Source organism: Conger conger, chromosome 2 (assembly GCF_963514075.1).
Source record: "Conger conger chromosome 2, fConCon1.1, whole genome shotgun sequence".
Lineage (NCBI taxonomy): Eukaryota > Metazoa > Chordata > Actinopteri > Anguilliformes > Congridae > Conger > Conger conger.
In genome coordinates, this window is record NC_083761.1 from 17,465,359 (window position 1) to 17,526,541 (window position 61,183).

General features: G+C 41.3%; 4 protein-coding genes across 7 annotated transcripts; 1 reads left to right on the forward strand and 3 right to left on the reverse strand.

Moving 5' to 3' along the window:
- Positions 1-21,539: 21,539 nt before the first annotated feature.
- Positions 21,540-26,773, reverse strand: mmp21 (matrix metallopeptidase 21). The gene is given in 12 exon segments (XM_061225301.1): positions 21,540-21,847; positions 23,400-23,444; positions 23,447-23,556; positions 23,854-24,112; positions 24,943-25,082; positions 25,496-25,524; positions 25,526-25,632; positions 25,897-25,962; positions 25,965-26,139; positions 26,306-26,455; positions 26,457-26,552; positions 26,753-26,773. Coding segments are annotated over 12 exon segments (1,506 nt in total).
- Positions 26,774-27,973: 1,200 nt separating this feature from the next.
- uros (uroporphyrinogen III synthase) lies at positions 27,974-38,495 on the reverse strand. 4 transcript variants are annotated; one of them, XM_061232901.1, is made up of 10 exons: positions 38,416-38,495; positions 37,766-37,859; positions 37,243-37,326; positions 36,937-37,030; positions 35,345-35,419; positions 33,782-33,856; positions 33,548-33,631; positions 33,200-33,285; positions 32,652-32,750; positions 27,974-29,072 (listed from the first exon to the last, which is right to left on the reverse strand). In XM_061232901.1, the coding sequence occupies exons 2-10, from the start codon at positions 37,826-37,828 to the stop codon at positions 28,950-28,952; spliced, it is 783 nt and encodes a 260-aa protein (XP_061088885.1). In that variant the 5' UTR covers positions 37,829-37,859; positions 38,416-38,495; the 3' UTR covers positions 27,974-28,949. The 4 variants fall into 4 exon arrangements, 3 of the variants coding, with proteins under 3 accessions (XP_061088885.1, XP_061088886.1, XP_061088887.1); XM_061232902.1 differs by having other exon boundaries at positions 37,766-37,904; positions 38,416-38,487; XM_061232903.1 differs by having other exon boundaries at positions 38,341-38,466.
- A 345-nt stretch (positions 38,496-38,840) lies between these two features.
- bccip (BRCA2 and CDKN1A interacting protein) lies at positions 38,841-43,400 on the forward strand. The gene is made up of 7 exons (XM_061232100.1): positions 38,841-39,028; positions 39,700-39,774; positions 39,961-40,041; positions 40,193-40,279; positions 40,763-40,950; positions 41,827-41,995; positions 42,796-43,400. Exons 1-7 carry the CDS (start codon positions 38,885-38,887, stop codon positions 42,964-42,966), a joined length of 915 nt encoding a protein of 304 aa, XP_061088084.1. The 5' UTR covers positions 38,841-38,884; the 3' UTR covers positions 42,967-43,400.
- A 145-nt stretch (positions 43,401-43,545) lies between these two features.
- On the reverse strand, positions 43,546-57,572 carry dhx32a (DEAH (Asp-Glu-Ala-His) box polypeptide 32a). Its single transcript, XM_061232099.1, has 11 exons — positions 56,967-57,572; positions 55,218-55,411; positions 52,357-52,732; positions 51,639-51,872; positions 50,892-50,985; positions 49,337-49,486; positions 47,274-47,465; positions 46,373-46,513; positions 45,509-45,699; positions 44,692-44,882; positions 43,546-44,150 (listed from the first exon to the last, which is right to left on the reverse strand). The coding sequence occupies exons 1-11, from the start codon at positions 57,231-57,233 to the stop codon at positions 43,955-43,957; spliced, it is 2,226 nt and encodes a 741-aa protein (XP_061088083.1). The 5' UTR covers positions 57,234-57,572; the 3' UTR covers positions 43,546-43,954.
- Between the last annotated feature and the right edge of the window lie 3,611 nt (positions 57,573-61,183).

Here is a 61,183-nt window from a genome sequence, read left to right on the forward strand (position 1 = left end):
TAGCTTTTCTTCTGTTTCAACTTGAGGTACACAGGGGCCTAAAGTGTTTTTATAGACATGAAGGGAAGGGTGTGTTTTTGAAGGATGAAGGGACGCAGAATGTGCGGTTAATGTATACAGAGCTGGAATTCTGCAAGTTGTGCCAGAAGCCATATTAGGTCATTCCCCTTCTCAGAAACCCAAATCAGCCCACGGCAAGTTCTTCCAGTCTGAGGGAACTGTTTCACTTTTGATTCTTGCCACCTCACAGTTAATCAGTTACACTCGTATGACTTAAGCATGGCTGATACAGCGAGAAGCTGGCACTCCCTGCTCTCCGAGGGAGGGCAGCTCACACAGTCTGTCCATCTCAACCTCTCACCGCCAGCTTTAAGAGCCAGGAAACGGCTGCAAATATTCACCACCACAGCTGACTCTTCATTTAGAGTGAGAAAGAGAGAGTGAGTGAGGGAGAAAGAGAGAAAGAAAAACGAGAGAGGGTAAAGCCAGCCCCCTGAATCCCGGCCAAAATGTTTGTCAGAGCAAGCTCATTGCTGCCTGTCAGGTTAGCAGCAGGGGTCGGTTTCTCTCTCTCTCTCCCTCTCTCTCACTCTCTCTCTCCTGCTCTGTCTCTCTCACTCTCCCTCCCTCCCTCTCTTACTCTCGCTCCCTCTTTCTTTCTCCCTCCCACTCTCTCTCCCTCTCTCCCTCTTTCTCTCTCTCTCTCCCTCTCTCCCTCCCTCTCTCTCACTCTCTCTCCCTCCCCCTCTCTCCCTCCCTCTCTCCCTCTCCCCTCTCTCTCTCCCTCCCTCTCTCCCTCTCTCTTTCTCTCCCTCTCTCCCTCCCTCTCTCACTCTCTCTCTCCCTTCCTCTCTCCCTCTCTTCCTCCCTCTCTCTCTCTCTCTCTCCTTCTCTCTCGCTGGCTGCTATGTAATTGAATGTGCAGGCCATTTGTCCATGCGCTCTCCCAGAGACAGCCACCTGCGTAATTATCATCCCTGCCTTGTAGCGCTCCGGCATCTCCTTTTGATTTTGTCGAAAAACACCAAGGTGTCTCTTCAAGGACAAACAGAACAAATTATGGCTAATGGGCTGTTTGTGTTGCCTGGGCTCGCATGCTCAAGGATTTACTTTATTCACGGCCCAACTTCATCCGCCAGCTAGCCAGTGAATAATTGAAGGAATTATCAAGCCAGGAGGTCCAAAGCCCTTAAGAAATGTGTCACGTCACGCCCCAGAGCAAAAACTCACGGAACAACAAAAGCGCCAGGTTGACGGCATTGCATTATTTATTTGCTGGGGAGATGCCTTTATCCATATCTTAAATGTATTCCTCAAACACAGTCTGTTTCTATGGAAGGGCATTAACGGAGGTATTTCTGCTTCATCAATGCATTAGCAAAAGGGAACAACAGCAGGCTTCTACCCAGGATTCCAGTCAATAGTCCTTTGAATCACAAGTCCAGCTCTCTAATCACCACTTCACCCCACTGCCCACCACTTAGCTCTGACTGATTGGCACTTGGCACCAGCTCTGTGATATTTTCACCCGCTGAACACTTTTGCAATTCCTTCCAAGCGTCCCTTCCCTTCTTGTTTTTTGAACAGAATGTATTTTTTCGGATTTATTTTAGGCAGGAAGCATTGGCAGGATGGCGATTGTCTCTCAAAACCGATCAATAGCGAGCAAATGCGACTGAAACAACATTCATCTGGAAACACAAAGGCGGCCATGAATAATCCGTGCAATTTCAGCGGGCCATGGTGTCGGTGTCAGGCTGAATTTCTCACTTCACCTTCAAAGACGGTTTCAGTTCCGCCGAAACCTTGATTAGATAAAACCACGTGTTTCGCCACAGAGATTGTATTATGCTGGAAATAATATACGTCGTAGACAACTCGGAAAGGAATTCCTGATATGTGCATTTCAATACATTAAAAAGGAGGGAAAGAAAACAGAAAACGCCTCCAGCAGGATCTAAACTTATCTTTCTAAAATGGGAATGAAATGCTTAAGGGGCCAAAGAATGCTCCAATGAAGACATGATTTGTTTTTGGAAGGCATTCGTGCTCTAAACATAAACATCAAATTGGTGTATAAGTTCCCTGATAAAACTATAAGAATGGCTCATCATTAAGTACGTACTGATTTACTGATACAGGGTGTTATTGTAAAAAAATACATTCCATGCATCCATTTTCGAGGAGGCTGTAACATAATGCAATTTCCTGACACTGACATATGCACAGACCTTACCAGGCTGACATTCATGAGCAATGAATAATGATCAGAAGGGAATCATTCTGAAGGCCATATTCATATACAGTTACTTCCAAAACTATTGGCACCTTGACATAGACAGTAAAACAGCACAATATAAAATAAACAACATAGGTAATTATCTTATTTTTGCTGAGGATTTGTGAAAGAAGTTTATTATTATTCTGTTAAAACCTCTGATAAAACCTGTTTAACAAGTGACTCCATTTTCCAAAAAGATAGGAGACATAATTATTGGAAACCCTGTTTTCATTCTTTTGTGCACCTGCCCTTCACAAGTGCAATATTACAGTGGAGTCTATACAGTTTAGGAGATTAGTGAACATATTGGAGAATCTCTGCCAATTCCTCCTACAGAATCTTTGAAGACCCAACAGATCCTTGCCTGTATGTTTGTGGACTGAAAACGGCAGTGCCAATGATTTTAACCCCTGTCTTTTTGAGAAACAAAATTATTTAAAAAAATTCTCTGAGCAATTTCATTCATTTCAAATTATATTTTTACATATTTTTAGCAGAAAATTTACTTCACTACTTGTTATTTCATACAGCATTTTTTCTCATCTTTGACAATTGCATGACATTGACGACTTCATGTTTATGCTACCATTTGTTCACATGACCCCTGGTGAAAAATTCTTAAACACTTTCCTGTACTATATATCGGTATATAATGCATACTATTTTCAAAGTGGCCTTTGTTTTTTATCATTAGTATACCGAGAATAGATTGAAATCACAAGTGAGAGCAATGTAAAAGTTTGAACCTCCTATTTTAAAATGTGGTTGATTGAATATTAATGCTGAATTATTTTAGTCATCATCGGGGCAGTGCGGCATTTTATATCGTCGCTGATTGTGGCTGCACAGGGTGTTCACTGTTTTTGCCTTTACTTCATTTAATTAATGAAGATTGATTCCGCTGCTAATTGAATGCTTGTATCAGGCAATCTCTTGAGAATTAATTTGTCTAAAACTCATGAAATGAATTCACTGTTGGAGGTATGTTTGTGGTAAGTATTTTTTGATTCTATCTACCCCTTTAATAAATAGCTGTCTCGGCAAAGCTAAAAGTATTGTTCTTAAACAATCAAGGGAAAGACAAATACATTTAAATCTGTGAAGTTGAGTTACAACAGAACCCATATAAAGAAATATATTTGCTTCTTCGTTTCAAGAGAGCCAGAGTAGATAACCACCAAGTGATAACAAACCCAAATTAGAATTCAAACATTCTAAACTGTGTTGAGCTCAGAACAAATCCAGAGAGGACTGTGTACTGTGCAGGATTAGGCTGAAAGACGCCGCCTTTACTCTAACATTAAATCTATCGCTGTCATGTACCAACAACAGAAAGGCGCACACTGAATAAGTATTAATTCAGGTTACTACCGAGTAAGCAAGCCCCATATCAGATCACTGTTAGAGGCCAGCTGTTGGTTTGTCAGTGTTTTGCAAATGAATACTAGAGCAGCCTGCTGTTGGCAGGCTCTTTCATCCAACTATTTAGCATTAGCATTAACATTTAGCACTGACCCTAACCGCCTGCTAGCAGGCCACTTCCAGTGCTGAACTACAGAATGATGGTGGGCCTGCAGTGTGCTGCTAAATCTGTAGGCTTAATGTATGAGTTAAGGATAAAGGCTATGCATAGCTTCTGACAGTAGTTATCTGTTACTGAATACTGCAAGGCAAGAACTGCACGCATTCACTTACAATTCCACAGTACACAAGAAACATAAAACTAGGATTTAACTGACATAATACTTACATGATATAAAATGGTGATAAGACATCTATCACAATGGTGATAGAAAACTTTATTGTTTATTATTATTATGTATATATTGGATCTAATGTTACATATGAAATAAAGTCATGACACACATAATTATATTTATTATAAAGTCTGAAAAACTGACAAATAAACATGACGGAAAATGACCATGCTGTGAGTTATTTTCAGAGGACCCTGGTGCAACTAGAGCTGAGCTCATTCCACATTAAATAATCTGCTCATTTTCTTGCCAAAACTTTGTAAATACAGGACTCATCATGGGACAAGTTTTGCCTATATTTTTCACTGTATATATGAAACATTGTTGAAGGACCAGTAACGACTGTTACAGTATCATGTGATGGGGCTTGATGTTCATTGGTAAGATGGTGATGCAGCTCCAGTGTTTTTTTAATTCGTTTAGATACACCAATTGCATTTAGGAACAATGGGCATTCCTAGTGTAGCAGTTTGGCCACCCCTGCACACATCCCGTTTCCATTGTGAGCTCCTCAAAATAGCCTTGTTCGTGGATCTAAAAGCTGGAAGCATTTCTGACCCCGTGGCGAAAATGGGATCGTATGTTCTCAGCTATTTTATTTCGGTATTTTTCAGTCACTGTCAGTGCTCTTTGGTCTTCTTCACACTAATTCCTCATTCACTGTGAGGCCACGCATCACAGAGAAGGAACATCAAAGGGATCGATAAGCGTTAGCCTCTGCTGCCAGAAGATCAGTGGCTTTTCAATCTCAAAGACGGGCAGGTAGATAGTGACCCGCAACATGGCCACCACTATATTGAGCCTTACAGTCGGGTTCTGCAGCACTGCCTTGTAAGATGGGAGTTAATCGCGTCACATTATTACAGGCTAGTTACCGCGGTCTATATGATTCAATTTCCTCATCTGCCGGCCGTACAACAGCCCAGCTGATGAACCACTGTGCCGCTTGGCGAGTGCTTTTAGCTGCAAGGCTGATTAACAATACGACACCTTCGGAGCGGATGTGTGAATGAGCGACGTGACTACCGCCGGGCGGGGGGAACCTCTCGGTCGCGGACGGGGGGAAAACTGCGGCAGACGGCTCGGCGAGGGGTGGACCCAACGGGCGAACGCGAGGCGTGCCACGGGGCTTTTCGGCATGGCTGAACTTAATGGTGTCAGTTGTTAAATACGCCGTGTGGAGATGGTGGGCTTTTTCTTCTTTCTTTTCTCTGCCTGGCTTTGTATTTTATTTCTTCTTGGAATACGCAGAGCAGAGAGAGAGAGAGAGAAGAGAGAGAGATGCTGCTTTGTCTCTGAGTCTCTGAGTGTGTCCTCTTGAGGGACCATGTTCATCCGTCTCACACACCTGATCTGGACAGTGCAGGCTCTCGGTGATAGACTGAATTTGCAGCCTAGCACAATGTAGAAGGTGTAATGTAAATGTCAGCAGATTGGGGTCTCGAGTGGCGTCCCCCTGTGTTGTGTGAAGTCCACGCTGCTTCCTCCCACGCCACAGGAGGCCCATCCTCCACTCCGCACTACTGCAGACGCTATTTTTCCTGCGTCTCCTCTGAGCTGCGAGATTCCTACAGTTAACAATTTGTTGAAACAATTGCTCATCCCTCATTAATAAGTCATTTTTTTTTCGCCAAGAGTCCACATGATTTTCTCCAACCATTTACTGCTCCTCTGGTTTTAACCCTAATTTCCTTAAATTGCTTGTTCATAGATACTTGTTTCAATTATTGTTTTAATATGAATTTTTTATCACTGGAACTCAATTTGAATGAAATATTTCAGTTTTTCATGTCTTACTGCATTGCCACACTACAAGTAGTTACAAGTTATACTGCTACTACTACTGCCACCCTTAGGCCTACAACCAATGGTAATGATTGAATTAAAAATTTTACATTTACATTGATTTCAAGATCATTGGGAGACCTTAAAAAACCTCAAACCCCAGGACTGAAATACTTATCCCGCTTACTAATGGATTATCCCACTTCTGGCTCTAGGTTGTTGGAATGCCTGTGAGCATGTTGTTTAAGAGATCTTTGTGACTATTCTTGCCAAAATCCCTTCCTGTGTTGAGTTTGTTGGAAAACCTGCGGACATGAGATTGCTGTGGCTGTTCTTGCGTGGAGCCCTGGGAGTTATTATTCAGGAAATGACAGGTTATTGAACACCCAAAGAAGTCTTAAGCTGAAATTGCTGCCACACAGCATTGCAAGCCTAATTTGTGTTGAAATTTGAGAACAATCGTGAATTTGATACCGTGAATTTACATCTCTAAATCTCAAAACGCTGAGGTGAGATGCTGTTTGATTAAGTTGGAGAAAGGGAATGTTGGGTAACACAAGCAGAAGGAAACCAATGACGTGTGCAGGCTCCTCCAGTGAAACATTTTGGGATGGCTTGATACTTAGTTGGAGTGGATCACAAGAGAACTGGACAGGGTCCACTGGTGAAGTGACATGCTGACATACTGTGGGTGACAGCATCCCCTGTTTGTTGCAAGTGTGACTATCTGGTAGTGTCATCAGTGTGGGTGACTCACATTTCCCAGTCATCCATTCTCATACAGCCTGTCCGTGCATTGACGACTAATCTGTGATTCGGCTTAATCACATTTTTTATCCATAATCTTTGTTTAAAACTAAAATTGAGTATTGTGATGGATGTCACACCGTCCACAGTAGAGCCCGGGCCAAACCTTGCTCCGTCAGGTGCTGTACTTCGTTTCCTGCTGCACTGCCTCTCCACTGCAAACATTGTGAGTCATATAATGGATTGCTGGAAACATGCAGGTCAGTGCTGACTCTACACTCTTGATTATTTTTTGTGGCTGATTGCATTTTCAACAGATTATACTTTTCTTTATGGGCACCACCTGAGCCTCTGAGTTCTGACTGTGTATTGTAGACAGAAAAAGGAAGGCAGGAGAGAGGGGGAGGAGAGTGGTGGTTAGAATGAAATGATGGGGAGGATGAGAAAATATTGTGTTTTTTAAACAAGTTTTCATCCCTTTTTTCTTCTATTCCCCATTTTTGAATATTCAATCAAAATGGTGGACCTGCCCGATCCTTGCAATCGGCATAGAAGAGCTACTTTGCCAGACTTTTTTTTTAACAAGCTTTCTGAAGAAATAGTGACAAAATGTGCTTGAATGTTATTAGGCAAATATTAATATTTCATTATTAATTAATGAAAGTACATTTTAGAGATTATAGATTCTGACAAAGTACAAGCTAAGCAACCGTGTTCATCAAAAGAAAATGGCCTCTGTGCACAAAGTACAGGATATGAAATGGAATACTTGACTGCAAGGAAGTACAAGAAAGGATGTGGAGTTATCGTGAAATGGACCTCAAAACACAAAAGCCTTTCTTGCTCAAAGAAATCTCAAAATACATTAACATGCCTGCCAAATGTATTCCAGATTTTGAAAGCCAAACATACCCAATACAGTCTCCACTTAGACTTCATTAACGACCCCTTCGCACAGAGAGTGAGGAGGAGAGGCTTAGCGTGGACCTGCCTGCCACAGCCCCTGGAGCAGGACGCTAACGCTGATCTGTGTTATTATGCTAATCTGACTATCACATTAAACGGGTATAGCTTTATCATTACGCCAATGACCGATTTTCTGCTCGTAGTTCTGAAGAAGACATTTTACTTTCTGTCCATTGACTTATCTTTGAAATACTGGGATTTTCTTGGTTAACAATGGTTAGGCAACAGGATATTGTGTGAAAGCAGTTTTGCAGAAATATAGCTTTTAAGAAAAATGAAAGTGGAAAAACAGAGAACGACGACGTTCTGTTCTCGTTACAATGGAAATCCATTTAGTTGATATATATATACGACTAAATTATCTTTAAATCATTGGTATGCAGAATTTTCCCCTTTGTAAAGGATTAGGCAAAAGGTTTTCCGTGTCATTAAATTAACAAGTACTATTAAAATGACATTTTAAAATCTCCTTATAAATACTGGACAAACTAAATATTGTTTTCTAAAAAGCATCTCAGTAAGAACTACAGTTTCTAAAATTGACTTTACTGCAGGTGAACAGGGAACACATGAGAAATGGATGCCTTCCATTTCTTATTTTATCTGCGTGTATCAGTACTACTCATGAAGAGCTGTAAAAAAAGGTTTTCTTCCCTGAGAGAAGCCTGGGGACAGAAAGATACAAAGCCATTGGTTAAATAACAGGCGCTGTACGTCTTCGGGCCGGTGCGGAGACATATATAGATATATCGAAACTTTTAGCGGTGCGTGAGCGTAGCAGCAACAGAAACGGGACAATATAGCGGCCAGCTAAACAGCAGCAGCCACCTATCGCAGGGCTGCGTGGAGCTGGGCCTATTGATAGGAGGTTTATCAGTGCAGGCTCTTCTGGCAGCTAAGTGACATGGTGCAGTGGGGAGGGGGGGGAGGGGGCCCCTGCCCTCCGATGTCTTCAGTATCTCGTTTGTTGCTCTCGGTGACAACGGCTGGCGGTCGGCGGCGCATTCCCTGTCACTGTCCTGGGGCCGGTGGCGGCCCCCGTCTCTCCTGTGAAGTCATGCGTGGGACAGCCCCCTCCGCCCTGCCTTGTGGCCATCACTCACGCTGACATCACCGGCCATTTTGTCTCTGCGTCCCCGGTGCAGGAGGTCAGAGGCCGCCCGGCTGAGGGTGGGGTCCGGTGTCAATCCTCCGCTCGCACAGATGGTGGGAGTGTGTGAGAGCGAAAGAGAGGGAGCTAGAGGGAGAAAGTGATGGGGAGAGAGTGAGAGAGAGAGAGAGAGGGAGCTAGGGTGAGAAAGTGATGGAGAGAGAGAGCATGAGAGAGGGAGAGGAGCGAGAGAGAGGGGGCAGCTCACCTGTGGTGAAGAGCACATTTGCACACAAAATGCAGTATTATTTATTGTTTATTTGTTCATTCCGATGTAAATAGGACGTGCAAACCGCCTAGTTTAATAATGCACATTTCCGTAATACATGAAGCTGTTCCCTATGGAAACACGGTAATATTTCAGTTAAATATCTGTAACGGCCAGTGTTTACAGACACAAAATACACCTAAAGGGAAAAAAAGTTGGAGGGGGGAAAAAGCCAAGAAAAATGACTTTTTTATATGCTAATATTTTCCAAGTAGTTCTGTAGCAAGTCTCTGAGGGGCCATTTTGTCTGGAAGAACAATTGTTCTCAGTCACAAAAAATCAGTCCTCGGAGTGCTGGATGTGCAAATAGCAGCCTAGCAAATACTGTACAAACTCCTGTCTTCATCTGTGCAAAGCTAACGATACACCACAATAAGCACCTTCCAGGTAAATTATTCCAAGGAAAACCCTTTTGCCGCATTGATTTGGATACATAAAATTGAGTGACTCTGTCAGCGATGACAGCATCAAGTCAGTGTTTTATCTCTTAATCCCAGCTTCTTTCTCAGGGACGTTTGAAGTGCAAGCATTTTCAGAAGCAGTCAACGGTAAATGGTGACTTTGAGAGATGTCTTGCCAACTTCATTCAAACATCAACTCCAAACCCACCTATCAGGAGTGAATGAATTCCCCGCTGAGTCTTAAAGTGCTGCTGTCCTCTATACTTCTATTCAGTTATGGAACAAATTTGGCACGTCGGGAGTGAATTTCAGTAAAAGGCCAAAAGAAAATTATCTGCCAGTATTCTTTACATTGACAAAAACATTTTTATTTGACTGAACAACAGCACTGGTCATAAACATGATCTTCTAAAGACTCTAGAAGCAATTGTACATTTCATTTCATATAAAGAGGTTGACCCCAGCATATCTTTCTTTTGACTGCGCCGTGCATATAACACAAGATTCCGGGTTTACTTTGAAAATCCATCAACAAAAATGACCGTAACTTAAGTAATGTATCAATTATCAATGGCCGTAAGACACCAGTCTTGGCAGTCAATAACATGTTACATAATTACATACAACATCCCTAAATTAGTCAGCTAGCTGAAGCATAAAATTACTACCATATGTTCCCCTTTCTGCCATGTATCTAAGGGTGCTCAGTCTATTAAACATGGCCGGCTACATGGACACGGAACAAATACATGAGGCTGAACGTACGAGGTAAATGAATTCACAGAGGAACAGTGACATTGTGTAAAGTACAGTATAAATACTGTATAAGTTCATATATAAGGAACACAAGCGAAAGGGCAATCAGGGCATATGTATCATACCGGGCTAAAATCTAAGTGCATTCGGTAGTCTTCTTTAATAACATAGCAGTATTTTGGACACAGGGGCTGTGCTGTACATGCACAATGTTGTCTTCTCCTAATGTGTACATGACAGCATATTCCTTAGAGAGCATGTTACTGGGACTCAGTGGAGAACCATATTTATAATTACAATATAATGGCTTAGAGCATTAAGCATGAATTGTGCATTAATGTAGACCAAATATACAGTGTTAATCCACACATGAAAAAAGGCTGATGTTTTCAGTTAACATATTACAAAAAATAATTACCTATAATCAAGTTAAGATGATTTTCAGGAATGTGTATTTGTTAGCTGAAATATAGTTTTGTCTGATTCTGTGCAAGTCTTTATTTATTGAGTTACAGGCCTGGACTGTCTGATTACACTCTAAATGAACCTCTTAAGTCTCACTGGCCCAGGGTTGGGCTAGCGAGGGTTTTTTTGCATTCATAAAATAATTTTAGGGTGCAACTTACAATCACTATGGTAACAGGATATACCGTTTGAAAGCATTAAACCTCACATTTCTATCGGTATAACCTATTTTAAGATTCAATTGCTTTAGTGACAACAGTTCCTTATTTTGTAACATGTGGATGGTAAGTGTGGGGAGACCTCACCTTCTCAGAATTTTGGAAATCCACATGCTACAAGAAATGTATTTGGTATTTGTAACATAGTTGCAGAGAGAAAGCGCTACCCCCATCTGTGTGTAAGAATATTCTGTATAACTTCAGCTCATTGAAGAACTGATAAACTGTTATGGGAATGTTATAGAAAAATGACTAAAAAACTTTTTAGTTAATGACATTGGTGTGTAATTTGTTAGGCTTGCATAAAACATCACAGTATTTTTTCACCTGCTTTTAACAAAACAGGAGCATTTTGAATACACGTGCAGAGATTTTTACCCAAAAAAGGTTGGTGTTTTAGGACAAAAAAGGTTCTAAATAGAAGACTTCCTTTTGAGGACTTCTGAGTGAATTTTTCTGAGGAAGACATTGGAAGCACCATTGACAACACAATAGAGGGCATTTTCAGTGATGTGACCCAATTTTATATTGGTGAGCATCAAAATACATTTTACACTCAAAATATTTTATTATTATTCAGTATGCTTATAAATAAGGAGGCTGCCTGCTTCTGAATAATAAATAAACATGTGACATTCTGGAATGTGTTTGACTTGTTCATGAGGGTTGGGTATTTGACAAAAACTTCAATCAATTGAACTAAATATATATATATTGGTAGTACACAAGGTGTTATTGTTGAGTTTATTGTACTTAATTTTTATGATCTTCTCGACCAGCTGCTGTCTGAGGATAGCTGCAAAGAGAGGGAGTTTGGGACAGAGAGGTGGTGGTGGGTGACAGGCGGGGGGAAGCGCAAACACAAAAGCTGTTGTATAGTTTAGCAAGCAAATTGCAGTATTTTACACCTCATAAGACCCATAATATCATTTTGTTTCTATTTGCTCTTTCGGTGTTTCCAAATGTCCTTTTTGGAAAACTGCCAAGTCGAAGATTAGAAAAAACAATGCATTTCGGGTGATATTGTCCTCAAAATTGAAAGGAGATGTGTCCAGTGTTGTGACTTGCCTCCATTGTATTTCTAAACACACCAGCCATAGCTACAATAATCTGTATCCAGTCAAAAACAGCAAATCTTTTCAGTGGGAGAAAAGCAGCTTCCACTTTCACTGTGTTTGAGCTCCTGTAACTTTGCTTTATTAATATTCGGAGTAATTCTAACACTTGGAAAACAACCCCCAAAGGGTAGCCTTTCAGACGGGACCAGGATTATGCCTGCAGTCAAAAGGGTTCAAGAATAGTAACCACTTTATTTTTGGTATGTCATTTTTAAGCTTCTGTCAAGAAAAGGGGTGATACTTAAGGGGTTCATGAAATGAATACAAGAGACACTTAAACGTTCCTTATGTACCTCAAGGATTTGCATATTAATATTTAATTTCCAGTCCTACACGGGGAACCAAACATGGTACACATGAAAGCAAGTAACAAAGAAGTAAGCATGTACTTTGCAATCAGTTCTGTACCGATTCTTACATTTTCCACGGTCATGTGCTCTTGTCCAGTGGGGCACAACTGTGCTTTCATTGTTGATATACTGCACCCTCTGCTGGTGACAACATGAACTGACATTCTAATCCTGGCCAGTTCCCTTTTGAGAAATTTGGCATTATTATGACCAGTATTACTATTATTGGCATCATATAGATAACTAGAATTTGGGTCTGTCTATGTAATGTATCAGAATTATGTGTTTGCTCACTCAATATTTAAAGCCACCTTTAGAACAAATAATTGACATCATATTGATAAAATTGCATTTTGGTTCTTCGACAGTACCGTTTAGGCTCAACACTTTCATCACTCTGATACCTTGGTCTGTCCACAAGACATTTATTTTATTTTTTAAAATATTTTTTTTGGCCTTTTTCAGCTTTATTGGACAGTATATAGAATAGAGAGACAGGAAGAATGGGAGCGAGAGAGGGAAAGATATGCGACAAATGTCAGACGGTCGGATTTGAACCGCCGAAGTCGCGGCTCGCAATGAGCATGCGGTCAGTGCTCTACAGGCTGCGCCACTGAGACATCCTCACATGACATTTTTCTAGAACTTGCAGGCCCTTTTAGGTACTGCTAACTGTAACCTGGCCGTCCTGTTTTGCAGCAAACTACTGGTTTGTATCTTGCAGTATAGCCTTTGTAGTTGTTTCTGAAGTCTTCTGTGGACAGCAGTCACTGACACATCCACACCTGCCTCCTGATGAGTGTTTCTGATTGTTTTCTTCCTTATGGCAAGAATTCTTCTTTCATCAACTGTGGAGGTCTTTCTTGGCCTACCAGTCCCTTTGTGATTACTGAACTCACCAGTGCCCTCTTTCTTCTTAATGCTCTTCCAAACAGTTTGTTTTGGTAAGTTTGTTGTTTGGCCTATGTCTCTGACTGTTTTTCTTTTGTCATTTATCAGCCTCATAATGGCTTCATTGACCTTCATTGGCACAACTCTAGTCCTCATGTTGACAAAAGCCAATAACAGTCTCCAAAGGCAATGAAAAGCCTAGAATCGAGACTAGATACTGAAAGCTTTGCACTAAAGAAGCAATTGAACACACCTGACTAATTAGAAACCCCATGAAGCCATTTGTCCAAAATATTATGGTGCACAGAAATGGGGGGACTATGTCATTTCTACATGGTGAAACCAAAATGAACCAAAATTAATGTTTCCCCTATATCTAAGTGAGAAGGGATTTATTTTTACCGATTAACTGCAGAGGGCGGCAGTCCATGTATGTGGCTTCATGTAACTTACGTGAGTGAAATGTAAACAAAATAAAGATTATTTAGTTAACTAAAACTGAGAGCAATTGGTCAATGCATTACTATTTGTAAGATGGACTATACCAACCAAAAACACCATTACTTTTTACCACAATTACCCTAAAGCCCTAAAAAGGCAATTAAATCAGAGAAGAAACTGAGTCTCCAGTGAATAAAAGTCATATTGAGGGACAATACTGGTTTAGGTGGAATACAAGGGACTGTCAATCCCAGTAAAACCCAAGAGAGCACTGTACTGTATGTGAATGAGTCTCTCCATGGCAACTGATCAATAACAACAGTGATGTAATTGTTTTCTTTGCTGAGGGGTTTCTGTTCTGCGGAGCAAAAACAGGCCTTGTCTTATTTAGCAGCAAAGCAGAGTAAAGATAACTTCTCTTCAAAGATAAAAATGTACAGACCTATCTGTATGCTCGAGAAAAAACCTTGAGCAAACCCTGGTTTAACAAAACAAGATATGCGGTTCTTTGTGCATTAAGTGCATCAGGTCTTGATCGACAGTAAGCCTATGTGACAGCTTATTTCCAGGATCTTTTCACATATGCCATCAAAAGTTTTCATTCTGAAGACACTGAGGACATAGTAGCAACAGTAGCCTATATGTGGTCCGATTGTCCTTCAAATAGCAAATGGATTAAACATTGTAAAAATTCTGCTTATAGGCTTTGCTGCTTGGTACACCTGGATTGATTTTTTTTTCTGCTGGAAGAAGAAACGTGGAAGAAAATATCGAGAAGAAAATAAAATCAACTCTGTGATCATGGACATGTGCATTAGGCTATATATGACACTAAAATAACAGCTGTTTACCGCTAGTCTCGCCATTACAATGTATGACGTCACAGAATGTACTTGTAAACTTTGGGAAGCACAGCGAATTAATTTAGTAGTCTTTTAGTAGAGATGCAAAGTAGTGGATTTCTTCTTATTTGCGCTCATGATTAACATCTTAAGATTCACAACAACAGTGCAAGCTGCCACTAAAGCCGCAGCGGTAGTGTTTACCAAGTGACAGGAGATACAGCCGGAGCTGAGAGATGGAAATTCCCTGCGGTGCTATCTCACATCCACCTCGCACATTTATCTACATTGTGCCAAACACAATAAAACCCAGCACATATCCCCTGGATCCGCAATCTCAGTGTTTTCAGTAGTGCTTTTCGTGTCTTTAGCGCAGAACTGTCGCGTTCGGCCCTCTGTAACAATATCATTTGGAATGAAAGGGGCGAAGTACCGCACCATATAAATGAATCCCATAAAACGCACCCAGCTGTTGCCGTACTGGCCTGCTATTCATTTCATTTATAGCCTTCGGCGAGAAAAGTCAAGCGACACGATGAAAAATACCCTCTACAGTCTTAATAGTAGGGCAAGAAGCGCTGGGATTCTGGGCAGTCGTTTCCTGCTATGTTTGTTTTCAGACGCATCTTTTTAACCCCTTAAGTCTCACCAGCGTTGGGCCGGTGTGGGTTTTGTTTTTAATTTTTTTTATTTTGTATTCAACCCCTTGCCATTTTCAGTCACTATGGTAACAGAATATACCGTTTGGAAGCGTTAAAACTCACGGTTGTATCGGTATCGGTATCGACCTATTTTAAGATGCCATTGCTTTAGGGACAACAGTTCCTTATTTTGTAACATGTGGGAGGTAAAACAAGCGTGGTGGGACCTCGTCTTCTGTGCAAATCATGTGGCAGCCACTCAATGCATAAATGTATGCAGGCATGGCCAAGGGGTTGGGTTGTTGTTCAGACCAAACATCAGACTGGGTAATAAATGTGACCTAAGTGATTTGATTGTTGGAATGATTGTTGGTGCCAGACAGGGTGGTTTAAGTATCTCAGGAACTTCTGATTTCATGGGATTTTCACACACAACAGTCTCTAGACTTTACAGAGAATGGTGTGATGTGTAATGGTGTGGTGAATGTTTTCTTGGCACACATTAGATCCCTTAATACAAATGTAGCATTGTTTAAATGTCTTGTTTTGGCCGCAGTCTACCCATCTTCTGATAGCAATTTCCAGCATGATAATTTCACAAAGCACACATCATCTCAAGCTGGATCCACAAACATGACAATGTGTTCAGTGTTCTCCAATGGCCTCCACAGTCAGCAGATTTAATAGTCCAATACACCTAACAACAGCAGCATAAAATAATCTCCGTGCTTGAGCGTCTTTGAGTTTGTGTGCACGCGCGGATGTGGGCGTGGGTTATGTTAGATGATTTTCAAATATGCTATATTATCAGTCTGGACAGGTTTCAGAACAGAAGGAGTCTATTCTTCATTTACCCTTTCTTGATATAGCAACACAAGTGATTTATTTCCTACCCCCATATCCAGCCGATCTGAGACCAAGATGAGACGACTGCTCCTCCGGTTATTTGCAATTCATGCGTCAGAGATTTGTTATATTAATGTGTTGCAGGAGTTTGCGACATTATTGGGCCTCTGAAGTGTCTCCCATGCGACGCCCGTGCATCTCGCCCGCTGCCGACAGCGGCTGTTACTCTCAGGGGCAGTAGCACGGCAGCGCCATCATCAAGACGGATCTCATTAATCCTGCCTGTATTTTCAAAGAATCATATGGTACTGAAACGAGTTCATCCGCAGAATGCTTGCACCACAGCGCACCTATGTGCACAGTTAGAAGTGTGTTTTTGACGGGGAAAGGAGCCTCCGCTATAGGCTACGTGAGAGGGTCCACTGTGTAGGCTTAAACCACGGTTTAAACAAATGGATCTGAAAAAGATGTCACGACGGCGAGGATAATTACGTTCGCAACACAACGGAACAGATTTTCGTCCACAGCCTGATGTATTTCTGACAATAATCAGAGAACGTTTGTTACAGGAAAAACGTCTATTCCAATCAGTATGAACACGAAGCCCCAACTACTCAAATTAATAGTAAACCTACATCTTTGCATTTGTGCATTTTACGTCGGGAGGGTATACTGAAGTGAACAGTTCATGAATTGGGGGGAAAAACGTGTCGGCTACTCATTTAGCAATCCCAATCCCACCGCAGTCCTAAATAGGAGTCTTTCTCACTAGAGTGGAGTGGGGAGGATCATGCACTAGAAGCGAAGAACAAGAATGAATTTCATTCAAAATGGTCGTTGACATTCTGGCAACATTCCAGTTAAGGCGATGCACAGAGGAGTATTGACTCCGAGAAAACAAGCGCATTTTCCGGGCTAGAGATTAATAAGAACATTGATTTGTATGCTGTGGAAGTCAGGGCAGACGCTCCCGCAGTAATGTGCGGGCAGCGGACTCCTCGCATTTTTCTTCATTCAATCTCTCTGACTTCACTTTCAGTGCAGTTTCAGAATTCTGCTCCTAATTGATTTTTACTTCCATTTATTAATAAAGCTCGCAGTATGCCTCAAGCGCACAGATGATTATATGAAGCCCAACAGGAGTTTAATCTCACAGATAACGCGGGGATAAATGTAGGGTACTCCACTCCAGCAATGTATTGATGAACAAATCAATGTCATCTTATTTTCCATACCGTGCTCATTTGATAAAGCAAAAAACATCAGAAATTGCATGTGACCAGCCTTTTTTTATTGTATGTTATAGGAAATGTAATAGCAGACTAGACTAGAGGTCCTTTTAGAATCCTCATTACCAATGGAACTGAGATCAACCTCATTCAGACGAGTAATCGTCGAAGATCTAAAGGTGTATAAACGGAAAACAAATATGAACTCCTCAGATACAATAAAGATGAAAAGATGAACCACTTCTGTGATTCAACCACAAATCTCTTTCACGGGTGTTTTCACTTAACCCACAGAGCAAGAAAAGCTTAATTAAACACAGGAGGCTTTGGATCATGTGTTTTTGGTCGTCTTGAGGTGTTTGAAAGAGAGTATCTAGGCTGAGTGGTAGGCCTAATGGTTCTTATGCCTTTCCAAAACACCTTTCTCATTTGTTTGAAAAATGTTGTAAACACTTATGCTACCTATGCTGCCCTGGCAGAGCTGGATACTATGATATCATTACTTCTATACGCACTTCACTGAAAACTTTTGAATTAGTATACCCTGCATGCAATCTTTTATTAAAGTGAGCCTATTACCTGGATTCTTCACATATTGGCACTGGATTTCTGAGGAGTAGCTACACCACACAAATCACACCACACAAAGCCTATATGCAGTTTGTGTTGGAATTATCTGAAGACCGTATTTTGAAACACAAATTTATTTCGAGCAAATTATGTACCTGACAAATTAGCATGCATTTGACTTTCTCCTGAGAAATAACAGGTTGTTTGAAAATTGACATTTTCATTTTGTTTGTGTCAAGATACTTCAATGTCAGATTGCCCCTGAAATAAAGGAAATAAAGGACGTGAATGAACATTCTTATCATTCTTATCATTATCGTGCATAATTTAAATGACAGGCCTTTTTTTACGCAATCAATCAAAGATCAATTTGCTTGTTTGGAAATGCAATCTGAAGTCATCCTGAGTAGGTACTTGTTAAAGGAAACGAGGGACTCTCCATCTGACAAGACAATCAAACCCTAGTCCTCCAGGAAGCCATCCAGCACCAGTTTTCCCGTTCAGGGAAAACCTCATTCTGGTTACCTGGCCATGCTGAATAATGCTGTGTGATGAAGGGCTGACTGCACCCTGTCAGACACTGCCACTAAAACACCATGACTTACAGCTGGGCACTGATCACTGTCGGGCTGGCCCTGATGAGCTGTGGCCATGGTTTACACTGGTAGTTTCTTTGGCATGGCTGAGTGAGAAAGAGGAATCTCAGGTATATCTGTCTTATAACTCTTTTGGGTGTTTGGTCAAATTGTCTCTAGTAAATGATAGTTACAGCAAGAGAGAGGGAATGAAGGGAATTAATGCTTGCTTTAGGTAAAGCTCCCAGGTGTTTTATAACAAACAAAAAAGGTTAAGATATCTGAACTGCAGCATTCATGTTTCTTCATGCTATGTGTATGACATACACCCTTTGTTTGGTCAGTGGGACACACAAAATTGTTCTTTGGCTTGATTCCATTAGGACAGAACCATCTAACTAGATAGGGGTTTTCTATGGAATCACAGGGTTCCTATTAGAACAATTTTTTGTAGCTCACCTCAAGGTGCTGATCTCCTAGTGTCGGCCATTCAGTTGGCCCTGTAAAGGAAGGGCCATGAGTAGGTGAACAGGAGTGAGTGCTTGTGTGTGCACGGTCGTGTGTGTCTGTGTGTTGTGTATGCTCATATGTGTACGTGTGTGTCCTGTGTCAGTTTCTGTATGCATGTTTGTGTGTGCACATGCATTGGTGTCTTCATATGTATTTGTGTGTGTGGAACTGTGTACATGCATACATGTGCATGTGCGTGCAAATTTATGTGTGTGTGTGTGTGCATGTGCATGTGTGTGCGCGCGAGAAACACGCCTCCTCGTCCCAACTGCATCAGCACGTGATTTAAGTACACACCTCTCCGTAGGTTTCCGGCTGTCAGTCTCTCCATCTCGTCTATGTACCAGGAGGAAATCATGAATAAATTAGAGGTGATTAGCTCATTGTCTTAATCACCTCATCATTTCATGCCAGAGCTTCTGTTTTTGCCCTGCTCGCTTTGTGACATATCGGTTGTGATAACTGTCATGTCTCCATATGCGCGGAGCTGCACTTAAACGGCGGCTCTTGGCGATCTCCACGGTACACGTCAGCCCGCGTGTGTGCAAATGGTATTCCAACTGTCAGGCGAAGTATGTAAATTAGATTAGCGTAACGTACGCAGGGAGATGAAAGACTAATGTTTAAAGAGTCTCTTTCTGTTGCCGGGCTAACTAAAAGGCTCCCATCGCAAGACTTTCCTCTTAATTTAGGAGACTGCCCCCTTGATTTACAGTACCAAATGATCTCCTGCATTATTCAGTAGTATTTTCCCACTTGGAAAAACATGGATGGGGTAGAGATGTTGCATTGAAGAGAGAGAATTGGATGGATGCCCTGTTGTAAAATCCTGTTAATACCAGCTTGAAATGACCAGCTACCAGCTGTTTAAAAACATAGCTTGAGCTGGTCAAACCATATTGAGCATGGAGCTGGTCTGAGCTGGTAAACCAGCTACCAGCTGTTTCAAAACCTAGCTTCAGCTCTCTTTTCAGCAGGGTAGCCTGATTTGGCTACAGTGAACACCATACACAGTATCCGCTCGACAGGGTGCCCCTGAAGTGGCAGAGCATGTGCTTTGTGGAGGCTCCCATGTCGTGCCAGTTGCTTCAGGACTGGCATGGGGACTCTGGGCATGCCACCAAATACTGGGCACAAAAGCTGTTGCTGCAGCTGAGTGTCTGTCAGGGCAGACCAGGTTACAGCTGGCTGGTGCCTTGCATTTTAACAGCAATGAAAGTGCCTTGGTACACCTGCTGTGACTATCTAATGTGTAGCCACTGTGGAGGCTGTTTTTATATTATACATTCACATAGTTGAATATTTGATGAGGCAGTTAGAGAGTGGTCTCCCATCCCGTCTTTTTTCATTAACAAAGAATTGCACTTACATTAAAGCAGGAGAAAAGTGTGTCATTCATTTTCGTTTCAAAGTACCTGAAGGAAAATAAACTACAGTACAAATCGAGGGCTAGTTGATTAGACGCATGCTGTATGGAAGATGCGTTTATCATTAGAATTCATTGTAGTCTTTAGGAAATGAGTTGTGCTTGCAGGCAAGTATATTCTGTGCATGCAAGGCTTCCTACCAGTCCACCAGGTGGCGCTCTATATAGAGCATTTGGATTACAGAAACAGTCACAACACCTACCTCTACTTCCCTCTGAACTTACAATGACCCTGGCGCATCTTGGCTGCCATACTTTTTCATTTTTATGTCTTAGCCTGTGTGGAACCCACATACTTAGCATACTACTAGTACTACATTTCAAAGAAAATCAGCCTGAAATTTAGTAAATGTAGGATATACGAGTATGTGGTTTTGAATGCAGCTTTAGCATTTTTCATTCATAATTCATTCATCCTTGAACATCCTTTATTAAATCCTTTAATAAAAGGAAATAATCATAATATTGCATGTACGCGACACCTTAAGTGAATGTACTTTTAATGACAGTAATTTGAATTACTTTATTGTAAATGGTGATAATTGTTTTTCACACTTTCACATCAGACAAAAATATGCTTCATATAACTTTGATCAACATACAGCATATGATTATTTTAGCAGCACGTTATATTCATTGTTAAAACTATCTTAATCAAAAGTATTTTAAAGTACTGTATATTACTTATATTACTATCTTAGACAACAATATGTAATTTTGTACATTTCTATTGTTTTTGTCAGACATAATAAGTAATGCTAATTATTAAGCATGAAAACAAAAGAACAGTTCTACTTTAATATTTGCCCTTGAAAACAAACATTAAAAATAAATGTGACATTTGTTCATGAGATTTAAAGAAAACATTATTGCTCGGTGTGTAATATTTACCACCCCATAAAGATGAAGGCTTCTCTGAAAAGTCCTTTCAAAACTGAACAGTGTGTGAGTGAAGAAGTCTATCCTTTGTGTGGAAGACCATGTATACTTAAGGGATGGCTTTTTACGCAACCGCATGCTTGTGTCTGTTCATCAGCAGGCAGGTAAAGTTGTTTTGCCCAGCTGTATGATGAATATGATTCGCATAAGAGTTGATTCCACAAGAACAAGAAGAATATGTACAGGAAGACTGGAAGTTCAGCGTATAGTTTCGGTGTCGGTGTAAAATGTAGAGTACATCTATTACAGTTGTTTCAGGGAATGCACAGCACTGTTGTATTGTGAGTTCTCTCCATGCTACATGTACCAAAGAGTGCCTTATAACAGTGGCGACAATTTGAATGGAAGATTTTCCTTCTATATTTGCTCATCCACCGAGTTTCAGAGCAGTGGTGTGCACGTTGCAGATATCGAACCACTGTTCGTCCACCTCTCCGTGGGCCTGAAGGCTGTTGTGGGGGAGGCAGGGCTGGCGAAAGCGATCCTTGGTGCTCACCACCCTCCAGAACTGCGTGCCCTTCAGCAGGCAGACAGCATTGTGTGTGTAAGAGAAGTAGGCCGCATCCAGATTGCCCACCGGATGATCTCCAGGCACTGCCGGAGGGAACACCCCAGCAATCTTCTTCGGGAAACCGCGTACTTTAGCGTTGGCGTTCATGTCAAAGCTGTACACCTGTGAATAAGGATTTTTCGGATTCCAGACACCAAAGCTGTCTTGGCAATAAAAGATGCTTACTACCTGTTGTACAAGCCATAATTGCAAATGAGAATTGATTTCTCATTTTCCATACCTGATTAAAGGGAGAATAATTAGTAAATAAATACATGTGCAAGTAACCTTTAATATAGACATCTAACTGGAGATTGAGACAATTTAATTTCTTCTGAAAAAAGCAGAAATACGAGAAAAAAAGACATTAAGGAGAAAACAAATCGACCATGTACTCAAATATCGGTGATTGAACAGTGCAACCTGCTTGCAAGCATATTGGATATAGGAAAAACCTGAATGTGCAGTGATGAAAATCCAATAATAAAGTCCAGTAATACAGCACCTCATTTCTAAGAATTATTTTCAAAGTCAAAACATTATATATTTATAGAATATACTTACACAGAATAATTATTGACCTATTTATTTATGTATCTTTACTCTTCAGTGAGAAGTGAGCTTAAAAGCTGTTATTGTTTTCATTCTGTGTATCCTTGCTGACTTTCCGCAATATCTTGAGGCCTGTTTATGTAAACAAGCTCATGATGAAACAAGTTTCTTCTCTTACACAAGAATGTACAAGAAAGCTTCTTCAAATGAAGAACATAAAAACAAAGTAAAGGAATCGAGACTCTGAAAATCCTTGTCTACACTCTCAAAACTTTAGAAAAACATGGGCAACATCATTGCAAATCATTGCAAAAGGGAGACCGAAAAGGAATGTGAACAGTAAGCTTGGTAGCAGTGGCATATTTGCCTTAAAATTACAGTAAATTGGAATAGCTTTCATTCTTTAAAGCAAGATGCCTAATTTCATATTTCAGTTGCATGGACTGAATCATTAAGCCTAAATTCAGATGCACCATCGCATCACACACAGCATTATAAATACTGTATTTTCATAAAAGCAGAGATTAAAAAACTAAGCTCACTGACATTATGTTAAGAAAACATTCCTGTAATTTTATAATAATTTATATTTACAAAACATTTGCTAGTTCTGTTCATATGGAGGCGGCACGGATGGTGCAGTGAGTAGCACTGCCGCCTCACAGCAAGGAGGTCCTGGGTTCGAATACCCGTCGGCCGGGGCCTCTCTGTGCGGAGTTTGCATGTTCTCCCCGTGTCTGCGTGGGTTTCCTCCGGGTACTCCGGTTTCCTCCCACAGTCCAAAGACATGCATGTTAGGCTGATTGGAGAGTCTAAATTGGCCGTAGGTATGAGTGTGTGAGTGAATGGTGTATGTGCCCTGTGATGGACTGGTGACCTGTCCAGGGTGTATTCCTGCCTTTCGCCCAATGTATGCTGGGATAGGCTCCAGCCCCCCTGCGACCCTGTTCAGGATAAGCGGGTTCAGATAATGGATGGATGGATGGATGTTCATATGGATGTACTCTGCTTCTAAAAAACATAATCTCCAGGATGCAAACTGTTCTCACAAGCAGGTTGCACTGCATTGTACACTGCACTATACTGTAGGAACCTGTAGGAAATGCAATATGAAGGGGTGAATATTGAAGCCTTTGAAAAAGTAGATGTGGGAGTCCCTCGGAGATGGTAGTGGTGTCCCTCGAGGTCCCCCGTGCACACCCGGTCTTTCTCATTGTGGTACCTCCAATACGAGTCACCAGAGAAGACCCTCAGCATAGTCAGGCACTTTAAAACCCTGCTGCTAAATAGAAGCACAATGTGCTCCACTCAATGGCTTAAAATATTGATGACATCATACGCATTACATTATCGGCTTGCTTGGAAACCTGTCACAGGCCAACTACAGTGTTTCCGTTCTGTAACTCATTTACATTGCCGGATATTTGCTGGGGCGAATGAGGTAATTTACTTTGCCTTCAGGTGAAACAGATGTCCCCAGCCGAGACTCAGGCCTGATAACTGATGCTGTAAAGCACTTTGCTTCAACCGCTGCACTACAAATGGCTACCAAATGCCCCCTCCCTCTATAAAGTATTACCATGGTATTACCATGGTTACCTTTGAAGAAGGAGACACGTCAGTGCTCCAGGTCCACGCATCCACACCGTCCGCCAGGATTCCACACCAGCCCGCCTGCCGTCACGGGGTCCCCATAGTGCGGTTGCTCCGGTCCTCATACATCCAGTACCAGCCATCCCTCATGAAGTAGGTGTTGTAGCAGATCACCACCTTGCCGTAAGGGGTCCTCTCCTTCCTGACACAGTTGAACACTATGCTGAAGTGACCCTTGCAGTCCCCTGACTGGAGGAAACACACGATTTTCTTTCAGATGCTGCTTTTGCACAGGTTCACATGACATGTCCTGTTGTCACATCACAAACACATACAATGCAGTGCATGAACATGTGGACTGTGGTACAATTTCTGTCCTTTTGGCTCACTGCTCCAGCACAAGTGAAACAATGAAAAGGAGATTAAAGTGCAGACTGTCAGCTTTAATTTTAAGGTATTTACATCCAAACCACGTAGGTATTACATCCCTTTTCATGCATGGTCCCTCCATTTTAGGGGACCAAAAGTAATTGGACAGTTGACCTCTCCACAGTTTCTAATTAGTCAAGTGTATTCAATCACTTCCTTAGAAAAGGTATAAGAAAGCTTTCACACATGCACAGTTAGAATAGTACAGTTTACATTTAATTTTAAAATGGCAATTTCTTCACAGCTCTGAGAACAATGTTGCTACATGTAGGCCTATTTGCACCTGCTTAATTTTAACCAACCAACTCCCACATGAAAATAGCAAATGCGGTTTCCACAGATTCGCATAGACATTGATAAATATGCACGGAGCGGCGCTCTTATTGCACCTGATTTTTCTGAGAATCTGATTTCATCTAATGCCCAGTGAATGAAGACTAATGGCTACCACGAGGCGAGGTGCTCATTAGTCAGTGAGATGTGTTTCTCAGATCGCATCGAACCGAGAGTTTTTAATTTCCTCATAATATCTACACCTGGGATCTGTATAGATCCAGTGTGAGTGCTTATGGAAGTGGTGGTGATGGTGGTGGAGGTGGAGTGATGAGTATGGGGTAGGGAAATTATGTAGGGGAAGACCTCTCACCATACAGATGTTGTAGGGCTTTTCTGTCCAGCCAGTCGATCTTGAAGCTTGCCTCCTGAGGCAGGTTGTTGGGCTGCACGATGGAGCCCATCCTGTGGATGTGGGGCAAGCTCAGAACAAGGCTATGAACAGTCACCCGAGGGAATGACAGCAATCAATCAATCCTCACTTTGTACGGTACCATCAACAAATCGGTTGTCACAGTGGTTGACAATGGCACAGTGTCCTAGGGAATTAAAAATGGGGAGATGTTTTCATTTGAACCAATGTGGGAAAATATGGAAAATTACTTTGACCCTTAAAAGGGTGATTAGGCTGAAATCCTGGAAAATAGTGGGGTTAAGAAGAATAGCTCATTACATACAAATATATGGCAATAATAGGCTGGCCCTTTTAGGGGTGACAAGGTGACTCTAGAGAGGCCCCGGCTCTGTAATTGGTTTTGCCTGCCCTGACAAAATGAGTAATCATTCTCTCATTGCAAAGAAAACGTCTCCCCGTCACAAGGTGTGCATTGTGCGCGCGGCAGCCACTCGGTCGGAAGCTTACTGTGAGGAGGCTGATCCCACTTCCTGCTTTAGGGCGCGGTGAAGTGCTCATCGTCATCGGAGTGAACATCTCCCAGGAACCACGCGTGGGCAAACCTGCGGCCGGCCCCATCAAACCTATGAGTGCAGCCCAAGTGCCTGCCTGTATCGCGGACGCAAGGAAGCAGTCATTCAATTAAATCTTTACTGTCACTGTTCGGTTCACTCAACCACTGAAATATTAAAAGCACTTGCATACAGACAGTTATGCCCCTGTCTTAAGCGCGCCAGGGTGGAAGGATCAAATGTTTTATATGCATGTCAAAACCCATGATTACATTGAACACTTCATAAATTTCTTCACATGTACTTTTTTTTTTTTACCACTGTTTCACCTCAGTAACCATTCACATACCCACCGGCGCACCTGTTCCAAACCCCAGCCTGTTGTCAATTTCCTCCAAGGGCGAATGAGAGTCCTGCTCGAACTCGACATCCTGAAAGCCAAGCTGAAGATATAACGCTGGTCATCGATGGAGAGCTGGCTATTGTAACCCTTTCCTATCAGCCTCCATTTCAGAACCTTCTTGGAGAAGGCCATATGCCCGAGTCCATCGACCTCCCGCTTCCTTCTCCCCTTGGACAGAGCTGAGCTTCCCATGGAAGATGTCTGTGGAAGCCTGCCACAGCCTGCCGTTGATGGTATCCCTTGTTGCATTGTCGGTCGTGATGTTACCGGCTGTGACGTTTCAGAGCTCTGTGCCGGTGGAGTTGTGTGTATCAGAGGTTGTAGTCTCCTATTTGTCTGGGATCCCACACCGGGCTCATTTATCTTCAAACGCACCTGTGACAGGTAGGCCCAAAACTCTCTGGAACTCTTTGAGGGCGGAGATGAACCGTAAGCTTTCAACCGGATCTTCTGATTGGTCTCTGATCCCCATCCGGGATACTGATCCTCCCTCTTGAATTACTGACACTGTCCTTTGGTGCCAGGCTGTCATTGGCGAGAACAGCTTCTTCTTTTTCAAATTGGATTTCCTCCCAGTTGACTGGCTTTATGAAGCCGTACTTGGAGAGAAATTGCTGAAGAGACACAAAACGGAACGCATTTGCAGTTAATCTTTTGCACTGCACAATAAAACTATTCCTTTACTTCATGTCAGCTGCTACGATCGCAGGGGGAAAAAAACAACATTTGCATAGGAATTAATTTCAGCCTTTGAGGGCATATAAATCATGGATTTTAAAGGGTGGGATACAGTGATGAATGGGGTTTATGTTACTGTATCTATTATCTTAAACATGGATCCAATAATTTATATGTTTCTTCTCTTCCTGAGCACCCACTCAAGTAAGGGAAACCATCTCATTAATGTCTACATGTTCTGTGTTTTCCCTTGGCAATACTAAGGAGACTATCATCTCATTACACAGTAGTACAAACAGCAATGGCATACAAAATAAACATAAAATCAAACACCCTATTTAAAGAACATGATGATGATGAGGCTACCCATCAATTGCATGCATATATATAATAAAACATACATACAGTAAATAATAAATAAGTGTAACATTGTAATATAGCCAACACTGCATACTGCTACCTGTGCCGTGTCTTATGGGATCAGCTTGTTGCTGTATTTCAACATCGGAATGTTCTCGGTTGGGGAAAATCTTTTCTGCCACTGTTGAATTGTCCGTCGGTAAGACTAAAGCGATCAGCCAAATGGAGGTCAGAGTTGTGATGATTTCAGCCCGAGTAATGTAGGTAATTTCTCTTTGTCCTTTTTGAGTGAGTAATGTTCCATTTTAAAAGAAGAATGGTAGTTCCAAATGGATGCCGTCCACCCTAAGTTAGGCACGCTCCCAAAAAAGTAAATAATCTTTCAAGTGACAAAGCTTATTTGGACGAGAATTACGTTCCCCTCCCTTGTCTGCAAGTGTCAATGTGGTATTAAATCCGTATTTAATACTGAACCCCATTAGTAAAATACCAGTACAGTATAGTGTAGGCTACTTAGCTACCATAATATTTCCAACCCTCAAGTTACACACACCAATCAATATGCTGACAGTGATTAGTCAGAGTACCCTATTTATTTCCAACTGTAGTTTTTTAAAGGTGTGTAGGCTTTGTAAATTAGGAGTCAACTGCTGACACGCTTGTGGTGATAAAAGCCACGCGAACGAACTGCTGGCACACCTGCCGAGCCCTTCCCTCCTCAGCTGAACGACTAAACATTTCTCACACCTTAGCGACAGAAAACCTAAGTCAGCCACCTTACAACGTTCAGAGGTCTCTTGTGAGAAGTAAAACAAATAAATAGCAGTTTCTTGACATAAAAACAACTTGCGTCAACAGCTTTTTGCAGCCAAATATAATAATTTGTTGTTTGCTTGCCTCCTTTTTTGCTGAGGTTTTTAAGAATGCAAAGAAACCCGTATTTTTCAATCTTCAATATTTTTTGGTGTCATTGAAAAAATAAACATTGGATATAGCATTACACAATGAAAATGTATTGCTATATTTTGAAAAATACACAAATACATTACACAATATTACACATTACACAACATTTTTTGCCAAATATATTTTTTCAGATACACTCCACTGAGACTAATATGTGTATTTTGTAATACATTCCTAAATAGTGCTCAATGCCTCCAGATAAATAATGTACTGTACATTTTAGGTGTCTTATTTCACAAAGTTGGTGCATGTATACACAGATTATTACGTAATACATGTATGGACTGTGGTTGCACACAGTATTATCAAGTATATGGGACTTCAGTTTATTAAGTACTTGTACAAGTGGAGTTACATATACTTAATAATATTGCATACACACACTGTAATCAAATAAATCCAATGTTTCCTTTTTTGAGACTAACATTGTAAGGTATAGTTTGTTTTACAACTGGTATTTCTCCCAAGTGGTGATCACAAAGTGGAATAATTTACGAACTGGATGAACAAAAAAAAAACCTCTATTTGCTATTTATTACATAAAACTTGCAGAGTACAAACATAAATAGTCAAAGGCTTAAAGTTATGTCCCTTTCCACATAGATCCAACTGACACCTACATCTGATGTAGGCTTTACAAAAATATGTATTATATAATGACATGCATTTCAAATAAAATATTTAAATGACAAAAGAAAGCAGAAAGATAGTTTTGAAGTATGTCTCATTCACTACATCCAGTGTGTGAAGTATCCATAAATCTAGCATTTCGAATATGCTATTAGGACGGAGAAATACAACATTTTTGACACACTGAAGATAATAAAATCTATGAATAAAACATACAAAATCAAGAGGAAAATCCATTGATGAGGCAATTCAGCAGTAATCAGTTACAATGAGTCACAGGTGAATAAGATTAACTGGATGGCAGCATGACCCACAGCAGGGACGGTAGAGTGGCTTTGGGGTGTCAAAGACGCAGGTCCAGGAGACAGACAGCACAGTCACTGCAGAGCTTGTGCAATCACACCGGACAGGTCCTGGGCCGTGGGCTTCTCTGCCGAGCAGCTCACACAAAGTCCCTGAGCCACCATGGCATCTGCTGTAGTAGGTCCTATGGCTGCAAACTGGAAGACAAATGGTTCGGATCAGTGGCATTGATAATGGCCTTATGCAGAGGCCTTAGTGGCCTACAGCACCACATAAACTAGGGGCGACATTGGACCAGGTGGTAAGAGCAGTTGTCTGGCAGTCAGAGGGTTGCCGGTTTGATCCCGTCCTGGGTGAGTCGAAGCGTCCCTGAGCAAGACATCCAACCCCCAATTGCTCCTGACGAGCAGGTTGGTGCATTGCATGGCAATGACTGTGTGCATGAATGGGTGAATGAGAAGCATCAATTGTACAGCCCTTTGGATAAAGGTGCTATATAAATGCAGACATTTATACTTAGGTAACCTTTTCATTAGTGACACGTGTAAGCTAGCTTTAACGTCTCTGTAATTAAAATATCCTTGTTCTTTTTGTGGATTTTCATTAAAGATTCAGAAAAATTATAATTGGAACATACTGAAGCCAGTCAGGACAGAGGGCAGCAGCGCTAGCTGACACTGCTCCCTTTCTGTTTTATTAGACTTGCTGTTCAATATTTAAGCCAAATTTGAATGCACATCACTAGAAAAAGGTTGTTTAAACAAAACCTGGCAAGTACACTGGATGTAATTTCCCACCCACGCGTTATTTAGAAATGCAAACGGACTTTAAAAGGGGATTCAACCTTCAAAGGTTTGTGAGGTACGCACTAGAGAACTTCATGATTGTGACCAAGGTCAAAGTATGGTTTCTGGTGTCATGGAAACGGCGTGAGTTGCTGATGCATTTTTTGAGGATCACTACAATGAAACAAACACAGTCCTTCAGAATTGTTAATGCTGGGAAATGCTATCATGATTTTAAATGTTCATAATTTCTGTGCCTTGTACCTCTCTAAAAAAATAGCATTCTCTGGAACAGAAAAAAAAAATCCATTCCATTCCAAAATAGCATTGTGGTTTGTCATATGACATTTTAAACCAAGTTTTTTTTCAGTGTTCAGTTACGTGTCATTGACAGTACATAAGGCTGAATGAGAATTTTCAATTAGAAAGCCAAAATGACAAATAACTCATATGAGGCAACATAATTCAGACCTTTCAATCCCTTACATTTGTAGTGACAATTATTTGGTTAATGCTTCTGAACAATAGTGAAACCAAATTAGTTTCTGTAATTGCAGATGCTTTAACAGTAGGTATATTTGAGCAGCTTGATGAACTATTCCCCTTCATATACCACCGAATGTTCTTCTGTATCATTTTTGTTGCAAATCATACATTTAATTTAATTTGGGCATTTGTTATTGTTTAATTTATAAATGCTGTCAAAAATACTGTTTAATGTTAGGCATTGCTCTGGAAAGACAATTCGCGGATCTTACCCTTAAACTTGACAGAAGGCCCTCAAACTGTATAATGTACTGTAGTTATATTATTTATGTCCAAAGTTAAAGTATTTTGGATCTTGTGCAATGTAGAAGCAGAAAATCACGTTGGCATAATATTTGAGTGAAAAGCTCAAATCTACTTATGTGTGTATTTCTGACATAATGTGTAAATAAATTATGCAATGCTACACTGTACGTTATATAGTACAAAAATAAAGATAGTCCTTTTCTTCCAAGTGCACCCAGCAAAATCTCTAATACGCCGAAATATTGAACAGCATCAAATCATGACCTAAGTCATTCATTATTCAGAAAATAACTGGGCTTTCTTACATTAACAGCAAATCCTGAACTGGAGAAAACAATCTCTGGGTGAAATTGGCAATAAACCTCACATGACGTTGTCCCCTTTCTTGGGGATGACAAGACGCCTGGGGTCACTCCCTTCTATCAGCCCGACAAAATTTTTGTGAACTAAAAGCATACCAGCTGGGGGACGTGAAAGAAACAGGTCCTAAAAAAAGGTCCTTTATGCGGGGCCGCATCTGCACATTTCAATGCCATTCCCATGTCAGTTGTACAATTACATCATCAAACCCTAGTCACAAATAATCTAAATACATTTTCTATGAGTGATAATTACATCCTAATAATGAACTGTAACTTAAACTTAGTTCATGTGCCCTAGCATAATTAAATACTGCATATATATATAAGGGGCATATATTTCAAAGTACAATCAAGTAATTTACAGTTATTTCCTCTGATAACTGCCCCTTGTTACTTTTAAGACTTTCATACTGTCTAATCCTGCTTATTCCAATTTGTATTATAGTTGATGTTTGATGTCATATTTTATCCAAGATAATGTAATGAATCGAATAATACACTCAGTGTGCCCTATATTAGGTAGACCGGTACGCCTGCTTGCTTATACAAATATCTAATCAGCTAGTCATGTGGCAGCAGCTAAATCTATAAAATCATACAGACATGGTCAAGAGGTTCAGCTGTTTTTTAGACCAAATGTCAGAATTGGGAAGAAAAGTGATCTAAGTGAATTTCACCATGGAATGATTAATGGTATTTTGGTATTGTGGTATTTTTACGCACAACAGTCTACAGCACAACATCCAGGAGGCAACAGTTCTGTGGCAAAAATACTGTCAATCATTGTTAATGAGAGAGTTCAGAGGAGAAGGGCCAGACTGGTTGAAGCTGACAGGAAGGTGACAGTAACGCATCACAACAGTGATATGCAGAAGAGCATCTCTGAACACACAATGCGTCAAACCTCTAAGTGTATAGGCTACAGCAGCAGAAAACCAAAAATAAGTCTAATAAATACCTAATAAAGTGCTCACTGAGTGTATAAAGAATTGATACTTAAACCAAAATGTTACAAACTCTGACAGGTGGCTTGCCTTACGTGCAGTTCTCACTCAACTAGCACACTGTCATTGATTTGGTTCAGGATTCTTGTGCGCTAATGAGTACATTGTGACAAAAGCCAGAGAAAATAACACAACACATTTCTAAGGCTCTTGACATTCTTAAAGGCGACTTAACTGTCTCCGTAGCACAGTGACAGTTCTGCTATGGGTCTATATGGAGCATTTCTGCCTGTGATTATACACAGTAGGGCTCATCCAATGAGAATGGAGGAGGAACATAGAATAAGTGTCACTTTTCTGTCCTAGGTTAGCATTCATTCTGAGTAGACATAGGGGCAAGGGTGCCGAATAGTGTGCACACACAACACTGATTGAGAAGTCATGGGTATATTCTGAAGCAGCAGTACGATCATGCATTAATCTCTGTCTGTTCTGACTGAACACACAATGCATTTCATCTTTGAATAAAAAATAAATCCTGTCAACAAACAGTGTTGGATATAATGTACATTATCCAGGTGGCTAAAATGTGTGGTATGTACAAAATGCACTGTTCTCTGAAGAAAATAAACGTAATTGTAAACGTGTTTCTTCATGTGCATTAGCAGCATCATGTTGATGTCATGTTACAAGCTGAGTTATAAACCCACCCAACCAATGCTCAATGTAGGGAATCAAAAAAGAGCACAGGGCTAAGCAATGTTTTGTTTCATATGCCATGTGTCTTTACACTCTAATGGTAGCACATCGGTATTGTATTGTCAAACAAGTGTCCACATTGACCTTGAAAAAAGCAAAGCAATGTGCTTTCTAAGGCCGAGAGTAGACTGTACCTTTATCTCATTCAACTTCTCTCCTGCCAGCCTCCTCACAACATCCAAGCAAAACTTTACTCCAGACGGGCTGAAGAAGGCAATACTCGCTGGCACACCCTGCACATATGAGGAAAACCAAAGCTCTGTTTTTACCTCAAAATAAATAATACCAGAGAATGAAACTATAGAAACTAATATTGTATCACACCTGACTTACTCACAGATATATGCTGCAGTTACATATACATACTGTAGCTATTACTAATAAAATTAATAGGAGAGTATAACCCTACTCAAAATGAATTATGTGACTTCGCTAATGTGTTACAGAACCTTGTCTCTTTAAGTGTAACACATATTTTGTGAGTGTGTGTATGTGTGTGTGACACAGGGTAGAGTGTTTACTCTTTGGGGAAATGTGTGGAAGATATTTGACATCTGGAGCATTTGAGACACGTGTGAATGGCTCTGACAGTGTAGACAGAAACATGATACATACTGTCAGCTCTGTTAACACACCTGCCTATCTCCTGTAACCTCTGATAATCCTGATTAGGACAGTCTACCTGCTTGGAGAAATAGTCCATCAGATTCTTCTCAAGGTTTGGATGCTCAGTTGTTTGATAGACTGTCAAAGTTTCCAGTGGCACTCCTAGATAAATAGTTTCATTATATACATTATTTCCTCAGTACTTCCACAATTTTTATGAGCCAAAAACTAAACTGTAAGTAATGGCTCCAGTGACACAGAACAGAAAAAGTGAGTGGATTTAACTCAAAAAACTACCCGGCTTTAACAATGCGTTAACAACATCGTTGTTTAGAGACTCTGAAAATATACTAAGAAGTAGAGAGAAAGCTACCCAGACAAAAAGAGCACAGACATTTCATGTAATATTAACCTAAAGCATTACCATTTTCTCTCAGTGCTGTAGGAAGCACTTCCCTTTTAATTGATCCACAAGGAAAGAAGAACGGCAAAGTGCTGGTGTCTTCCTCTGCAATAAGAATGTTATTACAATATTATTGCAGTAAGTATAATGTACGTTTACTGGTGCCAGTTAGTAACCTTGTTTAAAGCTTGAAGGCAGTTTATTGTTAAGATTTACAGTATAAATAATTCACAAATTCTGACCAAGTTTTCTTACTTTCAAGGATAAAGCGTGAAAGCACATCAGCATTTCCAGTTTCCTCTCCCTGTGGAATCAGACCCAGCTCTTCCACTAGACAAAGGTGGGGAAAAAAAGAAAAATGACAATGAGAACAAATCACCTACACGTCTACAACTGGCACCCACATATGTAACGTGTGTGAATAAAGCAAACACAAAGGCTTTGATTGTTTAGCTCGATTGAGTTTTAAAGCAAGTGTGATTCACTGACAGGTAGCACCTCAAAAGCTTCTGTTTACATAAGACAATACTGTACTGCAGCATTACAGCGATCAACAAACAAAATAAATCCTTTTTTCTGAGCGAGATGAAAAATCAGTTCATGCAACCTGAGATGAAGTTTTTCTCTAATTAGCATGTCCCATCTGTGTGAAATTACTCAAATTAATGACCCCTTTTAGCGTACAATGTGCAGGTTTCACATTAAAATATCTCAACCAGCAGGACTTGATATTAAGGGCTTGATTCAATATAACTTCATAGCCTCATTATTTTGTTCATTTCACCGAATTCATAAGTGCGAAAATTGGTGAAATGAAGCTTGCGAACAGCTCCAAACGTAGTCTACATGGGGGTCGTTTTTAGCTGCGTTTACACAGACAGGTAACACGGTGACAGAGGCGTTGCCGCTAGGCTCAAATGTGGAGAAAAGCAGAGGGATTAACCTGCGATTAGCGCAAACCTGCGGGGATGACTCATTACATGTCGCACTCGGCTTTTATTTGCGCTAACAGGCTACAGCCGTACGGAGCGGTTGAGGAATTCGGAGAGGGGGATTTTTTTTGGCACCGCAAAAGCAGCAGCAGGAGGATTAGACAGGCACAAAGAGGCTGGGGACGAGGGGGCTCCGCCTGCCACCCCTGGCAAGACAAGCGACAAGTTTCTGGTGCTCTTTTTTTGACAGTAAACTGTCACTCGTGGAAAACCAATTTCCAGCTGAACCGTGGCAAGTGATAATCACATTGACACATTTGTGCAGGATGCAGGTGCCTGTCACAGAGAGGGCTTCTTCAATTAGCAGCTCATCAGCTAATGTGTTAAAGAGACAGGCACTCAGGGACCTACGGATCCCAGCTACTGCCAGGCCTAGTAAGAGAACTAGAGTGCAGCAACTGATGGCACCAGTGGTACATGCAATTTGAGGTTTCCTCCTGTATAATCTGTAAACGAGACTCTTATCATAAGCAGTGAATGTATGCAGGGACCTGGCATCTGACTGAACACATGTCCTTGTTTTATAATTAGTCAATTATGCTTTGCAAATTACAAAGGAACATCAGGATGTCATAAAATTTATATCATAAGGAACTCCTTTACTATATTCACCTGTTCACCAGTGCTGAGTGAGGCCCTTTAATGCAAGCCCACTTAACCCCATTTATGTCAAGTATATATTTCAGGTACATGTTTTGTAGATATTTTTGCTGCAATATTAGACTTGAAAGGGAAAGATTTATTTTGCCATTTTAAAACAGTGGTTTGAGAGCACTTGAGAAGAGCGGCTTTTTTGAACAAATGAAATAAAGCAAGAACAACACACCCAAGGCTGCTGTAGCCTTCCCCACAACATAGATGGATTTTTCATTCCATTTGTCCTTTGTAGTGCTGATCCACACTGCAAGACACAAAAAGAGCCAAATAAAGAAATATAACACTGCAACACAAAAAGGGTTTCTGAGACCTAAGTATCACTTTACTTCACCAATTTCATTTTGAACTAAGCACGTCGAGTTTGTTTATTTTGCTTTCAGTTCCATGACAATAAAAAGAGATTGACGGTGAACATGATAAGACATATGCTACCATATGATTAAATAGCTGTCAAGAAATAATTTGCCTGACTGTTTGGATATATTTCCATTATTGTCCATGTTTTCACAAAGCCTGTGGTAAAATGGCACTACAATTAGCAGACATACATTTACATATATACATATGCATTATTGCAGATTCCCAGTGGTAGATTAGCGATAACATTTCAGGGCCTACACAATGTAACACCTGCTTCGATCACCGGAACTGTCGACAGAACATTCTATTTTCATTAAACTGCAATGTAAAAGGCTGATGTTTGGAGTAATGGGGTGGAATTAGTAAACAGGCGAAACAAAACATTTCAAAGCCACACAGAAACACGGCAAAATTACCTCTAAATGTCTTTAAAAAATGTGCTCTGTTTTTCCCTATCAGTTTGCCTGTATTCAGTCAGGTGGTGGTCAGAATACAATGGCATAAATATCCCAGGTGTTTGTTTGTAAAAAGAAGATGACATTATAAAAACCTTTGCTGGTGTTATCGCTGCCATTATCATGCAAGGTATACAGCTCTATTGGGCATATTGTTAGAGGAATTCAATGGCAGCGACAGCACTAATGAGTAAAATGATATTTTACATCAACACTAAATGAGAGTGTGGAGAAAACAGAAACAAATGCAATCATAAAATCTATTAACATATAAGGCATACAAATAGTATAGGGATTGTGATTATATTTGGAGCTAAATGCATATCTTCTGTAAATGGGAGGATCACTGCAACGATCAGGACCATGACAAATTGTTGAAGAGACAAAGAAAAGCTCTCTCAAAATGCACTGTAATGTATTTCCTTCTAAAGCCACTACTTCTGGTCACTAATTAAAAACTGGATGTATTTGCCAAAAAGAGCAGAATGTCAAACAAATAAACTGTTTAGCCCCCCCAGTTAACCTGTCTTTATAAAAGATTTTAGGAAACCTGCTAACTGTGGTTAATGCTGACATCTATAGGATGTTCAAAGCTAATGCAATATTACACAATCTACCCTTCTGAGAAGCTTGCAAGATGTCCATGTGTCAAATAAGATGCCATTGAACAGTGATCATACCTTGTATGCTCTTTCACAAATTCATTCTGACAACCAAAAGATTTGAACCATTGGAGACTGATAATAATCCAGGGAACTGTATACTCTCTGGTTCATTGAGTTCCACTTGCTATCACTTGAGTTACAGTGTATTCTGTTGGCGCTTTGAGCATAGTAATAGTAGAGATTCAGTGTAGGGTCCAACATCTTGACATAAGAATCCTAGGTTACCTGCTGACTTGCATTAATTCACTGAACACTAATCCTATCACGAGACAGCTGCTCACCTTCCCTGTTATTCCCTTCCAGACACATTCTGACAGCCTCCACTGCTCTCGGACTGGTAAAAATAAGCCCTCCATGTTTTTCTGGCTGAAAAAGCTGAAACAAAACAATAGACTTCATTACAATTACAAGAGCCAATACTACTACTACAACTACTACTACTACTACTACAAATAATAATAATAATATGAAGAAGAAGAAGAAGAAGAAGAAGCATTATCATCATCCTAATATGTTTTCCTGACAGTAATAGGTTAACTGTAAATGGGTTTCATTATTCACAATTAAAAATGGGGAAAGGTATTTACCCTGTCTGACAATGCATTCAAGGACACAAATTTAAAAGACAAAACCGGAATCAATGTAGGTTTGAGTCCATATGATGTCAGCTCCTAAAATGTCAAAAAGTATAAAAGTTAGTAGGAATTCAGTAAATACTAAAATAATGACAGTGCTAACAACAACAACAACAACAACAACAACATAAAAGAACATTACGACTACAAGTCTTTGCCCAGCTGAAAAAAAAAAAAGCTGGTCATTTCAAACCGGTCAAGATGGGTTTTACACCAGGGCGTAGTGCATTCCCAAATTTGACTTAAAACAAAAGACTTTAATACGAAAATGTTTTAAAGGAAGGATCAAAATGTAACTGGAATCTTGTTGCAGTAGTTGGCATAGGGACATACATGGTGAGCCCAACAAAATATTTTACACAAACAATATCGCAAGACCGTAAGTATGCAGTATGCTTTGTTGTACGTCGCTCTGGATAAGAGCGTCTGCTAAATACCACGTAATGTAATGTCATGTAATATTAATCGCATTTACCTTAACATAAGGATCAGGACCGGAATTTCCGTCTCGCGGCTCTTTAAGCAGCAACACGTTCATTTTGCCAGAATATTCAATGTCCTAATGGGTGCTTTACATCAAAATGAAGAGGAATTATGTAAAGTGGAGAGAAAACCTAAAATAAAAACCCAGTTACACACAAGGGGTATTACGGCGAAATTGAGGAGCATAATCGGGAAGGACGAGACACGCCCAATGACAATGTTATCTTCGGATAGCAGAATGGGTGGTTATATTTGACTTCGACCCAAGCCAAGCTACAGTATTACACTATATTATTAGCTATATACTGAGTATGTGGCGTTTGTGTTACCACTAATGCATACGTATTGACTCCTCAGCGGATTTGGACATAAAATGTACCTAGCTAGTCTATAGCTACTAAGCAAGATTAATTAGCGTAACAAGCGCTTGACATAGGTGTTTCATTTGCTGACTAGTACGTTTACGGAACAGCACATAACACAGTCAGCGAACAGGCAAGCTACAATAACAAGAATAGCAAGCTGACTAACGACTAGGCTCAACAACGTGGTTGTTTTATTATTTACCGTTAAAATAGTGCTTTATTTTATGCCCCACTAGTAAAGTATAATCTGGAAAGGCAGAGAGCTAATTTAACATACTTGTTCGAATATTCTTGCCATTCTTTCAGAACAGGAGGACAGCTGTTACAACAATAGCATTTTGCAGTCGTCTTGCGACTAAAGTCGGAAGTAGATAGGCTAAAGGGGGGAGTATATCGTCTTAAAATTTACACAAACTTGTAATAAAGTATTTCTTATGCACGAAATATGAATGACATACGTGCAGTTCTTTATAAAGTTTGTATTTTGAACGTACAATCCATAATCTATTTAATGTGGTTACGTTTATGTTGATGCCACCATATATCACACCCACATCCCTACCAATTGGTTTATTCGAAAAAGGAGACATTACGGCTCAAAACATGCGCTATTTAAAATAGCAACGCCATAGTGATTTGAGCCAATATGGCAGACTCAGTGTCACAGTTTCGTAGACCTGTCCCCTCTACAAAGCACTGCACATGACCCTTGACTTTTCAGTCGTGTCTGACTCCTGGTTAACAGCATGGCATCTTTACCTAAAAGGCGAGCTGTGGGCATAGGTGAGAATCCCGAAGACAGGGAAAATGAAAGCTCGAGTGAAGGATCACAAAATCATAGCGATTCGGGAGAAGAGGACAGCAATGACTCTGATGAAGAAATTAATGAGGTTGGTTTCCTGCAACGTAGATGTCGGTTTCCAGGGCCTACCTAGCTATGTTGCCATTTACAAGATAGCTAGGTAGCTAGCGCTAGTGTTGAAGTTGGCTAGCTTGAGATTCATCTTGAGATGGTTCGTTCACATGAGCTAGTAAAATTACCTGGTAGCTAGCTAAGCATTTACGCCACGTGCTAGGTAATTAACTTCACAGGGTGGTTAGCAAGTTAGTTAGCTAGCAGCAGTATTCGCAGCCTCATACGCTCGTAAATCGTTAACTAATAAGAAACAAGCTAGGCTAACGTTAGCTAGCAAATTTGGTGGCAAATTAAGCGAATCCGCAATTAGCTAGCATTTGTCGTTGGGCTAGTTTGTTTATGACATTTTGATGGGTAGGTTTCACATTAGCTAAGCATTTAGCGTCAGTCTATATATTAGCCTAAGTGAAATGTGTGTGGCTAACTGAAATAACTTGCCGGTGAAGTTACCGGATGGTCTTTGGCAGCTCACGTTACAGTAAGTTAACGTTATAAGCATCCCGTGCCTTAAAAAAGTGCTTAAACTAAGTGGTAACAACTGGTGATGAATAGCTCGCATCTCCTGAACCTGGACATTGCCCACTCAATTTGATGTGCAGTGTTTTGATGTCGGCTCGCTTCACAGCTGCATTTGCGTCATTTCAGGAGGTCACTGTCGATTTCGAGGCGCATACCATTTCCGACAACGATCACAATGGGATAAAGAAACTTCTGCAACAGGTACAGTTTGTGGGAGAGGGGTGTGTAAGTGTGAGGTTTTGTGATGTTTGGTTTCAAGCAAGGTGACTGATGTAGCTTCTGGGGGGTTTAATTCAAATTATTGCCGCTAAAATGGCTATATGTTTAAAGTGAATGAAATGCACTGTAAATACACATGTTCAGATTGCACTTTGTTTATTCTCACAGCTGTTCTTGAAAGCCCATGTAAATACGTCAGAACTGACAGACATCATCATCCAGCAGAATCACATTGGAAGTGTCATCAGGGTAAGGCACACATGTAGCCACTGCAATTGGAAATGACAAAATAATTGGAATGAAATGCATGCAAAATAATGAGCTAAAAACTACCCATGTGGTGTCATTGATTTTGATTGCCACAGATTTTGTTATTAAGTTTTTACATTTCTCTCGCAAGCAAGCGGAGGTACCAGAGGACAGTGACGAGGAGGATCCGGACGAAGTCTTTGGGTTCATAAGCCTGCTGAACCTAACTGAAAGAAAGGTAGATGGACATTGTAGAGAATATCTTAAATACCAGCGAGCATTTTTATAAGATTTGCATTTAATGGTTAGGAACTAAAATGCTAATTCAAGGAGATCCCAGGGTGGAAGTATTGTCGTGCAGGTGTAACTGATTCAGTAGCATGAGCGATCGCCTGCTGCACTAGGTGCTGTCACCCCCTAGAGTCGGAAGGGTAGTACTGCCTATTCCATCTGTTCGCGACCTTGGATTTTTAGCATAGTAGCATAATCGTACAGCGTTGTGTTCCATTTGCTGGTAATGTCCATGGTTCAAACCTGTCCCAGTTAGAGCAGTTAAATTTTTAAGTACATACTAGCCTAGTAATATCACTTAGTTTTTATTGCAAGAATCAATTCACTGCACAAATTAAGTGACCATTGTTCTGTAAATCACTGCTTGTTTTTGGTGAATAGACCTATGGGCCCTTTTAAATGGAGTGTGTGTGTGTGTTTGTGTGCACAGGGAGTCCAGTGCGTGGAGCAGGTGAAAGACCTGGTCCTGAGTCAGTGTGCGAAGTATTGTCGCCACAGCGAGGCAGAGCAACTGGAGGAGACCCTGAATGACACCAGCAAGTCTGTGGGTCTGCTACTGAGCGAGCGCTTCATCAACGTGCCCCCTCAGATCGCTCTGCCCCTTCACAAACAGCTCCTGTGAGTTCCCCTCAGCTACACAGTCCACCATTTCTGGGCTCTTCCTATTCCATTTCATTGCACACTGCGTTACAGAGGCTTAGGCCTGTGAAACTAGGGCATTTTGGGTAGGAAAATGCTTCTGAATCGTGGAGAACAAAGTAGTTTATGAGCATTTCTTGGGGGGCTTTAGAGATGGGCTATATTCTGAGGTGAAGACTTTATCCAAGTGAATGTTTCATGTCCTGTCTGTTTTTCAATATAGCCAAAAAGCAGTCAAACTGAGTGGCAATCCTTAGTTTGTATTTTATTGCTTTAAAAATGCTTTTAATTGATCGCACAGCATTCTTAGTTACTGTTTGTCCCAAGGAAATGGAAATTTGAAAACCCCAAAACGTCTATTGTAAGGGAAGAATTGAAATGTTATAATAAGGATTTTAATTTTTCTTTGTGAACACAAATACAGCCTGCATTCTTTTTCTCTAGTGGAACGCAGTGAAGAGTTAACGGTATAATTAACTGATTAAACAGTTTTCAGCAGTCATCCTTTTTTAGGGCAATAAACAGATAGAGAAATGAGAGGAAAACCCAGGCAGCTCCTCTCGCTTCAGTGCTTTGTTTATGGTAATATTGTTGTGTGCAAGCAGAGTTGTCTCCTAATGAATCCGTGTCAGCAATGCGCTGCTAATGTGGTCACATGGCCTCGTAATGCCTTATGTAATGCTCCGCCATGGAACTAGGGCACCTCGCACCAGATGGACTGCCTTGTTATTGAGTCCAAAACTCCTGTTGGTCAAATCCCTTTAATGCAGAAACAAATATGTAGTGCTTATCCCGGGCATTAAGAGTCCCGTCGCATGCTCCGTGTCTGAGGTTTCGGCAATGTGTTTGATTCAGGGCGGAGATGGCGGAGGCCCAGAGGACCAACAAGCCCAGTGGAAAGTGCCATTACTGCCTCATGATCTGCAAGACCTGCAAGGAGGCCAAGAAGAGCATCCAGGGGACGGGAGGACCCCAGAAGGAGGAGCTGATGTTCGCGAACGCAGAGGAGGAGTTTTTTTACGAGGTACACAGACACCGGGTGCCTGTTGCTTCCTTGTCTCAACAAATCACACTTCACATTTGTTCCCATCTCTGGTGCTCTGGTGGTTGTTTAATATGAATACCGCTGTCCCATTCCAGAAAACTAATTTGTGAAGGCAAATTCTACATTTCCATATAACTCACAAAACAAGAACTGTTGGAAGAATTGTTCATGATGTCAGACTTGAGGAATAGATGAGTCATTGAACAATGCCAGCAGCTGCAAGACTTTATATCAAAAAAAAAATCTGAAATTTGAATGTGTTTGGAATGTTCTGTTCGAAAGTACATATAGGACTCAATAGGCAAAATTTATTTGCTTTACTGGTAGTTAATGTCAGTCATTTTTCAACTGAATTTAACTATATACACACAGCATCTAGAGACACACTTTTTTCAGTAATTTCTTGATTTCACAATTTCCCTCCAAGCTTTTTTGTATTTTGAAAACCAACAGAAATATTGGAAAACTGCAACATCAGAATCCGAAAGTGAGTTTGATTATGTTTCCATTGTGGACACACCAGGAACACCATCACTGTAGGCCAGGCAACATAAAATCACAGTCCTCGAGGAGCGAAAGATTGCTAGTTTTCCACCCTCCCTTTACCTGGGAGCCAGGTGTGAAGACAGCCTGGCCAATCGGTAGCACTAATTTTTCACTTAATTACCCAGGAGAAAAGAAAACCAGGGCTGGATTCGATTCGAGGCCAGGTTTGATTATCCCTGCTGTGGGCATTCATTTCCGTTCCTGCCTCTCATTTTTACATCCTCCCTTTGCAGCAAGCTGTGGTGAAGTTCAACTACTCCGTCCAAGAGGAAGCGGACTCCTGCCTGACTGGACGGTGGTCCTTCGACGACGTCCCCATGAAACCATACCGCACGGTCATGCTGATCCCCATGGACCGGATGGATGCCATTATGGACAAACTCAAAGAATACTTGACCGTGTGAACAGGAAGCATTGCTCAACCGTTTAGGGTTTGGGCACTTTTCATGCCCACAGTTATGTGGATATTCTCAGGTTACTGTGTAAACCAGGGGGACATGTTGGGACATTCTCTTGTAGCTTGTAGAGCCTTATCCTTAATGTTGAGTAACGCATTTATCCCAGAATACATATTTTCCTTTGTTAAACCGTGCATTTCTTAATTTCGATGACAGAGGGTGAGGCAATTGCAACAATTTTATGTTTTCGTTTTAAACTATAGTTTGTAAGGGAAAAGGCCTTATGCAAGTTGGTTTGAAAGTCTCCCTCGGAAATATACCCTGTAACAGATCTTTGAGTAAGTCATGCAAAAATATTTGTATTGAAAATCAAGAAATGATATGGCACATGTCTGCATATGTATGGAATGTGTTATTAAAATACATTTGTGGTAATGGCATTTCCTGTTGGAGTCTGGAATTTCTTTTCTTTTTTACAATGTTGGGACTGATGTTTTATAAAAGTAAACAAAATATTTGATGTTTCACTCAAATGCAGTTTTTAAAATGTTTTTCTTCACATTTTTTGAACATCTCCAGACAGGCTAAACATGAAATAATTTAATTTTTCACGATGCACATATCGCATATATTATACAAGAGTAACAAATTTTTTGACAAAATGAATGTTTTACAGTGTTCAAAAATCACCTCTGAATGCTCAGGATTGTGACGTGTCCTTGCTTGTTATTGACAATGATGGGACACTTGGAAAAATATGCTAAAAGCATGCATTTCCAGTTCAGCAAACTGTTTCTGCATTATAAACATCTGACCAAACAAAGTATTAATGACATAATCATGCATACCTCATCTAGACTGTGATTGTGAGACATTCACATAAAAGATGCAGTCCTCTGGTAGCTGGCCTAAGCATTTCTATATTGCCGGTCTGCAAGTCCAGTAATAGCAGAGACTGAACTGAAGTCCAGGGCAGTGTTTCTGCCTGTGGCCATCACTGGACCACACACCTCTCGTAAGACTGGTTAGCTGTGCAGTCTTTGTGCGGTTCACTGTCGTGTGTCTCAGTCTTCTGCTTTTTGTCGCTGTGATGTGACGACCCAGCACCGTCCAGAATGTGTTGTAGTATGTCTTTGCTCTCACTAGGGGGCAGGTTGTAGAAGAAGTACTGTGGAGCCATCTGGATGAATCTATAAAAAACCAAAAACAAACGGGACTATGAATCCATGAAGGTTTCTGTGGTAGGAAGGGGGGGCATTTGGCAGAATCAAGACTTTCCCAGACACATACAAAGATGCATTGTTTGTAATTTCACTTGTTAGCCTACTTGAAACATTCCAGTCGCACGCAACTCACCAAGCTCCGCGCTAATGACCATTACGATAAAACAATTTCCCTGGCACTTGAAACCGCAAATCTGCTCTCATACTGTCATCTGTAATCTTCTTTTGCTCAGCTATAATACGGGATTACACGTTTCCCAGCAAATCATGTTTGAATTTGTGTGTCAACTGGCAAAAACATTCACATATTCAAAAGTGACGGATTATAAATTGCACACGCTTCCGGGAGCACAGTGAAATGACGTAGATAGTATCCCAGGAACAGCGCAAATCTGTTTCTGGCAAGTGAATGATAAGAAACTCTGGCAAAGACTTTCTTTCAGAATCCACACCTGAGTCCCTGTTCTAAAAACAGAAAACAAAATGGCCGAATGGCGCATGGACTTACACCTCGGGGGATATCTGGGAGACGGTGCGGACGCAGTTGTTCTCCGAGAGCGTGTATTCGTGGAAGAGCACCCACTCTGGTAAGCCCAGCTTGTGAGCCCTGGTCCCGTAGCTGGAGCAGGGGTGGACCTGAGCCACGTGCTTGTGTGTCAGCATGAAGTAATTACCTGATCCGTCCACGTCCCTGGCGATCTGATAAGAGAGAAGACAGACAGGCTCAGTGAGAAGATTGGTAGGGGGTCTGGAGGATTAGGACTGTATGGTAGACCAGTGACAAGAGGTGCAGAGTGCAGCCTGTGCATTGATATCCGCATGAGCTACCAGCTGTTTCAATATCTCTCTTGAGCCGATCAAACCATGTTGAGTATGGAGCCGGTCTGAACTGGTCAACCAGCTACTTGCTGCTTCAAAACCTAGCTTGACCTGGTCAAACCATGTTGAATAAGGAGCTGTTCTGAACTGGTCAACCAGCTAACAGCTGTTTCAAAACCTAGATTGAGCTGTTTTTTTCAGCTGGGAGCAGTTAGAAACCCCCCAATGTGGTTCCTGAGAACAGAGACAGTGACCAGCAGTTTCTCTCCAACAAACTTCTGCAGGAAAGTTTTAAGACTTGGCTATATACATGCTGACAGTAGAATAACCTTTAACTGATAAAAGCAGTGCAGCAAAACATTTCTCCCATTCTTTTATCTTTACTGAACAAAGAACCTTCTGTGAATGTAGGAACTCTGGTTTTTTCTTATCTGCCCATCGATTTTTTGACCATATACTGCAGGCTGAATTAAAAGCACTATCCACGCCTGTGAAAAACCACCCACCTGCATGAAGTACCCAGCCAGCAGTGCTCTCTTGATGTTGAGGGTGTTAGTCTTGGTTCCGAAGGCAGGCTCTGAAATGGGAAGCTCCAGCCTTCGCAGAATGTCTGTCAGCTCTGATCTGATGGCATCAGCTGTCTGCAGGGCTGAGTGACTCAGGAAATAGTCCTGGCACCATTTCTCCAGACTGAAGTCTGCCAGAACAGAATTGAAAAAGTTGAGTATCACTACAAATATGTCCCCGGTCTTGTTTGCTTGAAAAGTGATACAATCTTGAAACGAATCAAAACTGTTTCACCTCACAGGCATTAGATGAAACAGTTATTTGGATATTATTTTTTTAAAAGTAATAGAAATGAGATTTCATGTGTACATATATGTCCAAAATATATCAGTTCAGACTGATACATTTTTGGTGTTTTTGCAGTGCTGAGAAAGACTGGAAATCGACGTCAAATAGAAAGTACAGTTTCTACTCAGTGGACACGTAATTGTCGGCATGTTCAATTACATTATTTGCTTGGTCAAGCTTATAGATAGCAGCTTACAGATATTACACTTCTATGTGGCTTTATGAAGCAGGTAATGTAGCTGGTCATTAAAAGTGCAGGGCTCCAACCAGGATCTGAACCGACAATGATCACCTTTAACCCTTTCAGTCTGAAGAGTGCCATATTGCACTCTCGACCTAATACCAATCAAAATCAAAATGACTGCAATACTATTGTTTTCAACATCTATAAAAACCCTCCTAAATTTTCCAAACTTTCTCAATTTTCTCAACCGAAACCAAAAATCGTTGGGATTTGGGTGGAGCCACTTCATATCGGGCTCGGGACCGAAAGGGTCATCCCCGCGGTGACTCACACGGCTCACGCTGGCTCTGTTTGAAGGCGTTGTAGATGTTGACCAGGGTGAAGTGGTCCCCCTCGGGGTGCTGGAACTTCGTGTGGCACTGCTGAGCCCCGTGCCTCATGCCGACAGGCGGCTGCAGGAAACAGCTGGGCCCTGAAACGAGCAGTGTGGAGCGACAGCAGGGTGAGCGAAGCCACGTGACCAAGCGCCTCATCCCCTACAGCTTCTGTCCTAATCACCATTCATTAGCCACTGAGGGCCAATGCCAGCAAACGGAACGCAGAAGCAATTACAATGAGGGAATGCTATTGTATAGCCTTCCCTTATATGCAATGACCTGACACAATTTAAAAGAGGATGGATTTGAATTTGGAATTTTGTAAATGAAAACTGTGCACTGAAACCTTTTTACAATATTTTCCAAGTGCTAATATTGTGATAGTGAGGTACGATTAGTTCTAATTGAGAAGTCAACAGTGAAAGCACTCATTTTGCAGTTCACTTTCTCATTGCAACCAACAGCTAAACTTGCAGCGAAGTGCTTCAGATAAGGATGAGAGATGGATTAAAAAATGATCCCTCAGCAAAGTGTTCTCAAGCTCAAGGGATTTGTCAGTACTGTATACAGGCAGAAGCATTTTGTGAGCAATGAAAAAACATTTTTAGAAATGACATGGGCACCACAAAAGTCTTAATGAACAGGAGTTATGTTCCCTGCTGAAAAAAACAACAGCTGGTGAAACAGCTGATAGCTGGTTGACCAGCTCACACCAGCTCTATACTTAACACTGTTTGACCAGCTCAAGCTATGTTCAAAAACAGCCGGTCACTGGTAAATTCATAGTGGTCAAGTTGGATTTCACAGCAGGGTTCTGTTGTGCCTGTTGAGGTTGTGAAAGAGACGGGGGTGTACCTGTCAACATGGCTGCCATGGTCACTACCTCGTTAACACAGTCAAACTCGCAGGCTGCCAGCAGAGCTTTGGCCATCTGTGGGTCGAGGGGGAACTCGGACATGATGATCCCAATCTCGGACAAATTCCCATCGTCGTCTAAGGCGGCGAGGTAATCCAGCTCTTCCAAGGCTTGCATCAGGCCTTCCGGATCTACAGGGAGTGCGACAATCATGCCCTATGAGAGATCTCTATGGTTGTATTATGCTTATGACACATAGGTATCCATCTGCATAAAGCAGTGTCACCCATAGACAATTCTCATTGTGTCATGGCTAACTGGCTATCATCTTCTACCCACAAGCAATCCCAAAGAAATACTGGATGAATAAAAAGGCATTGTCTATCCAGTTCTTTAAATTTATGCAAATACAGTAACATTTCAGACCCTGTTTTAGTCTGTCCATTATTTTTTGAAACCGCCATCACAAACTCAAGTAAAGCACATAGAATTTTCCTAAAAAATTCCATTGTATGAAAGTGGCACTTATAAGTAAGGGGACTACATGAATAAACATACCGTCTCGCGGAAATTACATACAGTACAAGGATTTGTTTTCAATTTGGTTTTACAGCATCAAAATACAAATAAACTTGAATGAAGTATGTCTAATAAGCATGGGACTGGGTTGTGGCTGTGCCTGAAGTGCTTGTTTGCTGATTGCAGGCCTGTTGATTACCTCTTGGAAATCACATTCATATTTTAAATTTCAGCAGGGCCTTTCTCCGTTGACTATTTTAAAACAAAATTATTCTCCACACTCACACTTTATAATGTAGTGCAAATGCTCAGGACAGTTCAATAAATGATCCTCAAAACTTTTTGGTCCCCCAGCAAAACTGTAAATTGCATGTGTATAACGCAAACCAGACTTGTTTAAATTGCTATTTTTTTTGTTAACTAAGCACTTCGGAGAGCACGACACAGAGTGCATGAGCTCATTATTTTACACCTACATTATTTTTCCAGGGTTCATACCCAGCCAAATGTGTGTGTGTACCATTGGCTAATGCTAAATTGGCATCCCAAACAACCCAAACAGTCTTAGCTCCTCAATAATGTGCGATAAACACTGCTGCGTGTATGCTCAGCAGTTATGCTTCATAAAATTTATTACGCTGAATTTATTAGCAATGCTAACCTTAATCTCACCAGCAGGGTTCAATGCGAGTGCTGCGTGTGCATTTTTTAGAGACAACACCGAATGAAAACAAACTCCCTCTCATATCCAAGAACTTTCAGGTACACTTTTGTTTGTTAATAAATTACAGTCTACTGTGCTCCAAATCACCCAGGACACTGGCTAGCTGGAGAAGGATTAAAGTGGTTTTTGTTATTCATAAGAGACCATAAGAGGCCCAGGAGTGCCCTGTGCAGGGCCTCTGCAGGAGAGACCTTTTAAAGTAAAATTATTCCACATTCCTGCCCGTCCCTGCTTCACACTTCCTGCTCATTGTACCAAGGGGGCCTGACGAGGCACATTCTATAATCGCTAACGAGCTCTGCCCTTTCATGCCATCTTCTCAGGCCCTGTGAACGAAGGGGTAAAACCCGCGCTTAGCTTTTCCCACAGAGGAGCGGGTCAGCTCACCGACAATGGCTACTGGCAGGGCGCTGTCAGCTCGGCTAAAGCATGGCTCACTGACCCCAAATAGCACGGGGCAGGGCCATCTGTACTGTTTGCTGCCGCCAAACAAACCTTCTCTGATCCCAGCTCCAGCGCTGTGCCAGAATTAGAAAACTGGCTACGGGCTTTCAGAGAAATAAAGTAAAATAAGTAACTAATGCATATATTAGTACAATTATATTTACTTTAATAATAATAATTATAATATCACGTGTTCTTATATCTTTCAAACCTTTCAGACTGGATAGGATCCGTTTCATGGACAGTAACTTTAATTAAAAACGTCAATATAACAGTTTTTATAAGAATACTGTCATTTTTTGAAATATCTGCTGTGGTGTTTGGCTGACGTTTTCATTTGTTCTATTGATTTACAGGCTCCAGAGGGCAGCTCACCTGGCCTGTCGATGAAGGCGCAGTGCCCCAGACCGGCGATCTCCATGCGCTTCAGGAAGAGCACGGTGGGGGTGATGTTGGACTCGTGGATCTGAGGAGGAGGGTTGCTAGGCAACTGCATCTCCTCCGAGTACAGGCAGAAGCACTTACCTAGAGGGAGCGACAGAATGCAGATTGATGTGCATACAGTGCGACCTGCAGGATTTCTGATACTCAGTGTGTCACTCATTCTAGGGCTGCATGATATACTGTATCTAAGCATAGGAATAATGTATGTCCAAATCCCACCCTAATTGGCTCAGGTTCTGCCAGTTGGATTGGTACCAGAACGATCCTGCCCTGGGTGTGTCAAAGTGTCCCTGGGCAAGACACCCAACCTGAAGAACTGGTTGGTGCCCTACATGGCAGTCAATCACCGTTGGTGTGTGAGTGTGAGTATGAATGGGTGAATGAGAGGCATCAATTGTAAAGAATTCAGGATAAACTTGCTATATAAATTTACCATTTCTAATGTCCAATTGTTACCCCAAGCGTATTTATGGAAAAACCCACTGCAAGGGACACATGGGTACCAATTTGGGCAGAGGTATATAGAGAGTGGAATCGAAGGGAGGCCACTCATATTCAGCTGGCATGCAGGCCATGGACTTCCATTGGCCACTGGGGTTGCCACTTGCCAGGTCAACACAGACCAACTGAACCCACCCAAACGGCAATTGCCCGTTAGCCACGGTTGGGTCGAGTCGGCACTGGCACGATCCGGATTCAAACCCAGACAATAGGGCCTCTCCATATGTGGTGCTTCAATTGAATGAACCACCCAGCAGCTGCCAGTTGTCAGTCTTATCAACACCCGATAGATAGCAGTGATCAGTTTTTCCCAGACGCATTTCACACGGTCTCTAATGTTCATGCTTCCTACTGGACGAGGTATGATCACAGAACAAAAAGAAAAAAAGGTCTCAGAGGTGCTAGTGGAGGCTATTATTATTATTATTAGGGTTAAAAAAATCTGATATATCATGCAGCTCTAACTCATTCCTCAATGCAGTAGACAACAAGGGGTTCGTTCTGTGCACTGGTAAAATTTTATAACGTTTCTATATATGCAATACCATGATTTTGCCAGTTGTTAGACTAAGGAAGAGTGATAAGCAAGCAACTTTGTGATTCAAAACCTGACAACCTACAATCTGATGGGATTGACTGATCAAATCTAGTCAGCATCTAGTCAGTCAAAGGAAACAAACATGAATACCAGCAGGAATTCAAACACAAACTACGGGCAACTAGACCAATGATCATTATGTGAACTGGAAATCCTGTTGCAAGTATGTAAGATTAAGAACAGCTGATACAGTTCTGAGTGAGAGCAGGAGCCTTCTGGTCCAAATTCATGATTTAAAACCCAATTACATTTGGCTCAATATATAATATTAATTAGGCATGATATATGGAAGCTATCTTCTTGATTTCTACTGAAACATAGACAAGGTGAATGATGTTCCAATCTTCTTTGTGTACGTGGGTCCCACTGCATGGGGATTTACTCTACCTGTTGAACCTGTGAGCTGCTTACGGATCTCAGCCTGGCTTCTACTGATAGGCCGAATCACTACGGAGTTTGCCCTTATCCGGGGATTGTACACCTGCAGTAGAAGAACGGAATGAATAGCTTCTTTCAGAAAAGAATTTACAATAATTCTGACCCAGCATGTACCCTTTACACTCAGTCAGAGAACATGATATTAAGGAATGTGCCATGTGTCACATTCCAAACCATGGAGAAACATTCGAAAGGCAACTCATGATGCTTTTCTCACATCTGGTATTACAAATTACACATAGCGAACCGCCTATGCCCTGCACAAGGGAGCCCGTCAAATTCTCCAATGTACTCCCCCGCTAGCCAAATTAAAGTGAACCAAAATTCATACAGGTCCTCTGGCCTACGTGTGATAATACAACAATAGAGTAACCAGAAGAAATATGCATGGTGTAACACTATGAAATACCCTGCCCACAAGTTGCATTGCCCACACTGCAGAAAAGAGACTCTAATGAGACCAAAAAATATTTTCTCCCAAGTTGAAAATATTAGCGAGTTTTAAGTTACTGTTCCTTGTACAGCAAACTTATCTTACCCCATTGGTAAATCTTTAAATTAATTAAGCTACCTCACCTCATTGGCAGTATTTTTTTCTATTTCTTTTTCTTTCTTATTCAGAAAAAGTAATAGAAATAAAATGTAATGTCTAAAAATAAGACTAAAACACTTGTGGAGAATTGCTGAGCAACTTACGTATCTCTCCTCGACCCCTGCATCGATGACAAAATTGACAGTGTCCACAGCCCAGAACATGTCCTCGCCCTGGCTGGAGGTGAGAAAGACCCTCCTGGTCTTGCCTTGCTCCTGCCCCAGGGGGGGCACTCCCCTGCCCTGCGTGGGGCACAGGGCTAGGGGCAGGAGCTCCCCTAGCTCTGGGCTCAGGCCCGCCCCTTCCTGTCGCAGAACATCGTGGGCGCAGTCGATCTCCTGCAACAGGACAAGTGCACAGTCAGCACACAGTGGCCACATAGTTAGTACATCTACAGCAATTGATTTTCTCCATCTCTCTTTGTCACTTGAGTTCACCAACTGTGTTGGTCCTTCTGTTTACCAAAGATGTCAACTTCAAACTAACTGATGCTTGAAAAAACAGACATTGTAAGAATTTATGACAAAACAAAGTGATTTCCCCCATTTCCCATTTGAAATGGACAGCACAATCAAGAGTAGGAACAAGTAACAGACATTAAGTAATAACATGTACTGCATGTATTGTATGTGCGTGTGGCTTGGTAGAAAATGGAACTCTGGTTGTAAAGAAATTACATAACATAACATAATTTCCCAGTTTTCTTACTCATTCATACAAAAGCAGTGCTCTGTCTGGGTTCCTGACCATACTGCCTGCTGGTCACTCCAGCTCCTGAATAGCTATGTCACACTACTGGGCCGCACCATACGAAGGTCCCACCTGAGCCGAGGCCAGGAAGACGATGATATCGCCCTGCTCTCTGGTGTGGTGGATCTCCAGGACCAGGCGCAGCGCGGAGTAGAAGTAGTCCCTGTGGCTGCTGTTGCTGTAGACCACCTCGGCCGGGCAGGGGGGCTGCAGCTGGAGGTGGGGAACCCCGGTGCCGTAGTGGGCGAGCAGACGGTCGGGCGAGGGCGACCCGGTCAGGACGACCAGCCGGAGCTCGGGCCTCTGCAGCAGGATGCCCTTCAGAAGCCCCAACAGCACGTCCGTGCTGACCGTCCGCTCGTGGGCCTGGTCCAGCACAATCACGCCGTAGTGCTCCAGCAAGGGGTCGGACATCATCTCTCTGAGCAGGATGTCGTCTGTGCAGTACCTGTCGTTCACACAGGAGCTACTGTTATAATGCACTTATTTTTTATTATGATTACTGTTGTTCTTGTCATTTATCAGACAACGATGTCATTATTATCTAGATTATATGACATACAGTACTGTGCAAAAGTCTTAGGCACCTGTATAACATTCTGTACAGATAAGATTCTTTAAAAAATAATTCAATGAAAGGTCCTAAATAAAAATACTATACATTTGACATTACATTTTATTAATTTGGTAGAATAGTTCAAAACGGAATCAAATCAATATTTTTTGTGACCCTTCGCCATTAAAACTGCATCACTTCTCTGAGATGGCCAACGCTGTCCTGCAGTTCTATAAGACAATCAGCAGGGAGGTTGTTCCAAGCATGTTGGAGAACTTGCCACAGTTCTTCTGCAGACTTTGGTTGGCTCCTTGCTTCTGATCTCAGACAGCCTTGGTCAAGTTTTTATGTAAAAAGTAGTCAACTGCTTACAGTAATATGTTACTTTTTAAAATTAAATACAAAAATGTCTCTGAAAAATTAAATATTTTGGAAAATGAATATGTGGAAATCTCAAATGTGTTCTTTTATACTAACCAAATATATAATAAAGTCTAGGGTGCCTAAGACTTCTGCACAGTACTGTGCATTAAAATAAAAATAAACTAAAACAAAAAACAATTTTACAGAAATTGCTAATGTGAAAGAAAATTGAAGATATGAAAGAAGAATATATCCTTTACATGCATTTTAAATTGATTATAATGAAAGTGTTTAAGCAGAAAATTCTGTCAGGAATCTGCGATTAATCATTGTGTGAAAGAAGCTTGCCCGAGAGTCTTTAGGTAAAGGTAGCATGTTTGTTTGTGTATGATGAATATTCACAGCAGGATGCAAAGTTCAGTAAACAAGATTGTGATGTTTGTTTTAGGAGCACAAGAAGGTAAGATACAAGATTCTTTGCTGTCAAAATGTTGTTTATGTGTTTGAAACCTGTGACTGCCATTACAAAACCAACCAAATAGCTCTTTCAATACTATATAAGCTGACTGAATTTCTGTGTTCGTTGATTACTCTGACCTCTCTATGTGAATATGTTAGACGTCTTCCCAGATTAATCAATCAATAAATTACATAAGGTAAATCAGGTAAATAAGGGCTCTCTTCCTTCATAGATTAAACGTGTGATTTCCATGACACTAGGGAAAATACGTGCTTACATTTCATGAGGTTGAACATTACTGCTATGCTATTTGCCTATTTAGCGAGAAATAAATATTAAAGGGACTGTGGGTATTTTCCACTAAAAAACTGACCAAGACCTAGTCCAGTCTGTGAGTGACTTCATGGTGATAATGTGCCTGGCTGCATTGCCCCAGTGCAATTTCAATAAGTAATTAGTCTGATCGGCTGTTCTATGAGACAACCCCCTGCAGCCCTTTTGTTTGGTCAGACAGCGTGTCTGCTCTCATTGTTATGGGCCCTGACTCCAGCCAACGCCAGTGCAAGAGAGAGGCATGTGGGAGGCCAGGTCACATGATCGGAGCACAGCTGCAGCATTGGCACACTGCCCGTTAACGCGTGCTCTTCAAGCAGAAGGGGTCTGTAAGTATGTATGCAAGGAATTAAATTAACTGTTTTTGCGTGTTGACATGTTAGGAATTGTATATGTCTGTATGCCTGTGTGTTTGAAAACCTGCTTGAGCGTGCATCTTTATTTATTCATGTACACTCATTTACCAATGTATTGCAGTAAGTAGATGTGTAGCCTACACCAGCTCAAGAGGTTCAGTTGCTGTTCAGACCAAACATCAGAATGGGGAACAAATGTGTTCCAAGTGACTTTGACCATAGAATGATTGTTGGTGCCAGACAGGATGGTTTGACTATCTCAGAAACTAGGCTGATCTCCTGGGGTTTTCATGCACAACTGTCTCTAGAGTTTATGCAAAGTGCAAAAAAACAAAAAATCGAGTGAGCAGCAGTTCTGTGGGCAAAACGCCTTGTTAATGAGAGAGGTCAGAGGAGCATGGCCAGACTGGTTCAAGCTGAAGGAAGGTGACAGTAACTGAAATAACCATGCATTACAACAGGGGTAGGGAGAAGTGCTCTCTGAACACACAACACGTCAAACCTTGAAGTGAATGGGCTCAGAAGTAAATAAGTAATAAATACCTAATAAAGGGTGACATTAGCTAAGAGGTAGCAGTGGTCTGGCAGTCGGAAGGTTGCTGGTTCGATCCCCCACTGGTGTGTTGAAGTGTCCCTGAGCAACCCCCAATTGCTCCCTATGAGCTGACTGGTACCTTGCATGGCAGCCTATCGCTGATAGATGAAGGGTGAATGAGAGGCTTCAATTGTAAAGCTTTGGATAAAAGCGCTATATATATGCAGACCATTTACCATTTAATAAAGCGGTCACTGAGTGTACGTACGTGCGTGTCTGTTTTGAGGATTCAAGCGTGTGCACACGTGTGTTAACATGTCATTCTCGCACCTGAGCACGGTGTCGGTGGAGCAGCACGTCTCCAGGGGAATGCCGTAGCCCACTTCGTGGCCGATGTTGACGTCCATCTCGTCAGCCACGCGCAGGGCTAGGTCGACGGCCTGCTGCCTGTGGATCTGCGTGCATACCACCCCGCCATGCTGGTACTGGAGCGAGAGGCAGAACTCCGCACACCACTGCGGTATCTGCAGCGCAAAAACACAGCTCAGTCAGCCACATTACATTCATCAAACCCAAACAACCACAGATATTGCCAGAAAACCTTTAAATGAGAAAATAACACAATGTGGCATGCGCAAGCTCAAAAGACACTACAAGAGGATGAAAAACAGAGGGGAAGAGGGGAAAAACAAGCAGATGTAATCACTACAGATTAAACGCATTTCTCTTGACGTGCCTATACCGACTACGAGCAAGAGGGATCTCATTGTATTATATTCGCCACTTTGGCGTATGCAGCCTTAACGGGGCCAACAGCTGGACCTTTTGTGATGTCCAGCTGTCAGGCCTGAAAAGCCAGACCAACCACAGGACCTATCAGCAGCATCTGCTAAGTTGGACGGCCCATTCAGCCTTTGCGAGTCTTTTTTGCGGGGGGATGTTTTTATAAACGCACATCAAAGCGACGCGGCGAGGAGGTCTGACAGCCACTCAATGAAGCTTGCCCAATGCATTTGAAAAGTGCTGTTTGAGGTATTCACGTGAATCAATAAATATGATGTCACCAACCAGTTTTGCCAAATAAGGAACTGGGACATGGGGCGGGTTACTGGGATCTTTGAACAATACATATTATTCATGATTGTATTTAATTTTGGAAAAATATGCTTTCTTCCTCAATACTCAATGAATGTATACACTGACAGATTATTTTTTTCTCTCACAATTACAGAGTAGGATGAATGAAAGATTGGGAGTAAACATCTACATTGCAGTATGGTTTAATGGCTAATACAAATAAATTAACAACATTCTTAGTGTTCATGTTAGTCTACTAGGCATCAAACATATTCTGTTAAGAGTTAGAGTGCTACAGCCAAGCTCATTCTGCACTGAAAAGTTTGCTCAGTGCAAACTCTGAATTAAAAATACAGGCCAAAACGATTGGTATCTAAAGGTCAGAAAATATTTGTCATGCTAGCAAGGCTTCACATATTCATAACACTACTGCCCTAGGGAGTGGTTTTAATATCTGATGTAAACGAATATTTAGTTCACGGCACCTAAATTTAGGATCTCTCCAAAGGCTGACAGCAACAACTGGGTCAGTGACATATGACACGATCAGGTTGCATTCCTGAAGTGTACACTTTCAAGACATTGAGTAGCTATGATATTTCTTTGAGAATATTGAGCTGGATTAAAGTGTTTACCCCGTTAAAGTTAATGCAAAGACCAGAATGAGCATTGCACTGAATGTAACATATACTGTCTACGTAACAAATTCCTAACTGAGTGTGGTTTTACGATGAATAAATAATGCACGCTTGCTTTCAGTTATTTGCAAGACGGTACCATATAACTTTTCCGGTAGCCTATAACTAAACACTGGTGCCCAAAAAACTTGTTCCGTATCAAATAAACTTTAACTTGATTATAATAATTCATTTTAAAACGCACAAACGTCCAGAACGTCTGATGAAATCGGTTGTAATTGTAGTAGGGGAGGCTATTGTATGACAGCAAGACAGACAATTCATTGTCCCGTGGTGTAATGTAGGCAAACAATTCAAAACCCACCTGAGACGATTTCCCAGTTTTTACAGAGCCCGAAACAATAATAAGTTGGCTTTTGAGCAAAGTGTCCATGAATTCGCATCTGGCTGTCCAAACGGAAAGCGTCTTCCTCTCCTTTAGTAACTTGTAGTACCGTGAAGAGTATGGTAGTCCGTCGAACTGATTAATTTCCAGATCATCGCCAAAGTCCAAACCGTCTTCATGTCCTTCCTCGACATCTGAACTCAGTTCTTCTAAAACATTTCCAAACACGACCCTGTTTTCCCCCATAACAGCAACCCAGTCGGATGAGTAATTGTAGTTTTTATAATACCGCCACACAGAGCTGTCAACTCAGACCGAGCGTAAAGCACAACATAAGGAGTAACAGCTATACGCATTAGATAAAACCACTGTTCCCATATTTAGATTTCAGGCAGCCAGTCTAAGACATCAGCTGTTTAACGATGAAGTATTAGCCAGCTACATAAACTTTCACATTAAGTTAAATAGTAAAAAAGAGGCTAGAGGAAGAACAAGAAATATCCACCGAAAACTTGACTGTTTGACATCAAGAAGGTCCCGAGAATATTTTTGTTGGACGGCAGAGCGCACTGTTGCGCTACCCTCGCCTTTGTCACATAACCCATATGCGTCTAAACCCCGCGTGCAAAGCAGACACGAGAGACTATTGTGAGTCTGAATGTGATCACGTGGACACGTAATCCTGTTACAATAAAGAACAAGGGATGGGACGAAAGAGACAAAGCAAGACAAACAATTGGAGAGGCCTTCGTGTCGGTTAAATTTACATCATGTTCGTCCAGGCCAGAACTTCTGCCCGGTAAATAAATAAATAAATAAATCAAATAAAACTTTTTGTGTCTTTTTTTTTAAGTCTGCCATTGTGTTCACGACTACCATATACTGAGCGAAACACTATTAGGCTATGCAAGAGAAGGTTTAGTTCAGAAGCAGCACTATGCGCTTCTCTTTGTGTTACTTTAAGTACATTTTCTTTTAAAACTAAGTCTAGGCTACTGTGTACTGAAGAATTGATCCAACTACTAATCGCTTTCTCGCAATGAAGCGGTATGCTATGTTTGCTAACGTTACCTCTCACGAAACTAACGTATTTATTTACTGAAGACAACGAACAACAGAAACGGCCTGTGGGCTACATCGTGTCCCACGAAAGCAGAACACTTGGGAATTATGCAAAAAAGTAGACATAGGTTTAGCTCGAAACAACGTACCCGGGTCAACTAAAAGCATAGCTACATAACTACAGTTATATGCCGGTATTCACATGAAACTCAATTGATGTAAGCTTAATCGTATCCCTTAATGTTTTGATTACACGATCAATAGTAGTATTGTGCTGCCATCTAGTGGAAAGGGAGAAAAGCGTTTATAAAATATTTAATTTGAGACATAGCTAGGTCTTCAAAAGCCGTTAGGCTATCAATAATATCCGTTAGCCGCCAAATTCAATTCGAAATGGATACTTTCAACTGAATTTGAAAAATATACTTGGCCTGGCCAGTACGGTGTAATCTGGTTGGTAACTGGGCCGTTATGGCAGGCACTAATGGAAGTGATTTGTGGAAAAAAAAAATGGAAGAAATTAAGAGTCAAGAACGGAAGCGAGAGCAGGGCGGTCGTGCAGGGGAAGGAGAAGGAGGTAGTTCTGGAAATGGGAACTGGAGAGTAGCAGGCAATTTAGGAGAAGACAAAAGAAAAATAGTTGGTGAGGAATTTAGCGCTAAGGATATTATGAAATTCAAGCGGAATTGGAATGGACTATCTGAGTCCGAATATATCGACAAATTACACCCTAGGTTAAAACATACATATTTAAACCGGAAATGTACTCCGTGTGTTCAGTTTGCCAATCCATACGCAACCTGGAGGTCTTCTAAGCCACCAGAATGATTTGATGTGTTTGTGAATATGCTTTCTTATGTTGCAGAATTTTGCCGTGCTTCAATGCAAGCTAGAGCATACTGAAACCCGCTTGTGCTATGTTAGCAGTGGCCAGCCTAGGTCTAAATTGGAGTTTTTCCTGTCGGATATGTCAGTCCAGCATTTTGGCCTGGCTAAGTATTTAGGGGGTATATGGATTGGGAGCATTAGCATATGGCAGCATTGTCTCCTCGGAGTTAACCTGACCCATAAATGGATTGAGGTCCACCACCTTTAAGGATACCCCAATCTGGAGGATGCTTCCGAGAGGATGCTTGAGTATTTTCTTCGGTGTGAGTGACTGTATAAATGATCAACCTGCGTATCCACCTCTCCACATCTGCCTTGTCTGTAACTGACATGGATTCAAATTTAGACTTGAAAGAGCAAGGACGTTCTATTGGCATAATACATGTACTCGTGTCTTTTCTTCATGTCCTTTCCTTGTGTGGTCTGTTACGTGGAGCTAAGAAGCAAGGAAAGGACACAAGGAAAGGATGCAAGAAAGGGGGCTAATCACTAATTTTATCTGTCGTACCCCCAGTCCAAATTCACCTCCTAATCCCTCCTCCTCTTGAGATAAACTTAATTCTAAATGTCAATTATACTCGCAAGGGCCACTCACAAGTGACGGCAGTCATCAAGGTAACAGGGATTATTAAAAGCGGCAGGTGTGTGGGCACTTTTGGTCTGTTCAGACAAATCAGAATTTACAAATTGGAATTTACAAAGCATGGATCGTTATTAAAAACAAATCTTCACCACTTAATAGAATACAATTTAACAGTTGGGCACAGTGATTTACTTTGAACTGCCACATTTGCATTACAAATAATGATCACCGCAATTTAGATGGGTGTTATTAGTACACTTTAATCAACAACATTTGCATAATTTTAGACAACACTTGTTTGCAAACAAGACAGTGCTGCAATGACCATGATAATTGTCTTTTGAAAATGCATGATATGGCAGTCAAATTACATTTGAATGTTGTTAGCTCTGCCATGCTTTAGCAATTCCGGTAATGGCATTAAGTGAAACAATGCCTGCTGGGTCATCACCGCTTTTAAGCCAGCATTTAATGTCTGAGGGCCACTACCCCTCGTTGAAAGTTGGCTCACTCAGTTCTGGGACAACTGTTGTACAAGATGTCCACTCTCATGAAAGTGAAAAATTAGTGTTAGTGTTTAAACTGAGGTGAATATGAACTGGGGTTATATTTCCTTGGTTCTCGTCTGGTCTGGAACTTGATGAATTGATTGAGATCCACCATCTTTAAAAACATGCTCCTTGAAGCCTAGTAAATTGAGTGTTGAAATTGAGTGTTAAAATTCAATACTTTACTAGATTTAATACTTTAGAGTACAAAACTGTTAATTATTGCATGTTTAGATATGTATACCAGTGTCACATTTTTTAACATTATTTTTCAATGTGATATCCATGCACATCATAATCTTTACGGTACGTGACTTGGACCCGCAAGGTCAGTGGTTCGATCCCTGGTGTAGCCATGATAAGACCCACACAGCTGATTGGGCCCTGGAGCAAGGCCCTTAACCCCAAATTGCTGCTGCTTAGTCAATGTCACTTTGATCAAATTTTTTGCCCATTCAGATGGTTGATGCAAACATTAACTGAAGCTCCTGCCCCTTATCTACATGATCTTATGCATTGTACTGCTGCCACACGATTGGCTGATTAGATAGTCGTATGAATAAGTAGGTGTACAGGTGATTCTACTGCTATATTTCCTCTTCTGGGTAGTGAGCTCATGGCAAAATCCAAAAGACACCCAGACGTTCCGGATGACTTGAGATGATAAAAAATAAAAGTGACAATTGTGAATTGATGCGTTTGTGAGTAGGCTTGCTTATGTTACAGAATTGTGCAAATCCAGGCAGGCTAGAGCAGACTGAAATCCACTGGTACTGTGCTAGCAGTGGGTAGCGTAGGTTCATTTCATCGCCACTAACATTAGCTAACCCTGGGTTTTTGCTATCGGATGTATCGGTAAAGCCTCAATACGATGTTACAAACCTGTCCAACAAAGCTAGCCATAGCTAAATATCTGTTCAATCCCCACTAAGCTAAAGCTGACTACCCCCATAACTTTGCTCCAAATCTCTAGTTGTTTTATAATTGGGTGAGCTCCATCATCTTGGGGGTGTAGGCAGAGATTTTTTATTTTATTGTAAACACAGGAGGGTAGCAAGGAAAGAAATCCAGCATAGTATGCCTTTAAATATGTACGTATGGTTTGGGGGCCCCAA

Bases quoted from the DNA above. Each gene is read 5' to 3' on its own strand.
- uros (XM_061232901.1), bottom strand. From the start codon at position 37,828: ATGAACGTGTTGCTGCTTAAAGAGCCGCGAGACGGAAATTCCGGTCCT. The intron at 33,857-35,344 runs GTGTGTTGTTCT...ACCTTTGTCTAG, and splicing joins GAAGGCTACAGCAGCCTTGG to TGGAAGAGCTGGGTCTGATT. The intron at 33,632-33,781 runs GTAAGAAAACTT...TTCTTATTGCAG, and splicing joins TTCACGCTTTATCCTTGAAA to AGGAAGACACCAGCACTTTG.
- bccip (XM_061232100.1), top strand. From the start codon at position 38,885: ATGGCATCTTTACCTAAAAGGCGAGCTGTGGGCATAGGTGAGAATCCC. The intron at 39,775-39,960 runs GTACAGTTTGTG...TTATTCTCACAG, and splicing joins TAAAGAAACTTCTGCAACAG to CTGTTCTTGAAAGCCCATGT. The intron at 40,042-40,192 runs GTAAGGCACACA...TTCTCTCGCAAG, and splicing joins ACATTGGAAGTGTCATCAGG to CAAGCGGAGGTACCAGAGGA.
- dhx32a (XM_061232099.1), bottom strand. From the start codon at position 57,233: ATGGGGGAAAACAGGGTCGTGTTTGGAAATGTTTTAGAAGAACTGAGT. The intron at 55,412-56,966 runs GTGGGTTTTGAA...TTTGCGCTGCAG, and splicing joins AAACTGGGAAATCGTCTCAG to ATACCGCAGTGGTGTGCGGA. The intron at 45,700-46,372 runs GTGAGTCACCGC...CTGTTCTGGCAG, and splicing joins ACAGAGCCAGCGTGAGCCGT to ACTTCAGTCTGGAGAAATGG.